We start from the raw sequence: 72,089 nt of genomic DNA, 5'->3' as shown, positions 1-72,089 counted from the left end.
GTTTATTAAGTGTTTTAAGGTCCTAAGACCACAACCAAAATCAAAATACACAAACAAATATATACAATCACAAGATATTGCTCAAATGAGCAAAGTGAAAATGGCATAAACATAAACAAGTTAAATGAAACGTAAATGGCAATGAATGATAAATGGCTAGAAATTAAATTTCATAAAGTAAAGGACTTGAAAGTAAATCAATATTAATAAGAGTTAGTCAAATGTTAGTCAAAGTTAATTGAATGTTAGTAGTGTTTTGCTTTTCAATTGATTAAGTCATTCTTTGGAGAACACTCAACCATCTATTCACAAGCATGGATCCTTGAACCAAGAAATATTCCATAAGGAAAAAAGGCCAAGTTTCCATATAATACCATGAAAGCTGGGAGACTTACAATCTCACTTACTAGAATGTTATGCCTTTAGGGTCAAATTTAGTTATATGTTAAGCAATCATGATTGGAGTTATGTAGAAGTCACAATTATCTATGGTCGGGCAATAAAAATTTAGGTGTTAATGCATGTTAGAGATTTGGTATAATGAACCAAGCTCCTAAAACATACCACACACTAAAAGAAAATATCAAAAGGGATGGACCTATCTCATCCATACCTGTATTGGTTCATCTGACCCAAGGTCATTGATGAACCAATTAGCCTTAGGATATTTGAGATTTCATTGGTCAATGAAAGGAATGGGAAAGAATAGGGATGAAGATGAAGAGAGAGGGGGAAGTGAGAGAAATACAAATTGGTCATGGGAGGACTTTTATCAAATTAAAATCATTCATTCATTTTGAGAGATGAAATGTACATTTCATCAATCCCTTAAATTCAATAATTTTAATCCAACAAAAGTTAAATCAACCTTAACCAAGGCCCAAACAAATAGTCAAACATCACAAGACCATAAAAATGGCTCAACACAATTTTTACACAATTAATCAACTAAAAATCAAATTAAAAATACATTAAAATTCAATTTAATTTGGCCAAAACCTAAAACCTTTTCAAAACACCAAATAAATGGCCAAGAGATTTATCCTAGGTCAAACAAGGTCAAAGGACCTTAGACAAAATGTTTTATGATTTTTGAAAAGTCAAAAGTATTTTTAAACAATTAAAAATATGCACCAAAACATTTAATTCATGAAAAATATAAAAACTAATCCAAAAAAAAATTTAATTCATAAAATAAAATAGAAAAATATTTAAATATTTTTGGTGAAAGTCCAATATTTTTTGGATTAAAAATGAATTTAATATGAATTAAACAAAATAAAGCAATTAAATGAAAAATCAGAAAATACAAAAAACAAGGGCCATTAGATCTTCCTCGTTAATTGATGTGACATATTTGATGGCCACGTGCGCGCTATCCATTGTGGACTTGAGTCAAAGCGCCACACGCGTGGTAATCAAGACCAATGGCCAAGATTAAAATGTTGGACCAAGATCATATGGTTGGAACATTGCCAACACACAACCAGAGCCTTCGCTCCTGTCATCTTCTCCAGTGAGGACCACCAGACTGGTCCAACCTAAACTTTATGAAAATGGAAAACAAGGACACTAATTTGAAGAGAAAATGCTCAGGATCACGAATCTGGCCTCAATCTTCTCTAATTCCAAGTATATAAAAAGATACAGGGATTTGAATTTTGAGGATCATGAACTAAGTTGCTTCGATTTGACCTCAGAGCAACTCAATCTTGCTTCCTACATTGATAGGACTTCATCCAACCAAAAATCGCAAAGAATAGTGAATAATTGAGAGAGAGTCGAAGAGATGAAGTTTCTGAAATCCAACCTTTGAGTAGCTTCAATTCAGCTTGATCTTGATCTGGATTTGCTTGATTCTTCCTCCTCTTTCTTGTAGTGATCAATTGAGATGGAAAGGACAATGAATTCCTGGAGTTTGAACTTCAAAATAGAAGGTGAAATTCAAACTCAGTTTTAATGAAATCCTTAAGAAATTCTATAGAGTGAGGGGTCTGAGTTGTCTTGGCAAAACTTGGGCAAGGTGTTGATGCATTTCTGAGCTTATGGCACTTATGTTTATAGGCTTTTCAAATTCTTTTTGCACAATTCCATTCAAACTCAAAAAATAGTAATGAACTCGTGCATGCTTGCATGGGCGTGTACAAAGCCCAATGACTGATGTCAAAGGGTCCAAAATCAAACACATGTGATGCTGAAAGAGATTGATGAAGCCATGTGTAGCACCTCAAATTTGCACCTACATTTTGTACATACATTTTCATCATTAGTTCATTAACATAATATAGTCCACTGCATAACATTGCATTGTCCATTTGCCCAAGTGCGAGTTCAGCTGACAAGTTAGGTCAAACTGGTCAGGAGATCAGTCAATCAAGCAAACAAGGGCAATTTTCATTAAGCCAAGGCCCTAGGGTTGGTCCAACATGTTCACATGACTTGGGGATCCATTTGAAGTGTTTAGGTCAAAGATTGGATGTTCAGAGGTCATCATTCAATGCACAATCAGTCAGAAACCCTAAAAAGTCAAACTTGGTCAACTGTGACTGAATTTATGGTTTTGATGGATGGATTTGGTTTGAGAGAGCTTATTCATGTCCAAATAGGCCTCATATATCATGGCAAACATCATCATTGAATAATTTGAAGCCAAATCAGAAATTTCCAAAAATAGAAACTGGACCTGTAATTTTAACTGCCAAAAATGGAAACTTCTTGGTCCCAAACTTACATCATGATAAAAGCTTCAAATGAATTTTTTCCCAACATGAAAGTTGAAGGTATTGTTCTCCCATTTCCAAAAAGTCCAAGAACTCTCAATTCCCATGTATGGTTGGCAAGATATGATCATTTCATTTTCAAAAATTCTTGAACTTCAAAAGGCCATATCTCTCAAACCATTTGGCCAAATTTGGTGAGGTTTTTTCCAACAAGTCATATTTGATCCCCTCTTTCCAAAAATGTCATCATCATGCATCAAAACATCACCATTCAAAATGGCCTTTTTGGACTTGCATTAATTAATTTCAAGTGTGGTGCAAAAGTGATTTTGTGAAATAACCAATTCTAACACATTTTGCCAATTGAGATAGTTCAGAAATGTCATTTGGGACATGTTTGCAAGCCCAATTTCGCAGCCAGCACCCTACACCTCACCACTTAAGTGAAAACCACCAATTAGCAAAAACTTGTCATTAGCAAAGTTCTGTTTTCATTTACCACTAACCATGCTTAGCCAATACTAAACAGCAAATATATAGCATATTTTCTGTCAATTCCAACCCTAGCAGCCACATTTGACAAGCAGAAAAACTCTTTCTCTCATTTTCTCATTCTTCCTCATTTTGAACTTTTACTGAAAAAATAAAAGGGAACCTGAGCTGGTTTGGTTGGTTTGATGATATATTAATCCTTTAGAAGCATTTACAAGGAGGATACCTCAACTGTAAGCACAAAACCCAGCTCTGTTTTCTTTGACCCCCTCCCATGGCAGTTTTGAGTCAAGTCTGAATAGAGCAAGCTTGAGCCAAAGTTCTTCAACCATTCATCATTTGGGAACTTAAAGAGCAACTGTTTTGAGTATTTGAAGCCAAACAACATCAGAATCACAGCTGCATTTCACTTTTGGTAAGAACTCGATTCTCTCCTTTCTCAAAACCATGATATGCTTCTTAAAGATCTCCTTGCCATGAGTATTATGAGCTTCGAATCACATGAAATGGTTGCGTATTTGGATAGTTATGCTGTTTTAAAGTCTGATATTGGATTAAGTTCTTGTTCGATTTATGTTGTTTGAGTTGATTTTGTTGAAACTGATGTTGGATTATGAATGTGTGATGTTTGCTGATTCTAATGATATGCTCATTATTCATTTCTGGGAAAATTGTTCTTGAACAAGTTTAATGATGAAATGTATTTTGCTCGATTCATGATGCTTAGTGTGATTTAATAAAAATGATTGCTGGATTCGTGTTGTGTGTTGCTTTCTGAGTTGATTGGTGCATTTGATTTCATTTTCTGGGAAAACAATTTTTTCGATTGATTAAGGAAGATGATGATGTACTGTAGCTGCCAAACCCTAGTTCATCATTTGCCCAGATTTTTCATTCAAACGCGTTTCACTCTGTTTTGCATGGCATGGCACTGTTTCATTGCCTGGACCAATCAGGACATTCCGTTTCATGGCCTTGTACGCTGCGTTTGGTTTAGTGACTCCAACAATTACAAGTTTGCCACTGCCGTGGCATGTGACCATTAAATTAATGTTGTTTTTTTACAATTTTAATTTCATTTGATGCTCAAACTTTGAAAAATCATAAGTCCATCATTTTTAATCCAAAATTCATGGGATTTTTTGCATCATGTTCATCACAATCTCTAGTTTTTTATCATGTATTTTCCAGAATTTTTGCATGAGTATATTTTAAATGATGCTAGGGTTGGTGACATGTATGAATAGTTTGCACCTTTTGCCAAAACCTTTGTGAAATAGTCATGCTTTATCCTTTGACCTTGAAACTTTTTGAGCACAAACTAGACACATTCATGTTTATTTTGATGTAAAGTTTGTGAATTTATCTTATCTGGATTGTGAGTTGTGAATTTTTGAAGTAGGGTGTGACAATTTGTGTCACACCATTGATGTGTAACTTGTTGATTTTCTTTACCATGCTTCTTGACCTCAAAATGGATTAAATTTTTGCATGAACTCACTTGAGTATGTCTAGTTTACATGTGATTTTTTGTGGATTTGTTTGTGGCATTTTCCAATTGATTGAGATTTTTGTCCCCTGTTTGGTCATATGTTGACTTTTTGTGACACTTGCTCCCATTTGTTTTGTGAAATGCTCATACTTTATTAGATGGACATGAAATTTTACACGAGATTACTAGACATCTTAAGATTTGCCATGGTTTTAGTCCCATTCATTTATCATATGCCATCTCTGATTTATGAATTTTTCAAGTTGATGCATGATTGGTTGACTTCTTTGAGCATGTTCAAAATTGCTTTGACTTTCTGATTTTCATTGACTGCCTTCCACTTGTCCAATTGAGATGAAATTTGACATGCTTACCATGCTATGTGTTATAATTGATCATGATTTATTTGGTGATTTTTGAAAATGTTTAAGATTGCTTTTGATTCAAGTCTTGCTGTTGACTTCTATGAGCTTCTAAATGCCAGGTTTTGACCTAATTTGTTCATGAAATGATAATGATGATTGATATGAATGTGAACCCAATTGGTTTTGTTTCTTGATTGTTTGAACATGATTTTGGATACTTGCCCTTTGCTGTTTTAACTTTCCCATTCACTTTTGACCCTAGGCTTGCCCTAGTGGTCCTGTTACTCACATTTGAGTTCATGTTTTCAGGTTGACCAACAAATGGCCAATGAGACCAATTCTTTTTGATTGAACTTGCTTGTTTATCATGACTAACATGTTATTTTTTGTAGGTTGCTTGGCTCACATGCTTGAGCCTTGTGCCTTGCACATTCACTTGCTTATGATTAACTGTTGATGTCTGTTTCCTTTTGCTTTGTTTTGAAGTTGTATACTAATGTCTGCTTGACTATTTCAGGTGCTTTTAGTTGCTCAGTTCCTTGTGAACTTTTGCTTTGCTTTGCTTGTATAAGCAATTTGCATTGAGGTATACTTCTAAATCTTCATGTAGTCTGGAAGACCTGGCCTGTTACTTGGCCAGGCAACTGTCTGAAGTCCTCCTTAAGAGGCAATGTTTGTGACTGTTTACATTTGTCCTTGTATAGAGTCAAAGACCTCCTAAGTGAAGAGGCAATTGGCAGAACCCAAGGGATATGCAACCTATCCCCTGCTATTCTGTGTGTCATCTGTTTTGCTCACACCACTGTGTTGATGCATTGCAGATACAAACCCAAGATCTTGTACAATTGTACAGTTGAGTCAGTTTTAAATGTGTAGAAGGGTTCCCACTTTCTGAACCCACACATTCTTGTCTTAAGCTCTCCCAGGCCAGGGATAAGAGCTGTGAAGTCCTATCTTCACTCACCTTTCATCTGCTTCACCTTAGCCCCTCAATGGCAAGGTTAAGAGCTAACATAACCCAGTTACAGAGGTTTGTTTGTTGAGGTTGATATGACCCCTCGACTAAAACCTAACCTTGATTGAGCCCATTGTTTGCATATAGTGTGTGCTACTTGTGCTTGTGTGTTTGTTTGACTTGCTTCCTGTGCAAGTTAGGGTTAGTTTAGACTTGCTTCCTGTGCAAGTTAGGTTTTGCTTGGCTTGCTTCCTGTGCAAGTTAAGTGTGTGTGTGGCTTGCTTCCTGTGCAAGTCATGATTAGGATAGGCTGGCTCCCTGTGCCAGTTAGCTAGAAACCTTAACTTAGGGATGATTTGCATGATAACATCTAGGCTCGAGTCGTAGTCTCCCTAGTTGTGTCTCCCTCTGTTATCTGGTTAGGCTAGTCTTTCTCCCCTCTGTAGGTGAACTACATCGCCCTGATCCTCGTTCCAGACGAGGTATGTAGGCAGGAGACCGTGCGAGGTCTCTCCGGGCACCTTTTTTTCTTTTTGTGTGTGTTGTATGACGATTGCTAGGCTCGAGTTCCCGACTCCTTAGCAATTTGTTGTCTGTTTGTTCTTGTTGTGTGCTTGGAAGCCGGTATAAGTCCATCGAGTGGCATCTGGGTTTCAGTGTGCGTGTGTTGGTTTGGATGCTGATGTAAGTCCAGTGATTGGCATTCGGGCTCCACGTTTGCCTTTGCCTGTTTTTGTGTGCGTGTCAGCCGAGCTACGAATGCTCTGATTCTCCTTCGTCCAAGGAGATACGTATGCATAGGAAGCGATATCCTAGCGAGCATGTGTCGTTTCCCCAGTCCGAACTACTTTGACTCTGATGTCTATGCCTGATAGACTAAGTAGGCCCAGGATGCGATATCCTGCCGAGTCAGTCTTGTTTGTTTTCTTGTGTCTCTTTCAGCCAGTGTGTGTGTGTGTGTGTGTGAGCAGCGTTTTTAGCAACCATTTTCCTTTCTATTGTGCATGGATCCCGTTGAGTACGACGGATGCGTAGGGGTGCTAATACCTTCCCTTCGCATAACCGACTCCCGATCCCATTCTCTTTGGTCGCGAGACCATGTCTTTTCTAGGTTTACTCTGAGCGTTTCCTTTCCCTCTTTTGGGATAAATAACGCACGGTGGCGGCTCTGTTGTTCTTGTTTTCCCGCCGGTTTTTCGCGTAATGCGACAGCTGGCGACTCTGCTGGGGAATCGAAGTTGACCTCTGCTGGTCCATCTTCCCTGAGCGAGTCTCTCCTAGCGCTCTCTAGGTTAGGGCTTTGGTTGCTTTTTGCTGTTGTTTATTGCATTCATTGTATATATGTGCATTTATTATTTGCATTTATTGTTTGCATCAATGTTTGCATTCATTCATTATCATCTGCTGTGCTGTCTGTGTTTCTCTGTTTGGGGGTGGGAGTCACTTGAGGTAAAAGGTCCAATACCCAGACCATGAGTGAAATCTAGGATGCTTAGGAATAGAGTGATTCGTGGGAAGCGGGTGGTATTGCGCCACTCAGCGGAACATTGATATCACGAACAGTTCAGACCCTGGTGGGATATTGTCGTTGCATACTTCAGGTGTGTATATGATGATATTCTGCGAAAGGTTATTTATGCTGTGTTTCTCTCGACTTTACCCTGGCCTAGACGACACCCGTGAGTGGGGAGGGAATAATCTTTATTACAGGTACAGATAGTGACTCAGGTGGTGACTAATGGTTCCGTTGATCAGAGTCATATTTATCAGTCAGATTTATGGTCATTTATTGCCGAGACGCCGGAGTGCTGTCCGTAGTATTTATCAGTGGGGATCCGTTTATTTCAGGATCCCCCGGGCCGATTCAGAGATCCTATGGTTATCTGCTCAGAGATTGTCTGATGATGATGATGTATCTGTCAGTTCCGTTTATTTCGGAACTCCCTTGAGTTGGATTTATGGTTACATATTCCCTCAGATGGTTGTGATCAGTTCAGAGATCAGGGCTTCAGTGCAAATGTTCAGATGACTCGGAGGATGGCATAGTGCATCGCATTCATACATCTGCATCATTCCCACTTTGCATTCATCTGCATCAAACCTACGTCTAGCCATATGAGGAGTATTATTGATTGAGAATCTGGTTGAGAGACATCTGAATGTCAAAATGTTATTGGTGAAATATTATCTGTCTCGATGAAACCAGAATCAAAGGACAGAATCTTCCTCATATGGACAGACGTTGCATTCATGCATATTAACCTGTTCGCTGTTTTGCAGGTATCTGTTGCTAACGTGCTTGATTGTTTGAGGAATCATTGCTCGTGCTCGCAGAGTTGTACCTTTGCACTCAACCTGACCTCACAGATACTTCACGAGGTGCAACACTCCTCGACTGATGGATCTTCCAAACACAGATATCCTCGAGCTAAAAGACAAGATGACTGAGCTGATCAACATCATGCAAGGCTTTGCAGTTGGTCAGAAGGCTCTAGCGGATAAAGTCGAGAAGCTCGAGCGGGCTTCAGCAGCAAACAGTGGTGTAAACTTGGATGGTGTCTCCAACCAGGGGCTGGGTGGTTCTAGAGATGGTGGAAAGAGAGCAACGGTGGGTATGGCGAATAACATCGTTGAGGGTTTCGGTGCTGCTGGTGGTCAACCGGGACAGAATTTGAAGGATAGTCTGTTTCCTCCATTCTTCGGGGTTGAGGATGACAGAGAGGAAGACAGGGAAGCAGACCAGTTCTCGATGCATAATGAACCTTTTGGTCAGTACAGTGCTCCGCCGCAAAACAAAGAGATTCAGCTGCTGGCTGAAAAGATCAGAGCTCTGGAGGGCTATGCCACTCCTGGGGTGGTAAACATGTCAAACATGGGGCTAGTGGAGGGGATTGTGATCCCGCAAAAGTTTAAAGCGCCCGCGTTTGATCGCTATAATGGGAGTTCCTGCCCCGAGACTCATCTGCAGGCTTTTGTCCGCAAGATCTCAGCTTACACCATGGACCAAAAGCTGTGGATGTACTTCTTCCAGGACAGTCTGTCCGGAGGCTCACTGGAGTGGTACACCAAGCTCAAGTCCTCAGATATCAAGAATTGGCAAGATCTGGGGGACGCATTCTTTAAGCAGTATCAGTTCAATACTGATATGGCCCCGAGTCGTACCCAACTGCAGGGTATGTCTCAAAAGAATAACGAAGGGTTTAAAGAATACGCTCAGAGGTGGAGGGAGTTGGCTGCCAGAGTGCAACCTCCACTAGTTGACAGAGAAATGTCTGATCTCTTTATGGGGACTTTGCAGGGGGCGTATGCTGAGAGGATGGTTGGTTGTCCGGTGACCAACTTTTCAGATATAGTTGTGGCTGGGGAGAGAATTGAGAGCTGGTTGAAGCTCGGGAAGATTCAGGGTGTAGCTTCGTCGTCTGGGTCAAAGAAGCCCTTTGGGAATGGACAGAGGAAGAAGGAAGGTGATACCAGTGCAGTATACACACAAAGAGGACCCAGTAGGGATCGTTACTTCCAGCATACCGCTGTGGTAACCATTCCTGCTGAGCATCAGCCTGCACAGCAACAACAACAACAACAACAACCTCAACAGCAAAGACAACCATTTCAGCAGAGGCCTCAGAGGGCTGGTTATCTGGTGTGGGGGAGAGCAGTTGATAGGCAGTTTGATAGGCCGCTTGTGACTTATTCTTTTCTGTTTAAAAAGTTGATGGACTTGGGGCTGGTACAACTAAGAACTCTGGCACCTTTGAGACCTGATCAAAGGCCAGCCAACTATGATGAAAATGCAAAGTGTGAATTCCATTCGGGTGCTCCTGGGCATAATATAGAGAACTGTAAAGCTTTTAAGCACACAGTTCAGGACCTGGTGGATTCGAAAGCTATCAACTTTGCACCATCTCCCAACGTGAATGCTAATCCCATGCCCGCGCATGGTCAAAGGGGGGTGAATGCTATCTCTGAGGAGGGCAGAGTTGGGTTGTCAAGTGTTAATCAGTTGAAGGCTCCTCTGGCTGAGGTCAAGAGGCAGTTGTTGAAGAATGGGGTTTATCCAGGCTGTGATGAGCAATGTGCTGAGTGCGTTGGTGCCCCTGATGGGTGTGAACTCTTAAGGAAGACTGTCCAGAGTTTGATGGACGATGGGAGTATTTTGATTGAGAAGGTTGATATGGGAAAAGAAGAGGTCTCCACCATAACAATTTATTTTGACCCGGTAGATTTGTCTACCCTGGCGGAGGCGGCTCCAGTTACCATCACGGTACCTGGACCCATTCCGTATGACAAAGAGGATGCCGTACCATGGCATTATGGTGGAGAGGTATACTGCAATGGTGAGAGGGTAGAGGATCAGACTGCGGATGAAACCACCGTTTCGAAGGTGGATAATGCCGGTCCTAGCGGTTTCACTCGCAGTGGCAGACTGTTTGCTCCGGATGCATTAAGGAGAGAAGAAGGAGAAAAAGAGAAAAAAGAAAAGGCCGAGGCTTTAGCCAGGGCAAAAGGGAAAGCAGTGGTGAGTGATAGTACTCCAGTGGTGACACCGGCGCCGCTTGGGTCGGAAGAAAAACTTGATGATGATGCAGAGGAATTCTTGAGAATCATCAAGAAATCTGAGTACAAATTGGTTGACCATCTGCAGCAGACTCCTTCCAAAATATCCATTTTGTCCTTGCTGTTAAGCTCTGAGGGTCACAGGGAGGCTTTGTTGAAGATTTTGAGGAAAGCCTATGTTCCTCAAGAGATTACCATTAACCAGTTGGAGACGGTCGTGTCTAACATGCATGCCAGCCATGGGTTGGGTTTTACAGACATGGACTTGACTGTGGATGGGAGAAATCACAATCGGGCGTTACACATAGCGATGGAATGTAAAGGAGCCGTGCTTTCGCATGTGCTGGTTGATACCGGCTCCTCTTTGAATGTGTTGCCGAAGAAGGCTCTGGAAAAGTTGAATTGTGATGGGCTGATTCTGACTCCGACTGATTTAATAGTGCGGGCATTCGATGGGTCGAAGCGGGCCGTGTTTGGAGAGGTTGAGCTTCCTGTGAAGATAGGCCCAGAGGTGTTCAAGTCGACTTTTTACGTCATGGATATCCAGCCGGCATATAGTTGCCTGTTGGGTCGACCATGGATCCATGCTGTTGGCGCAGTGACCTCGACTTTACACCAAAAGTTGAAATACATCTGGGAGGGACAGGTCGTCACTGTCTGCGGAGAGGAGGATATCTTTGTCAGCCACCTGTCCTCATTCAAATATGTGGAGATGGATGGCGAAATCTGGGAGACGCCAAGTCAAGCTTTCGAAACCGTTAAGGTGGAGAATGCTCTGTTTGCCAAAGAGGAGGAGAAACCGTCCATTGCTTCGTACAAACAGGCCGCCGAGGTGGTAAAGAATGGAGAGGCTCCTGGTTGGGGCAGGATGATGGATATCTCCGCAAAGAAAGATCGCTTCGGAGTGGGTTACCAGCCGGGCCGAGGCTCAGGACAAGGCAGAGGACGTCGTACGTCAGTAACATTCACAAGCGCCGGAATGCTTGATCCGGATCACATCTGCATGATGAGTGAGGAAGCTGATAGCGACTGCGACATTGACCGGTGGATAAAGCCGTGCGCACCAGGGATGGGAATCCAAAACTGGAAGGCTGAAAAGATCATCCGGGTCACTCTGCTGGAAGAGTAATATTTTTCTTGTTTTGATTTTATGTGCATGAAAGCCATACGTGTTGCCCGACACGTAATGGTTCATTGTAAGGGCCACCTCATGTTTAAATTTGCAAGTTCGCATCGTTAATAAAAGGATGTTTTTCAATTAAAAGCGGTGTTCCCTGTTTTTCATTTATTTTTGCAGTTTAAAAATAAAAATAAAATAAAAATGGCAATGTTTTCATTTTTCTTTTTCAATTTGTCACACACCGGTTCTAAAGCAATGCATGAATCAACATTCATGCAGATGTGATTCTTCTCCGGATCTCATTGATAACAATCCTGTTACACCCTCGTATGACTTCGACAATCCAATCTATCATGCTGAAGAAGAAGGCGAAGAAGATTGTGAACTGCCAGGGGAATTAGCCAGGTTGTTGAAACAAGAGGAGAAGGTGATTCAGCCGCATGAAGAGCAGATTGAGGTTGTGAACTTGGGTACCGACGAGGTCAAAAAAGAAGTGAAAATCGGGGCTGCTTTGGAGGAAAGTGTCAAGAGCAGAATGGTAGCACTGTTGAAAGAGTATGTCGACATCTTTGCCTGGTCTTATCAAGATATGCCAGGGTTGGATACCGATATTGTTGTGCACAAGCTACCGTTGAGAGCAGATTGTCCTCCAGTGAAGCAGAAATTGCGCAGAACTCGACCTGACATGGCAATGAAAATCAAAGAAGAAGTGCAGAAGCAGTGGGATGCTGGTTTCCTTGCTGTCACTAATTATCCGCCGTGGGTTGCAAATATCGTGCCAGTTCCGAAGAAGGATAGGAAGGTGAGAATGTGTGTGGACTACCGAGATCTGAACAGAGCTAGTCCGAAAGATGATTTTCCGCTACCTCACATCGATGTGTTGGTAGATAATACAGCTCAATTCTCGGTGTTTTCCTTCATGGATGGCTTTTCTGGCTATAATCAAATTAAAATGTCGCCAGATGATAAGGAGAAAACAGCGTTCATCACACCGTGGGGTACCTTTTGTTACAAGGTGATGCCATTCGGTCTCAAGAACGCCGGTGCTACTTATCAGAGGGCCATGGTGACTTTGTTTCATGATATGATTCATCATGAAATTGAATGCTATGTGGATGACATGATAGCAAAGTCCCAAACAGAAGAGGGGCATTTGGTAGATTTGGCCAAGTTGTTCGACCGGCTGAGACAGTTTAGACTGAGGTTGAATCCGAACAAGTGCACGTTCGGAGTGCGGTCCGGTAAATTGTTGGGGTTTATTGTAAGTGAGAAAGGAATCGAGGTTGATCCTGCAAAAGTAAAAGCAATAAGAGAAATGCCTGAACCAAGAACGGAGAAGGAGGTTCGTGGTTTCTTAGGTAGATTGAACTACATTTCACGGTTCATATCTCATCTAACAGCCACGTGCGAACCGATATTCAAGTTGTTGAAAAAAAGATCAGACGGTCAGGTGGAATGATGATTGCCAAGCGGCATTTGAAAAAATAAAAGAATATTTGCAGGGGCCTCCGATTCTGATGCCTCCTGTGGAGGGAAGACCGTTAATTCTGTACTTGACGGTCCTTGAGGGGTCTATGGGGTGTGTATTGGGGCAGCATGACGAGTCTGGTCGAAAAGAGCATGCCATATACTACCTTAGCAAAAAGTTTACCGACTGTGAAACAAGATATTCACTGCTCGAGAAAACTTGCTGTGCTTTGGTCTGGGCTGCTCGCCGACTAAGGCAGTACATGCTGGTTCATACCACTTTATTGATTTCCAAGATGGATCCAATCAAGTACATTTTCGAAAAGCCAGCATTGACCGGACGGGTTGCGAGATGGCAAATGATTTTGACTGAATATGATATACAGTATACCTCTCAGAAGGCTATCAAGGGGAGTGTATTGTCTGATTACCTCGCTCAGCAACCCATTGATGATTATCAACCGATGAAGTTTGAATTCCCTGATGAGGACATCATGTTTCTCAAATCGAAAGATTGCGAGGAACCAATCCCGGAGGAGGGGCCTGACCCTGAATCCGAATGGATTTTGATGTTTGATGGAGCCGTTAACGTGAATGGAAGCGGTGTTGGTGCTGTTTTGGTTACGCCGAAAGGATCCCACATTCCTTTTGCTGCCCGGCTAACATTTGAGTGCACCAACAACGTGGCTGAATATGAAGCTTGTATATTGGGAATTGAGGAGGCGATTGATTTGAGGATCAAGAACCTTGTCATATATGGAGATTCAGCTCTGGTGATAAATCAGGTTAACGGGAAGTGGTATACGCATCAATCTCATTTAGTGCCGTACCGAGATTATACGAGGAGATTGTTGACGTTTTTCACCAAGGTGAAGATGCATCATGTGCCTAGAGAGGAGAATCCTTTGGCAGATGCTTTGGCTACTCTAGCCGCCTTGATTAAGGTGCAGTGGTGGAATCAGTTCCCCAGTGTTGAGGTTGGACGTTTGGATAGGCCGGCTTATGTGTTTGCTGTTGATACAGCGCCTGATGATGAGAAGCCGTGGTATTACGATATCAAGCGCTATCTGGAGACTCAAGAGTATCCCGAGGGAGCATCTAAAAAGGACCGAAAGACTCTGCGGAGGTTGGCCATGGTGTTCTACCTGAATAAGGATGGGGTTTTGTATAAGAGGAACTTTGATTGGGTCTTGCTAAGATGTGTTGATGATAAAGAAGCAAGCCAATTGATGAAAGAGGTTCATGAAGGATCGTTCGGTACCCATGCCAGTGGGAATGCAATGGTAAGGAAGCTGCTGAGGGCAGGTTATTATTGGATGACAATGGAGGCCCAATGTTTTAATTTCGTGCGGAAGTGTCATAAATGCCAGATTTATGCTGATAAGGTGCACGTGCCTCCAAATCCTTTGAGCTTAATGTCGTCTCCATGGTCGTTTGCTATGTGGGGCATTGATATGATCGGAAAGATTGAGCCTACAGCTTCGAATGGGCATCGGTTCATATTAGTGGCTATTGATTACTTCACCAAGTGGGTTGAAGCAGCCTCTTATACGAACGTGACGAAGCAGGTTGTGGCCAGGTTTCTCAAGAGAGACATCATTTGCAGATATGGGGTTCCCGAGAGAATCATTACTGATAATGGTTCTAATTTGAACAATAAGATGATGGCAGAACTGTGCCGGGAATTCAAGATCGAGCATCATAATTCTTCTCCTTATCGTCCGAAGATGAATGGGGCGGTTGAGGCAGCCAACAAGAATATCAAGAAGATTGTGCAGAAAATGGTGGTAACCTATAAAGACTGGCATGAAATGTTGCCGTTTGCATTGCACGGGTATCGAACGTCGGTGCGTACATCTACTGGGGCAACTCCTTTCTCATTGGTGTATGGGATGGAGGCTGTATTACCTATTGAGGTTCAGATTCCCTCTTTGAGAGTCCTGATGGACGTGAAATTGCAAGAGGCTGAATGGGTAAGACCCGATACGAGGAGTTGAGCCTAATTGAGGAAAAGAGGCTGGCGGCCATCTGTCATGGGCAGTTATACCAGCAAAGGATGAAGCGTGCTTTTGACAAAAAGGTGCGACCTCGGGTATATCACGTAGGTGATATGGTGCTAAAAAGGATCCTTCCTCCTCAAAACGATCGAAGGGGCAAATGGACACCGAATTATGAAGGTCCATTCGTGGTCAAGAAGGTCTTCTCTGGCGGAGCCTTGTTGCTAACGACCATGGATGGCGAGGATTTTCCATCCCCTGTGAATGCGGACGCAGTTAAAAAATACTTCGTGTAAAGAGACCCGCTGGACGAAAAGAATAAAATAGTTCAGGCAAAAATGGGCATCCCGGCGAACCAAAAACAGAAAGAAAGGTTCGGGCAAAAATTAGGGATAAAATGAAAAATTGTACACCCGGCAAGTCGAAAACCTGGAAAGGCGGCTTGGGCAAAAAAGGGTATCCCGGTGGACTGAAAACCCGAAAGGGCGGTCCAGGCAAAAGAGGGATTGAAACGAACAACTGCGTCCAGCATGATCGTTTGCGTTTTGGTTAAGGCATCATGGATAATACCCGGTGGGGATCAATCAGAAACGTCTTATTCAGAAGGCAGAAAGCATGGAGAGTCTGAGGATATATGGGGTGTAACTGAGTTGGAACTCGATGAGATCACGGGTTTCACATTGCCATTAGGATAGATTTTTCCTTTTGTGCGCAATTACCTCTTTTCAGGAATTGCTTCCTTTGTATTGCTCATTTGAGCCACACTTTTTTCAATCAATAAAATGCATATTCAGTCAAATAATTTTGTTTTTGTTTTTCATTACCGCTTTGATTGCAAAAACATCCAATTATTTTTGATAAAGAATCTTGCATTTTGAGACATACAGGTCCCTTCCAATGCATGTTTATAAGATTGAGAGCTTGAAATCTTATTCGGAAGGTTGAGGGACCCAAGTGTTGAAATCTTGACACGCCTGAGGCACGGTTTTATCTGACGATCTCCTTTTGCAGGTGCTGTTTGATATTTTCGCTCACTGGCAGGTTGTGATGTGGAAGCTTTTGACAAGACAAATCCCCGTGGAGTCCGGTCAGGGACGAAGGAATATGAAGGGATGACGAAGAGACGTTGAGACGTGCGACGATCCTTGAATGATAGTCAAGAAGACTCTTCAAAGTTGATAGACTGGAAAGTCTGTGGAAATTCCCCGCAGAGTCCAATCAGGGACAGGCGAGTTGGAGGAACGGTGAAGAGACGGTGAAGGACGTCCGAGGGCCTTTGAAATTAATCAAGAAGACTCTTCAAAGTCGGAAAATTGAAATTTCTGTATAAGTCCCAGGAGTTCGATCTTCGTCGAGTGCGGAGCGATTGGGAATACAAGATGATGGAGCAGAAAAGGTCCAGACGAGTCTGAGAATTCTCAAAAGTGGAAAGCTGATACGAGATTAGGAGGCGGATACTATGGTTCGACAAGTCGACGGGTGTTCTGTACCAACTTTTCTCATTTCCCCAGCGTAGTCTCCAAACAGAGTCGTGAGAACTAACTCCCCAGCGGATCCAAGGTCTGTGGGTCCCCTAGTCGAGTCAGGATGGTTATCCCAGGCAAGTTTAAAACGATGTTTCCTCAGCAGCAGGCCCGAAGGTTGCTATCCCCGAGTGGAGCGGGTTTCAATGAAATATATCTCCAGCAGTGTTCATCCTACCAGTGGATTGGACAAGTTTCCGTAGCAGACTGATATCTGCATCCCCAGCTGAGTTGATTCTACCTGTGGATTGCATGGGTTGTCCCCAGCGGAGTAGCATTCGTTTCCCCTGGCAGGGTCAGGATGGTTATCCCCAGCAGGTTTTAGATCGATGCTTCCCCAGTTGCCAGGCCTGGAGGTTGCTGTTTCCTAGCGGAGTATCTGTGAGCATTTCCCCAGTGAAGTCGTCAGGTATCCGTGAGGGTTCTCCAAGCAGAGTCGGGATTGATATCCCCCGCAAGTCAAAAATCGAGGAATCCCCACTGAGGGTTGGTGGTTCCTATCCCCCAGCAATTCCCCAAGCGGATTGGGTGCAAAGGAGGCTTTCCCCAGCAAGGGTTACCTTTTCCCAACAGCAGCGTCATTCCCCAGCAGGGTGGAATCGGAGTATTGACGAGTTCCTCAGCAGAGTGTCTCGAGCTCCCCAGGAGAGTCCCTTGAGGGGGACATTTTTTTATGCATTCATCATGAAGAATAAGCATAGCATATTGCATAATCAATCGCGTAGCATTTCCATAATTATGGAGCATTACGCAGAAAAGTCAATCATGCATCATATTGCACGCATAAGCTAGGCTGAGGCCGTGGTTACCGTTTGGGAGGTGGTTTTTATCAGAAATGAAGGTGTTGCTCCGCGGAGTTTAGTATCTTGATTTTGAATCAGAGGTGTTCCTCAGTAGTGCGATACTGGAGGAGTTTTCTGTCGTGCGAGACAGCGATTGGAAGATGTTACTCTGAGGAGTCTAGCATCATGACGTCAGATCAGCAATGTTCCCCAGTAGTGCGATATTGGAGGAAATTTTTCTGTCAAGCGGAGAAGGAAATGGAATCAAAGGACGTTACGCGATCAGCGCGATTCCGGGGTTCAAATGGAGGAAAGGAGATGTTGAGGCATTTTCTGGAGACGGGGTTTAACTGGAGAAAAGGAAATGTTGAGACATTGTTTTTTGGAGATCGAGGTTCAACTGGAGAAAAGGAGATGTTGCGGCATTTTCTGGGGTTCAAATGGAGATTGGAGTTGAAGATTATATCTGGGATGAGATCCTCAGGATTATCTTCTGTTCATGTGTCACCTTAGACTTTGGCTGAGGCCAATGGAGGTCGTTATAGGTGTCTTCCAGGGAAGAGACGCACATGTTACCTTCCTTTTGTGAAGGTATACCCTCTGATATGTCGCCCTCAGAGTGGTGTTGGTGTTATTTCCGACGTTGCCAGCGGAATTATCACGAGAAATTGGAGAGCGGGGTTCAAACGGAGAAAAGGAAATGTTGAGGCATTTTCTGGAGAACGGGGTTCAAATGGAGAAAGGGAAATGTTGAGGCATTTTCTGGAGAGCGGGGTTCAAATGGAGAAAGGGAGATGTTGCGGCATTTTCTGGAGAATGGGGTTCACAATGGCGATCGCGAGTTATCGTCAGGCGACTGGGGTTCAAATTGGAGAATGGGGTTCATTATTTTGGCAAAACAAGATGTTGGGGTTCAACTGCAGCGATCGGGGATCATTTGCGCAAAAGAAAAATCTCGGGGTTCAAGAAAAGCATGAAAAGGAGAGATAATAATCCCGAGCGGATGAGTGGTGTTCAAGCCATGGTTATCCCTGCGTTACCATTTATTTTGGTATCCAGGTCTACGTTACTATTTCGGTGATCAGGCCGACTTTTTCCGTTCCAGACGGATTTTTCTTTCAAGATTGTTTCTTTGCCGATCCTGACAGGCATTGTTAAGTATTTTTCCAGCAGAGTGCAAATTTCTACGGTTCTTTGGTATTCAATCCCTGTGTACCCTGAAAGTCTGACAGCCGTTGCTCTCATCCATTCGGGTTCCCAGCTGATTGAATAGGGGCAGCTGTAGCACCTCAAATTTGCACCTACATTTTGTACATACATTTTCATCATTAGTTCATTAACATAATATAGTCCACTGCATAACATTGCATTGTCCATTTGCCCAAGTGCGAGTTCAGCTGACAAGTTAGGTCAAACTAGTCAGGAGATCAGTCAATCAAGCAAACAAGGGCAATTTTCATTAAGCCAAGGCCCTAGGGTTGGTCCAACATGTTCACATGACTTGGGGATCCATTTGAAGTGTTTAGGTCAAAGATTGGATGTTCAGAGGTCATCATTCAATGCACAATCAGTCAGAAACCCTAAAAAGTCAAACTTGGTCAACTGTGACTGATTTTATGGTTTTGATGGATGGATTTGGTTTGAGAGAGCTTATTCATGTCCAAATAGGCCTCATATATCATGGCAAACATCATCATTGAAGAATTTGAAGCCAAATCAGAAATTTCCAAAAATAGAAACTGGACCTGTAATTTTAACTACCAAAAATGGAAACTTCTTGGTCCCAAACTTACATCATGATAAAAGCTTCAAATGAATTTTTGCCCAACATGAAAGTTGAAGGTATTGTTCTCCCATTTCCAAAAAGTCCAAGAACTCTCAATTCCCATGTATGGTTGGCAAGATATGATCATTTCATTTTCAAAAATTCTTGAACTTCAAAAGGCCATATCTCTCAAACCATTTGGCCAAATTTGGTGAGGTTTTTTCCAACAAGTCATATTTGATCCCCTCTTTCCAAAAATGTCATCATCATGCATCAAAACATCACCATTCAAAATGGCCTTTTTGGACTTGCATTAATTAATTTCAAGTGTGGTGCAAAAGTGATTTTGTGAAATAACCAATTCTAACACATTTTGCCAATTGAGATAGTTCAGAAATGTCATTTGGGACATGTTTGCAAGCCCAATTTCGCAGCCAGCACCCTACACCTCACCACTTAAGTGAAAACCACCAATTAGCAAAAACTTGTCATTAGCAAAGTTCTGTTTTCATTTACCACTAACCATGCTTAGCCAATACTAAACAGCAAATATATAGCATATTTTCTGTCAATTCCAACCCTAGCAGCCACATTTGACAAGCAGAAAAACTCTTTCTCTCATTTTCTCATTCTTCCTCATTTTGAACTTTTACTGAAAAAATAAAAGGGAACCTGAGCTGGTTTGGTTGGTTTGATGATATATCAATCCTTTGGAAGCATTTACAAGGAGGATACCTCAACTGTAAGCACAAAACCCAGCTCTGTTTTCTTCGACCCCCTCCCATGGCAGTTTTGAGTCAAGTCTGAATAGAGCAAGCTTGAGCCAAAGTTCTTCAACCATTCATCATTTGGGAACTTAAAGAGCAACTGTTTTGAGTATTTGAAGCCAAACAACATCAGAATCACAGCTGCATTTCACTTTTGGTAAGAACTCGATTCTCTCCTTTCTCAAAACCATGATATGCTTCTTAAAGATCTCCTTGCCATGAGTATTATGAGCTTCGAATCACATGAAATGGTTGCGTATTTGGATAGTTATGCTGTTTTAAAGTCTGATATTGGATTAAGTTCTTGTTCGATTTATGTTGTTTGAGTTGATTTTGTTGAAACTGATGTTGGATTATGAATGTAAGATGTTTGCTGATTCTAATGATATGCTCATTATTCATTTCTGGGAAAATTGTTCTTGAACAAGTTTAATGATGAAATGTATTTTGCTCGATTCATGATGCTTAGTGTGATTTAATAAAAATGATTGCTGGATTCGTGTTGTGTGTTGCTTTCTGAGTTGATTGGTGCATTTGATTTCATTTTCTGGGAAAACAATTTTTTCGATTGATTAAGGAAGATGATGATGTACTGTAGCTGCCAAACCCTAGTTCATCATTTGCCCAGATTTTTCATTCAAACGCGTTTCACTCTGTTTTGCATGGCATGGCACTGTTTCATTGCCTGGACCAATCAGGACATTCCGTTTCATGGCCTTGTACGCTGCGTTTGGTTTAGTGACTCCAACAATTACAAGTTTGCCACTGCCGTGGCATGTGACCATTAAATTAATGTTGTTTTTTTACAATTTAATTTCATTTGATGCTCAAACTTTGAAAAATCATAAGTCCATCATTTTTAATCCAAAATTCATGGGATTTTTTGCATCATGTTCATCACAATCTCTAGTTTTTTATCATGTATTTTCCAGAATTTTTGCATGAGTATATTTTAAATGATGCTAGGGTTGGTGACATGTATGAATATTTTGCACCTTTTGCCAAAACCTTTGTGAAATAGTCATGCTTTATCCTTTGACCTTGAAACTTTTTGAGCACAAACTAGACACATTCATGTTTATTTTGATGTAAAGTTTGTGAATTTATCTTATCTGGATTGTGAGTTGTGAATTTTTGAAGTAGGGTGTGACAATTTGTGTCACACCATTGATGTGTAACTTGTTGATTTTCTTTACCATGCTTCTTGACCTCAAAATGGATTGAATTTTTGCATGAACTCACTTGAGTATGTCTAGTTTACATGTGATTTTTTGTGGATTTGTTTGTGGCATTTTCCAATTGATTGAGATTTTCGTCCCCTGTTTGGTCATATGTTGACTTTTTGTGACACTTGCTCCCATTTGTTTTGTGAAATGCTCATACTTTATTAGATGGACATGAAATTTTACACGAGATTACTAGACATCTTAAGATTTGCCATGGTTTTAGTCCCATTCATTTATCATATGCCATCTCTGATTTATGAATTTTTCAAGTTGATGCATGATTGGTTGACTTCTTTGAGCATGTTCAAAATTGCTTTGACTTTCTGATTTTCATTGACTGCCTTCCACTTGTCCAATTGAGATGAAATTTGACATGCTTACCATGCTATGTGTTATAATTGATCATGATTTATTTGGTGATTTTTGAAGATGTTTAATATTGCTTTTGATTCAAGTCTTGCTGTTGACTTCTATGAGCTTCTAAATGCCAGGTTTTGACCTAATTTGTTCATGAAATGATAATGATGATTGATATGAATGTGAACCCAATTGGTTTTGTTTCTTGATTGTTTGAACATGATTTTGGATACTTGCCCTTTGCTGTTTTAACTTTCCCATTCACTTTTGACCCTAGGCTTGCCCTAGTGGTCCTGTTACTCACATTTGAGTTCATGTTTTCAGGTTGACCAACAAATGGCCAATGAGACCAATTCTTTTTGATTGAACTTGCTTGTTTATCATGACTAACATGTTATTTTTTGTAGGTTGCTTGGCTCACATGCTTGAGCCTTGTGCCTTGCACATTCACTTGCTTATGATTAACTGTTGATGTCTGTTTCCTTTTGCTTTGTTTTGAAGTTGTATACTAATGTCTGCTTGACTATTTCAGGTGCTTTTAGTTGCTCAGTTCCTTGTGAACTTTTGCTTTGCTTTACTTGTATAAGCAATTTGCATTGAGGTATACTTCTAAATCTTCATGTAGTCTGGAAGACCTGGCCTGTTACTTGGCCAGGCAACTGTCTGAAGTCCTCCTTAAGAGGCAATGTTTGTGACTGTTTACATTTGTCCTTGTATAGAGTCAAAGACCTCCTAAGTGAAGAGGCAATTGGCAGAACCCAAGGGATATGCAACCTATCCCCTGCTATTCTGTGTGTCATCTGTTTTGCTCACACCACTGTGTTGATGCATTGCAGATACAAACCCAAGATCTTGTACAATTGTACAGTTGAGTCAGTTTTAAATGTGTAGAAGGGTTCCCACTTTCTGAACCCACACATTCTTGTCTTAAGCTCTCCCAGGCCAGGGATAAGAGCTGTGAAGTCCTATCTTCACTCACCTTTCATCTGCTTCACCTTAGCCCCTCAATGGCAAGGTTAAGAGCTAACATAACCCAGTTACAGAGGTTTGTTTGTTGAGGTTGATATGACCCCTCGACTAAAACCTAACCTTGATTGAGCCCATTGTTTGCATATAGTGTGTGCTACTTGTGCTTGTGTGTTTGTTTGACTTGCTTCCTGTGCAAGTTAGGGTTAGTTTAGACTTGCTTCCTGTGCAAGTTAGGTTTTGCTTGGCTTGCTTCCTGTGCAAGTTAAGTGTGTGTGTGGCTTGCTTCCTGTGCAAGTCATGATTAGGATAGGCTGGCTCCCTGTGCCAGTTAGCTAGAAACCTTAACTTAGGGATGATTTGCATGATAACATCTAGGCTCGAGTCGTAGTCTCCCTAGTTGTGTCTCCCTCTGTTATCTGGTTAGGCTAGTCTTTCTCCCCTCTGTAGGTGAACTACATCGCCCTGATCCTCGTTCCAGACGAGGTATGTAGGCAGGAGACCGTGCGAGGTCTCTCCGGGCACCTTTTTTTCTTTTTGTGTGTGTTGTTTGACGATTGCTAGGCTCGAGTTCCCGACTCCTTAGCAATTTGTTGTCTGTTTGTTCTTGTTGTGTGCTTGGAAGCCGGTATAAGTCCATCGAGTGGCATCTGGGTTTCAGTGTGCGTGTGTTGGTTTGGATGCTGATGTAAGTCCAGTGATTGGCATTCGGGCTCCACGTTTGCCTTTGCCTGTTTTTGTGTGCGTGTCAGCCGAGCTACGAATGCTCTGATTCTCCTTCGTCCAAGGAGATACGTATGCATAGGAAGCGATATCCTAGCGAGCATGTGTCGTTTCCCCAGTCCGAACTACTTTGACTCTGATGTCTATGCCTGATAGACTAAGTAGGCCCAGGATGCGATATCCTGCCGAGTCAGTCTTGTTTGTTTTCTTGTGTCTCTTTCAGCCAGTGTGTGTGTGTGTGTGAGCAGCGTTTTTAGCAACCATTTTCCTTTCTATTGTGCGTGGATCCCGTCTAGTACGACGGATGCGTAGGGGTGCTAATACCTTCCCTTCGCATAACCGGCTCCCGATCCCATTCTCTTTGGTCGCGAGACCATGTCTTTTCCAGGTTTACTCTGAGCGTTTCCTTTCCCTCTTTTGGGATAAATAACGCACGGTGGCGGCTCTGTTGTTCTTGTTTTCCCGCCGGTTTTTCGCGTAATGCGACACCATGTAATGTGGAATGGAAATTGGTCATGAAAATCTTCCAAATGGGGCCATGCATTGCACCCATGCGCAAGTCCATCAATTTATATCCAAATGAGATGATCTTGGATTTTTAGAAAGGGGATATTAAGGGGAACAACTTTCATGTTTAACACTTTTCCATTTGAAGCTTGGATCATGATGAATTTTGAGGTGGAAGTTTGAAAAATCAAACATATTTGAAAATTTTCTAAGTACCAAGTCAAATGTTGACTTCTTCCACCTTGAAAAACTTTTTCTATGGACTTCAAATGGAAAATGTTCCTTTATCAAAGTTTTAGAGCATTCAATACTCCTCAATTTGGTCATAAATTTGACCCCATTCGGATTTGGGATGAAGGAGTTATTTATTTTAGAAGTTGAGGAAAATCACTTGTTCAATGGTAATTGCCCAAAATGACCTATAATGTTTCTTCTTGGAACATGCATTTTCAAGTTGGATTCGAACTTCCTCCAAACATAAAAGTTGAAAACTAAACCTTTAATTTGATCATGGATTTTGAATGGCTTTCATCTCATAAAAATTGAGCAAGTTATGGTCCTTGGAAGTTGACCTCCTAACTAGGGTTCAGAAAAAATGACCTATAATCTTTCACCATAAAAAATGACTTTACAAGCAAAACTAGATCTTGACTTCAACATGAAAGTTGTTTGGAGTGTCATAAGGAGTAACTTTGATCTTGGAATAATTTTCATATGTGTAAGACCCCAATTTTGACACTAAGATACCTCATGTAACTTCATCATAGGCATTAGCATGGGATCATACCTTGGCATCCTCCTTCCCCCTTTTTTCATTGGGTTTGTTTTGGGAGAGATCACAAAATACTTTGTGATTGTATCATACTTGTATTTTATCATTTCACTAACCAAAATACCCAAAATAGTTCTTTGTATTTGCCTAACTCTTTTGTGGGAAAGGCATGATCCCATTGATTCATCAAGTTCACATCTAGGGTTTGAGACCCTTATGAACAAAGAGCACAACCAAGAATTGATCCAATGATGGTTATAAGCATCACATATTAGTCCCAATGTTCTCTACCTGTTATATTGATCAAGTTTTCTTCAAGAGTTTGAGGGTGAGTTGCCTTGGAAACCCTAGTTTGACTGGGTATCTTGAGTAACTTCTCCAACAAGCTATCTCACCGATTGATCAAATTTCTCAAAGGACACTTAAAAATTCATCATATTATGCATATATGATCTACCATGAACCAAGAAAGTCAAGAGAATTGGAAGTTAGCAAGTTGGTTGATGGTGGTTGGCCAGATGAATTCATCTAATCAAAATTGGATCTCCCTAGACCCTATCTCCTATAATTTTCACCATATCAAAATGCTTCCAAGATAAAACTTACTATAAATGAGATTCCAAACAACTTTTATGTTGAGACCTAGAGCTATTTTTGCTTGGAAAATCATTTTCTATGTTGAAACATTATAGGTCATTTTGTCTAAACCCTAATTTGAAAGTCAACTTCCCAAGGCCATAACTTTCTCAATTTTTATGAGATGAAAGGTTTCCAAGTTGCACAATCAAATTCAATGTGTATAATTCAACTTTTATGTTTTGAGTGGGAGCTAATTCAACTTTTTTGAGCATGTGATCTGAGGCTACATTATAGGTCACTTTTGGCCAATACCATTGATCAAGTGATTTTTCCAAACTTCAAAAATGCATAACTCTATCATTTCTAATCCAAATGACATGAAATTGTTGACCATTTTGAAGGTATTTGAAAGAGCTACAGCTTTGATAAAGACACTTTTCTCATTTGAAGCTCATATGAAAAGTTAAGCAAGATGGAACATTGAGACATATGGATAAAAAAATCTCATTTTTGATATGTCAAAAATTTCCAAACTTCCACCTCAAATTTCTTCATGATACAAATTCCAAATGGAAAAGTGTTGAACATGGAAGTTATTCCTCTCAATCTCACCTTTCCAAAGAGCTCAAATTCATTTATTTTGGACAAGGAATGCATAGGCTGCGCATCGCATGAACATGGTGTCATCACTTGGCAAGGATCAAACTTCAAATCTTCATGTACACTCGCCTTGCAACCCAAGTTGAATTCAGACTATCTCACACTCATTTTTGGACTTAGGGCAATGATTTTATGGGCCTATGCGCGCCCATGCACCCATGCATCATCAATACCAAATTTGGAAATTGGATTTCAAGTGTGCAAAAAGTAGTTTCAGCTATAAATAGAGCCTCATATGTTCAGCATTTGACACAAATTGGCACTAGCTTTGATCCCCAATCTCTAACCCTCACATTGTAAAGGATAATCCTGAAAAATTCACTTGAATTTGAGTTTGAATTTCCACTGTTTTGAAATTCAAAACTCAAGGGATTCACAACCTTTTGAGCATTTAATCCTTCTTCTCCGAGCATTTGGAGTGAGATCAAGCATGAGCAAGAGCAAGATCAGTTGAATCCAGACCTCCATTGAAGGTATTTTTCAAAAAATTTGAACTCTTCGATTCTCTCTAATTCTTGCTCAATTCTATTGATTCTTTGGTTTTCTGAAGTCCTACCAATGTAGGCAAGAAGATTGAGTTGCTTAGAGGCCAAATCGAAGCAACTCAGTTCATGTACCTCAAATTTCAACTCCATGTATCTCTGAATATACCTGGAGGTGGAGTGAATTGAGGCTACATTCGAACTCAATGCCATTTTTACTTTGAAATCATGTCCTTATTTTTAATTTTGGTGATGGTTATGACTGAACCAGTCTGGCGAGGTTCGCTGGAGAAGACAACCGGTCATTGGCTGCCGGTGGTGTGCTGGATGATTCTGAGCCATTGGATCCTTTTAAAATGATCTAATCAAAAGCGTTCCTTTTGAATACCAACTGTGTGGCGCACTGACTTAAGTGCACGATGGAACGCGCGTTGGTGGCCACTTGATCTGCCACCTCAATTAATGAGGGAGATCAAGTGGTCCACGTTTTTTCTGATATTTTAATTTTCATTTTAATTGCTTTATTTTCAATAATTCATATTAAATTTAATATTGATCAAAAAAATATGGGACTTTCACCAAAAAATTTAAAATATTTTCCTCTTTCATATTCTGAATTAAAATTATTTTTTGAAACATTATTAATATTTTTCATGAATTAATTGATTTTTCATTTTTTATAATTGTTTAAAAATATTTTTAAATGTCCAAAAATTATGAAATTTTTTCTCCAAGGTCCTTTGACCTCGTTTGACCTATGATAAATCTCATGGCCATCTCATTGGTGTTTTGATGAGATTTTAGGAATTGGACAAACCATATTTAATTTAAATGCACTATTTTAGTATTTTTAATTTGAATAACTGCCAAATAAATTTGTTGATCAATTGTGATGACTTGTTTATGTTTGACTCTTGTTGTTGGGCCTTGGTCAAGGTTGATTTGACTTTGTCAAATTAATATCATTGGATTTAGGGGATTAATATAATGTACATTTCATCTCCCAAAATGAATGGATGATATTAATTTGGTAAAAGTCTTCCTTTGACCAATTTGTGTTTTGATCCATTTCCCTCCCACATTATCTTATTCCCTTTCTTCATTCATTCATTCCATTTGGCCTATGATATCTCAAAATCCTACAGCTAGTTGATTGAAAAATTGACATGAGTATGGATGAGATTAGGTCACCCCTTTTGCATATTCTTTTTGTGTGTGGTATATTTCATGAGCATAGTCTACTATACTATGTCTCTAACATGCATTAACACCAAAAGTTTATTGCCCGACCTCAAATAGTTGTGACTTCTACATAAGTCCAATTACGATTGTTTAACATAGTGCTAAATTTTTGGCATAGTAGGCATAAGCATTCTAGTTAGTGAGATTGTAAGTCTCCCCTCTTTCATGGTATTGTGTGGAAACTTGGCCTTTTTTCCTTCCTTTGAAAGATGTCCTGGTTCAAGGATTCATGCTTGTGATAAGTGGGTTGAGTGTTCTCCAAAGAATGACTTCAATTAAAAAGCAAAAGCAAAGCAATACTAATTTCTAACCTATTAACTACTAACTTTTAATTTCAATCCCTTTACTTTAATGCCATTTAATTTTGGCTTTTAATCATTTGCCATTGTTCATATCATCCTATTTTTTTTATGTTAATGCAATTTTCACTTTGTCCATTTGGACCATATTGTGTGATATATTTTGTTTGTGTATAATTTGTTTGTTTGTGTGGTCTTTGACCATTAATGTACATAATAACAAACAAAAAAACCCTAAAAACTTTTGTGTGGACTGTTGGTTTGATCTTGGACAAATGGACTCAGAATCTAGGAAACATTCCTATGCTAAAGGACTTGGCCAATGCCAACTTATGGACGAACCAAGTTCTTGCAATTTGAAACTTCATTTGATACATCATTCAAGATCCTTTTGAGTTAATCTGCAATATGATCATTGTGAAGTTGTAATTTTGAACCTGTGACTTGTGGAATTCATTTGTTACATGGGCTATTTTGGAGAAGATCATGGAATGGATAAGCTTGGATGTGGTTATCTTTATTTGATGCCTTGCTCTTCAAGATAATATAATTGTGCATTGTGTTCTTTGATTCTAAAAGTCGAAGGGAATTATGGGTTTCTATTGATATTCTTGTCTATTGGATTCCTACCCACTTGGTCAGATCTTTTAAACTCTAAACTTTTAAATTTTGTACATAGGGTAGTCTCTTCATCTTCTCCCTATTTCTTTAATTTCAAAATCTCTTTCTCCATTTTTGAAAATCTTCTTTGTGTGAACTACTTTTGTTATAAACTTTGACCACTTTGCAAAAAGATAGAAACTTTGGCCTTATGCCATTGCATTTTCAAACTTCTTTTCTTAAATCAAACTTGTAAATTAACTTAACTATACTTGACCTAAACTTTCCAAAAGCCAAAAAGAACTAACTCATTCAAACCATTTTAGGCCTTTGCGCCTTTCAAACTTAAATTTTTTTAAAAGTAATGCATCCACTTTGAAATTTGTATTACGAACTACGAGGTTTTGATCCCTCATTTTTATGTTGGTACGTAGGCATAAGACCGAAGGTCTTGTCAAACAAAAAAATATAATCAATGAATTTTTTCTCATCCCCCCATTCTATTTGTTTGTAAATATCACTTTATACCAAGTACATATGCACATAAAACGGGCTCCCTAGGAGTACCTAGGACACCTTGGGTGTTAACACCTTCCCTCTGTGTAACCAATCCCCTTACCTGTAATCTCTGACGTTTTATTAGTTTTGATTTGAAAACTTCTTACTTTTTGGGATTTATTAGTACTTTTTCCCTTTTCCTTTGGAAACAATAAAAGCGCGGTGGCGACTCTTGTTATTTGATCTCTAGCTTGTCAATAGCTTGATGATCATGAATTTACCGCTACAGAAATTAAGTGGCGACTCTGCTAGGGAGTAGTCTCCAGTGAGTTTAGCCTACTTTTTTGTGTAAATATTTGTATATATGTGATGTTTGTATATATGTATGTGTGATATAATCTGCTTGTTGTGCTTGGTGATCTCTGAGTGGTGAGATAAGTTCTAACCCAAACTTGAGTGCAATTAAGATAGGAGGATTAGATAGTCATGTTCGACTTTTGTGGAGTAGTCCTTAACAAGTTAGCTTGAGATCCATCCGCTTAGTGGAGACTCCTTTTGATTTGGAAATGTCACACAAGTATTTGTGGTTAGGCATTACTATTTCTAATTGGGTCCGAGAAGCTGAGGACCATAGAAAATTTAACCCATCTTGGCCTATTTAGGACGTATTGTGGAGATTGTTCAAGTGTAGACTTGGTAACAGTTGTTACGCCATACTACACTCAGACAAGTTTCTCTTGAGAATATTATGGATCGATGCGTCGGTCATCTTAACCAATAATATCCGATAGATGGAATTAAGACTCTAGGAACTTTTTATAACATGATCTACAGGTTTTTATCCTTAGTTAACTCCTTTGGGATGGTTCTTACCCAGACTCCATGCTCGTGACTTACAACAAACCCTTGATTCTTCGTTGATCCAATCAAGTCTTGTCAATATCAATGGAACTTGGGTGTTGATAAGGTGTAAACCATAATCCACCAAAATGGATGATTGATCTTGACAATGATTTGATTCATCCCTTGACCTTTGCTGGCCTTGTGTGTGATCCCTTATTTGTGATTGTTCCATTCATGCATTCATGCGCATCATAACTTTCATCACACGAAAATTTCAAGGAACTGAGGTATTATTTGCAAATATTTTCAGACCATGGATTATGGACGAAGGAACACTAAGAAGTACAGTTTCAGATGTCCCGACTTGAAAGAGTTAAGGAAGCTAGCATCTTTTGTATTAGATCCCTTGGACTTCAAACAACGTCATGGGAAGCTTCTGTCCATCTTGTCCGCTAATGTGGTTGAAGGACTCTTGAGTGTGCTAGTGCAGTTCTATGATCCTCTCTACCATTGTTTCACTATCCCAGATTTTTAACTTGTGCCTACCTTGGAGGAGTATTCTCATCTTTTGGGGATACCTATTTCTAGTAGAGTGCCTTTTAGTGGATTGAGGAGATTCCCCGATCTAGTATTATTGTTGAAGCTCTTCACTTGAAGAACTCTGAGATAGAGGCTCATTGGGTGAAGAAATGAGGGTTATTTGGGTTGCCATTTATTTACCTTATCAAGGAAGCTACTACCTTTGCTCAAGCCGATAGTGTGGATGCTTTTGAAGCTATCTTGGTATTTCTCATTTATGGATTAGCTTTGTTCCCTAACATTGACGGTTTTGTTGATGTTAATGCCATTAGACTGTTCTTGATTGGGAATCATGTGCCTACTTTGTTGGGTGATATGTATTTCTCTTTGCATCTAAGGAATTCTAAGGGTGGTGGAACGATTTTCTGTTGCATTCCTCTTTTGTACAAGTGGTTTATTTCGCACTCGCCTCAGACACCTGCTTTTGTGGGGAACAAATAATGTTTAAGGTGGTCGCAGAGACTTATTTCTCTCACTAACAATGATATAGTTTGGTATGATCCTTCTTTGAGCAGTTTGGAGATTATTGATAGTTATGGTGAATTCTATAATGTGCCTCTCATTGGTATACAGGGAGTAATTAACTACAATCCTGCTTTGGCTCGTCGTCAACTTGGGTTCCCCTTGAGAGACAAACCTAATAACATGTTGTTAGAAGGTCTTTTCTATCAAGAGGGTAAAGATCCCCAACATTTGAGGCAGAAGATTGTGCATGCTTGGCATAATGTGCATAGGAAAGGAAGATCCAAGCTTGGTCCGTGTAATTGTGTAGCTTTGGAAGCTTACACTCTTTGGGTGAAGAAGAGAGCTATGGAGTTGAAGATGCCTTATCCTTGTGGTAGACCTATGTCTATGGTTATGGTTGAGCCATTAACTCTCCCTAACCAAGATGTAGAGGAGTTGGAAGATGCGCTCGCCAAGATGAAGCAAGAGAAGGACATGTGGGAAGAGTGTTTCCATGCTTTGAGCAAGAAGCATGAAGAGTTGCATTGGAGTCTAAGGACGAAGATGCACTTATTGAGCTACTTGAAGACCGAGTGACGAAGAGACAGAGAGAGCCAGAGGTTTCATCTTCTAGCATGCCTCAGCCTTCCGTTGCTTGGAAGAAGATTGTTGACCAACTTGTCCTCGAGAAGACCCAGATGAAGGCTTCTTTTGAGACCGAGATCCGTCGCATTCGAAGGAAGTACGCGCCTACAGCCAGATGTTATGACGATGTTAGGGATCCTTAGGATGACTAGTCTCCTTTTCTCTTGTATTTTTTATTTTGGTCTCTGAAATTGTACACAGTGTAATCCTCCTAATTTATATAAATAAAAATAGATTTTTGGTCATATCAAATTGTTGCAATTGCCATTTAAATTTTACATATTTACTATGATATAGTAAGTTTAATGAAAATAAAAATAATCAAGCATTACATTTCATGCATCATTTGCACAAGCAATTTTTCGCCATATGTTTTATTGGTCTTTCTTCTGCGCTTCAGCCAAGCTGACTCACCGGTACTGAAATTCTGGTATAGTCAGAGTTCAGATGTTCTATACGAAGTCATGACATCTGATCCAACATTGTTACTAATACAGCAAGACAGTTATAAAAATTAAAACCCAATACTCATATGCACACAGTCACAGATGTCATGACATCTGCTACTATACCACCATGGACAGAAGAACATCCAGTTTTGTCCAACTAGTACAAGACACAGTAGAGATCAAACATAACACTTATGTTTATTGATCCTGCCCAGTTATCAGCATGATGTCTCAACATTGATTTAAACATCACCTGTTCCAACATTACAGAAGGTTGAACTGTAACAGACCAATCAGTCTATACATCAGTATTAGCAGTCAATTATGAATGTCATAACATTCTGATTTGCATTCAGACTGCAGGCTATGTGTCAGGTCTGTTATTCCCTTCATAAACAGACTAACACCACATTGAGTTATAACAGACAGAATATAGTGTGCAGAAGGTAAAAACACCAGTAATTGTTAACCCAGTTCGGTACAACATTACCTACTCTGGGGGCATACCAAGCCAGGAAGAAGATCCATTATTAGCAGTATTAATTCAGAGTTAAACTCCCCCGTTTAAAACTCTTCACTTAATCCCTACCCAATGCAATTTATACCTAGGCACTCCTAGATAGAAACCTCCAGTTTCCATTCTTATCACTACAATTACAATGTAATGTTTAAACAACTTGAACATGCTTCACAGCTTCGTTCAAGAACATAACAACTCTTGCCTACAGGCTTTGAGTTACAAATAATCTCATGCTTTCAAGCACTGAGAAACACCTGGTAACCTTCCCATAGGTTGGGAGGTATACCTCACACACACCTCTAATTTTTACATTGTTTGAGGCTTACAAAACCTAGGTTACAATCTGCTGTTTATAACCTAACCACCCAATTGGATTTGGGCCTTCAGAAATCGCAGTAAGCTTCTCCTTTGCTGTTACAAAGCTAGCAGAATTCTTCTGCTACAATCAAGGTCTTCAATCTTTTATTTCCTAAAAGATCTCCATATTTGGAAACTGTATATTCACCAAATATATTCACCAAATCTTCTGATTGAATGCGCCAGCTAGCCATATCTTCAATCAACCAATGATTGCCATTAATTGTGCAATCACAAAACACCAGACATTCATACTGAATGTTCTGTGTACAGGATGTCATGACATCGGGTCTGACATCCTGGAAAAATCCTGCATAATCCATATTTCTTTTTATAGCAGGTACAACCATATCAGATACCATGACATTGTGTATGTCATCTGAAACAATCCTGCATGAACATGTCTTCCATATAAGCTCCAGCAGGTACAACCAATATCAAAAGCCTTGTCATTGTATGTGGCATTCTGAAATCTGAAACAATCTTGCTTGCATATGTTCTTTAACTCCAGCAGGTACATAGGATATCTCATGTTAAGACATCACACATGACATCTTGTGAACACTCTTTGTTTTGCCAAAATTGCTGCCAACACTTAGAATCAACAAACTTCCCCTTTGGCAAATTTTGGCTAAAACATATATCTGTCCTTTTTGTTCACAAGGCAAACTATCAGCAGTTTAAACCACATACCAGTAGTTTAATCAGCAGCAGAAGCAAAACAATTACTAGCTATGGCTACTAGTAATACACACATGCACAAGGGTACTTCTCCTCCCCCTAAATCTGTGCAACAATCAACAGAATTACTAGTTATGGATGCAACTAGTAAGACACACAAATGCACAATGCACCAGGGTACTTCTTCTCCCCCTAAATCTGTGCATGCATCAAATATAACAGCTACTGTAACTCCAGCACTTGTACCAGCCAGAATGTCATACTGACATCTGCTTCAACAACAGCACCTGTGCACCATATCAGACATCCTCTTTGACATCTACAAACAGAACAACATTCTGTTTTAACACCTGTGCACTTCTTTCAATAATAGTTGTCCTTCTGTCCCTGCCACATCCAACTTCCACATCAGCACTTCTCCCCCTTTTTAGTCAAAATTGACCAAAGGTGACCAATTAGACAAAATAAATGTCTATTAGCCTAGCAGAGAACACAAAATATTCAGGAAGTACACACCACATCCATATTTCCTTATGACTGTAAGTTTCAGAAGGAAATAACAATATTGTCCAAGGCAATGTCATGACATCCGGTCAGACATTCTTCTGCTCACTCAGCCTTGACACACACCACAACATCCCACTAACTAACAAGGTTCCATACCTTGTTATCTGAGAACACATAGACCACAAGCTTGATGATTACTTGCAGTGCAAAGACAGAACTCCCCCTGTCATGAACAACCAACTCTCCTCTTGAAACTTGGAGATCACACATGAACATATCCAACACCCAAAGTTGGGCCTTCACATACTTCCTGATTCAAAGAGAACCCAGACAACTTGATGAATGGAAAACATAAGACGCATCTTCATGTCTTCAAGAGAACACTCCCTGTTCAACCCTCTTGGCTGAACACATCCACACCCTGTGACTATCTCTCTTCTAACCAGAACAGAAAACCACTTCACAACATAACACCATCTGATATTCTTCAGATATAACTGAATCATGAGCTTGATCCAGACAAAAATTGGGACATATGCATTCTCATCCCATTACAAGAGATAATCTTCCATAGATAGCTCAGAACTCCTTCCACAAGCTCCAAGAGATGAATAGAAAACACCTGCTTTTGTCTTCAACTTACTCCTTTTCTGCTCAAGGTAATTTGTCTCAGACCTTCCTCAAGAATAATCAGCTGCCATGAGTTGATTCTCTTGATTCTTCGAACTCACTTCTGAGATAGACCAAATGCCACTGGTTGATTACCTCCTTCATGAATCCTCATATGAAAAAGTCAAATGCCATTCTTTGACCTTTCCACGTTTATCAGACTTCTCCCAAAGATATTCTGGCCTTCCAAGTGAGACTTGAACTTCAAGCTACATGTTGAACAAAACTTAGATTTTCTAAGACATGAACATGTAACATCCTCTCTATCCAGCAACTCCAAAGAACTGCAACGAGAATGACCTTTTTGAAGTATCCAATCTACAACCCTATAGAACCTTCTATCTCAAGTTGATGTACCACTTCACCAACTAAGATTCTGATGTTGAACCAAATGTCATAACATTGTGTTTTGACATCTAGCTGTTGAATTCAGCTCCTTCTTCTGCCACTTGAAAGAACTTTCTCCCTTCACAGAACAAGAGTTCAATGTTCTCATAGACTTGATTGTGGAACCAAGTTTGAGTAAACATCCTCCATCCTGCAGGTCTGCAGTTAAGTCATCCAAGCTCACACCTTGATGAATCCCTGCTTCTTCTCCAAAGACATCAGACACTCTGATGCATGAGTCTTCAGAAGGACCAGTTAGAACCTATCCCTTCAGCTATACCAAGGATTCCACTTCCTAAAGCAAAGTTGTTTCCATGATGTCAAGACCGCTGCCACTTGTTCTTGACTCCACAGTGTGCATTAGCTAATGCACTTCCTTACCTAGATCAGAAATGAACTGATCCAAGTAACCACCATCAGGACTATGATGTTTTCTTCTTCTTGTACACACCAATGCTGAACATGTTTCTTGCCAGGAAACCTTTTTAGATATCATATGTTTTTGCTGCCACCAAAGTGATAGATCATAAACCAATGTACTATCCTTCCTGTGATTCTGCACAGGGTCTAGAAGACGAGATGTTCCAACATCTTTTAAAAACATCAGTTATCTTGAGCTCCAAGAATAATCAATTAAGTACTTGTACTTGGCACAAGTAGACATTGGTCTTAAATCCTTTCCCAATTTTCCTTTCGATACTTCCACCATAAGAATACTTTGAGAATACTCTTCTTGTGTCAACATCTTCTGCTTGCAAGCACCTCAACAGATTTGAAAGTCTTCCCAGATTAAATTCACCCTTAGGAATGAGAGAGATGAATTCTTCCTTGCAAATGTGTCACACAACCACCAAAACCCATGTGACACAGGTAAACAGCCAACCAGACCCTAGGCTGACCGAACGAGAGGAGGTTAACCAACACTCCCCCTCAAATTAACAATCATGGAAACTCCACACCAATATCCATGCATTGTACAGACATGTCTCAACATGACATACACCATCCCTACCAGTGGCAACTAACTCTATGAGTTATACCTATACATACTCCAATCACACCAATCAGACTCCAGCTGACCATAAGTACTAGTGAAAGAAAACAACACCAGTCAATAGTAGATATGCATTGCCAGAGCATACTACCTCAACCAACCTCTGAATCTTCATATTCTCACTCCTTGAAAGAACTGCCACTTCTGAGCGTGGTGTTTGAATAACAAGATTCATGGTCCCAATCCTCTTAATAGCAATCAGGTTACCCCATTATTGACTTCTAACATCCAGGGGACTTGTCTTCCAACACAACATAGTACTTCAGGGAACAACTATCCAACCCTGATCAATCTAGCAGGAAATTTCACAATGTCACATCTCAACCAGCTCCACTTCTAGAGATCAGACTTCTAAAAGTGACCTTCTTGAGCACACACACAGTTGACCCTTCCCTTGTCAACTTAGCACACACAGATGTCTCCTCTTCCAGGTCAGAAGTAGGTTCCAAACAAAAGTATCCCATTGTTTGACACCTAAACACATCTGCTCTTTAACCAGTAGCTGCATACTTGTTGAACAACATGTTCTAACATCACATAGAACATTAGTTCCACCTCCTTGAAACAAACCCTCCTTGAAAGTCTTCAAGGTCTTCATATACACTACCCAAGAGAGTAAAAGAATCAGTGATCAGGTGATTCTTACCATCCTGAAGTGAGAACGTCGTGATGAGTGGACTTGAGGAGACTCAAGTATCTTTGACATCTTCAATAGATTATGATGAAATCTTGAATACAGCAGCCTTTCATCCACATGAGGGGAAACTACATCAGAGTTTGAGTTTTTCCAGGTATTACGCAGCGGAAATCATAATACAACTCAACCTATGAACCCACACTTCACCAGATCATCCTCCAAGAACATACCAAGTTTGAATATGATTCAATACTAGCAGTTCCAACCTCCAGAGACAGGTACACGCAGTTCCTGTCATGAATAGTCCATCCACCTACTTCAAGGGACCATTCAGGGAAATCACAGAACCTTCCACGGGTTCCAACATCAGTACTAACATAACTCCTTGCAAGATACCAAAAAGTATCACCCATGGATCTCATCCAGAAACAGAACCGGATGCCTGCTCTAATACCAATTGAAATTCTGGTATAGTCAGAGTTCAGATGTTCTATACGAAGTCATGACATCTGATCCAACATTGTTACTAATACAGCAAGACAATTATAAAAATTAAAACCCAGTACTCATATGCACACAGTCACAGATGTCATGACATCTGCTACTATACCACCATGGACAGAAGAACATCCAGTTTTGTCCATCTAGTACAAAGACACAGTAGAGATCAAACATAACACTTATGTTTATTGATCCTGCCCAGTTATCAGCATGATGTCTCAACATTGATTTGAACATCACCTGTTCCAACATTACAGAAGGTTGAACTGTAACAGAGCAATCAGTCTATACATCAGTATTAGCAGTCAATTATGAATGTCATAACATTCTGATTTGCATTCAGACTGCAGGCTATGTGTCAGGTCTGTTATTCCCTTCATAAACAGACTAACACCACACTGAGTTATAACAGACAGAATATAGTGTGCAGAAGGTAAAAACACCAGTAATTGTTAACCCAGTTCGGTACAACATTACCTACTTTAGGGGCATACCAAGCCAGGAAGAAGATCCATTATTAGCAGTATTAATTCAGAGTTAAACTCCCCCGTTTACAACTCTTCACTTAATCCATACCCAATGCAATCTATACCTAGGCACTCCTAGATAGAAACCTCCAGTTTCCATTCCTATCACTACAATTACAATGTAATGTTTAAACAACTTGAACATGTTTCACGGCTTCGTTCAAGAACATAACAACTCTTGCCTACAGGCTTTGAGTTACAAATAATCTCATGCTTTCAAGCACTGAGAAACACCTGGTAACCTTCCCATAGGTTGGGAGGTTTACCTCACACACACCTCTAATTTTTACATTGTTTGAGGCTTACAAAACCTAGGTTACAATCTGCTGTTTATAACCTAACCACCCAACTGGATTTGGGCCTTCAGAAATCGCAGCAAGCTTCTCCTTTGCTGTTACAAAGCTGGTAGAATTCTTCTGCTACAATCAAGGTCTTCAATCTTTTATTTCCTAAAAGATCTCCATATTTGGAAACTGTATATTCACCAAATATATTCACCAAATCTTCTGATTGAATGCGCCAGCTAGCCATATCTTCAATCAACCAATGATTGCCATTAATTGTGCAATCACAAAACACCAGACATTCATACTGAATGTTCTGTGTACAGGATGTCATGACATCGGGTCTGATATCCTGGAAAAATCCTGCATAATCCATATTTCTTTTTATAGCAGGTACATCCATATCAGATACCATGACATTGTGTATGTCATCTGAAACAATCCTGCATGAACATGTCTTCCATATAAGCTCCAGCAGGTACAACCAATATCAGAAGCCTTGTCATTGTATGTGGCATTCTGAAACAATCCTGCTTGCATATGTTCTTTAACTCCAGCAGGTACATAGGATATCTCATGTTAAGACATCACACATGACATCTTGTGAACACTCTTTGTTTTGCCAAAATTTGTGCCAACACTTAGAATCAACAAGTACAATACCCGAGCCAATCATCTGAGAATCATGGAACATTTGGAGCAAGAGAACAGAAAGCTGAAGGACGAGATCGCCCACCTAACTGCCATGATGGAGTCAATTCTTGCTGCTCATAACCAAGCTACTCCACCGCCTACAACTCCTCCCGCGAGGACTGTTACTTCAGAGGTGACTACCTCTACCATGCCTGCTTCTACCGCTCACTTCGCGCCGAAAATGCCTACCGGATTCCCGTGGGGAATTCCGCCCAACTTTGGGCCCAAAGGCTTTGCGCCTACATTTGCTTCCATGCCGGCATCTAGCCTGGTCATGTTCGTGCCACCTCCCGTTGTGCACGCCTTGCCTCGCATAGAGGATACCATCTATCATTCCGAGCCGTATGAGGGTCCAGATGTGTATGAGAAGATGGACGAGATGAAAGATCAGTTTCTTGAGCTGCGCAAGGAATTAAAGACGCTAAGAGGTAAAGACTTTTTTGGGAAGAGTGCTGCTGAGTTGTGCTTAGTGCCCAACATCAAGATCCCGATGAAGTTCAAAGTACCTGAGTTTGAAAACTATAAAGGGAACTCTTGTCTGCTCAGTCATCTTGTGATGTATGCCCGCAAGATGTCTACTCAGACCGACAATGATCAATTGCTTATTCACTACTACCAAGATAGTCTGACTGGTGCTACACTTCGTTGGTACATGGGGTTAGACAGTGCAAGCATTCGCCCTTTCAACGACTTGGGATAGGCTTTTGTGAAGAAATACAAGTATAATGTGGACATGGCGCCTGATAGAGACCAACTGAGGTCTATGTCTCAGAAGGACAAAGAGACATTTAAAGAATACGCACAAAGATGGAGGGAGTTGGCTGCCCAGATCACTCCTCCTTTGGAGGAGAAAGAGATGACAAAAATCTTCTTGAAAACTCTGAGTTCATTTTATTGTGAATGCATGATTGCTAGTGCCCCCAGTGACTTTACCGAAGTGGTAAACATGGGGATGAGACTTGAGGAAGGAGTCCGTGAGGGACGGTTGTCAAGAGATGAGGCGTCAACAAGCAAGAAATATGGTAGCAACTTTGGTAAGAAGAAAGACAGTGAGACAAATGCAGTAATCAATGGGAGGCAGAGGAGGCCTCAGATCAGAAGGAATCCACCACCCCGTCAACATCATCATCATCAAGTGTCATCAGTAATTCCAATATTTTCTAATCAACAAGGAACACCAATTCAACAACAACAACAACATCAACGTCAACAACAACAACCGCAACAAAGAACGAACACCTACAACAACAACAATACCAACAACAATCATCATCAGCAGAACTTTGAGAGGAGGAAGGTCTCTTTTGACACGATTCCTATGTCATATGCAGAGTTGTATCCTTCGTTAGTTCTCAAGAACTTAATTCAACCGAGGAACCCACCGCAGATCCCAGAACCACTTCCCTGGTGGTATAAACTTGAGCTCCGTTGTGCTTTTCATCAAGGAGCACCCGGACACGACATTGAAAATTGCTATGCATTGAAGTATGAGGTTCAAAAGCTTATGAAGAGTGGTATGGTGTCCTTTGAGGACCGCGCGCCAAATGTGAAAGCGAACCCTTTGCCTGCTCATGGGAATTATTCAGTGAATGAGGTGGACGGTTGTGCTGGGGAGTATAAGATTTATGACATTTGGTTTATCTGAAGATCCTTGGTGCAGATGCACAAGGATATCTTTTTGGTGAGTGACTGTGAACATGACCATGATGGTTATGTTGTTTGTAGTGTGAACCCAAGAGGGTGTGTTGTAGTGAAAAGGGACATCCAACGTCTGATGGATGAAGGCATGATCCAAATTGTTCAATCCCGTCATGTAGATGACGACGTCAATGTCATAGTGCCCATTTTCAAACAACAAGAGCGGTTGGTAATTCAATATGACAGTAGCAACAATAATAATGTCAGTCAAAGATCAGTATCGTTGTTGGTAATACGGTTAGCGGGCCCAGTCCCGCATTCATCTAATAAGGTTGTACCGTACCAGTACAATGCTACAATGATAAAGAATGGTCAAGAGGTCCCGTTACCTACGACTAGTTTAGTAGTGAGCATTGCTGATGTAACGAAGGTAACCCGTAGTGGTCGAGTGTTTGGGTCGGTGTTCCCAAAAAACAAAGAAGAAACGATTGTTGGTAAGAAGGCGGAGGTGCCTAATGTAGATCCGATTGGCGTTTCAAAAGAGAGGCCTGGTGAATCCAACAACTTGAAAGCCAATGATGATGATAAGGTACTCCGATTGATAAATAGGAGCGAGTTTAGTGTGGTGGAGCAGCTGCTCCAAACCCCCTCAAAAATCTCAGTGTTGTCTCTGCTGATGAATTCCGAAGCGCACAGAGAAGCACTACAGAGAGTTCTTGAACAAGCATATGTAGAGCATGATGTTACAATACATCAATTCGATCATATCGTGGCTAACATCACTTCTTGCAATAATCTCAGCTTTTGTGACGAAGAACTCCCTGAGGAAGGCAGAAACCATAATCTAGCCTTGCACATTTCTATGAATTGCAAAGAAGATGCTTTGTCAAACGTGTTGGGTGACATGGGGTCGTTGTTGAATGTGCTTCCAAAGTCAACTTTGTCGTAGCTATCTTACCAAGGAGCGCCCATGAGGTATAGAGGTGTAATCGTCAAAGCTTTTGACGGTTCACGCAAAACAGTAATTGGTGAAGTGGACCTTCCAGTCAAGATAGGTCCGAGTGATTTTCAGATTACTTTTCAAGTAATGGATATCCACCCGGCCTACAGCTGTTTATTGGGAAGGCCATGGATTCATGAGGCGGGAGCTGTTACCTCCACTCTGCATCAGAAATTGAAATTTGTCAAGAATGGTAAGCTTGTGATTGTTGGAGGAGAGAAGGCGTTGTTGGTTAGCCACCTGTCATCTTTCTCCTATGTTTAAGTTGAGGATGAGGTTGGAACTCCGTTCCAAGCCTTATCTATTGCTGCTGAAAAGAGAGTTGGGGCACCCATGTCCTCATTAAAAGATGCTCAGAAAATTGTTAAAGAAGGTATTGTTGATCAGTGGGGGCACATGGTAGAAGTCTCCGACAACAAGGGCAGAACCAGTTTGGGGTTCCAGTGAGGTTCATCAATTGCAAGATCCGAAGATATGCAACTCAGCTTTCGTAGCGGATGGTTCATTCATGGCAATAACAAAACTTAGCTGCTGTGCTAGAGGATGACGAAGAGGATGACTGCACCAACTTTGTAACGCATGGATAGACGTGCAACAATTGGATTGTTGTTGATATTCCTGTTATTTTTCATCGATCTAAGTAATTGCTTTTATATTTTTAAAATCCTCCTCCTATGCCTAAGGGAGAAGTGAACATTGTTTGGGCATTTCAAGTTGATCATTAATAAAATTAATTCTATTCATCCACATCTTTGATGTTTGTTTTTACTTTTTGCTTTATTCTGAAAATGGTAATCACGAAAAACATAAATAAACAATATAATTGTTCATCTGCATAATATTTGGTCACAAATTCACTTCTCTAACATCAAAATATCAAATCATTATGCAGGTTGGTCTCTAACCCCATTGAATACAATGATCCTTCTCCTTCTCCAAATTTTGAATTCCCTGTGTTTGAGGCCGAAGAGGAAAGTGATGTAGAAGTGAGTGATGAATTAACTCGTCTTCTTGAGCAAGATGAAAAGATTATTCAGTCGTTTGAAGAGCAGATTGAGCTAGTCAACTTGGGTTCCGAAGATGAGGTGAAGGAAGTCAAGATTGGGTCTCGATTGTGTCTTGGTGGGAAAATAGCAAGTGTACTATTTTTCTCACTGTAGTAATAAAAGGGAAATTCCCCGTTTGTCGATCTCAAGGACTGCTTGACGATACAGAGTTTATAGATTGTTTCAATTAGACAAAAGCCTTTGGTTTTTGTGTTGTGAGTAATTATATTACCAATTACAAATAAATAAAATAAGTAAAAAGGTTGAACGAGAGACAAATGAGAGAAGATTGCTAGGGTTCGGTGAATGAAACTTCCTGTAACAGATATAATTTATGAAGGCTTAGACAATAATTCTGTCCAATTAATTCCGGTCCTCAAGGGTATCTATTCCTAATTCCTTAGTGAAAAGACCTTTGATTATGTAACCTAATTACTATGGCCATAAATAATTAAGTTCATACTCAAGCATTCGAATATAGAGAATTACCGGTCAGATAGAAAATCCCTAGTCCTAGGTTATTTTTACTATCCAAAATTCTTATACATATCAATGAATAATTGCTGTCCAGCTTAAACTATTCATATTAATCATCATTCGTTGGTCCGACGAATAAAGCATAAAGAACGGTAATAAGAACAAATCAATGGAAAAGAGGAAATAGTCAATGCACTCATCAACATAAAATCTGTCACATTCAGAATCAGGGTCACCCCCTTAGCAATGGGGGGTTTAGCTACTCATAATCGAAATAAAAACAAAGATTAACATTGTTGTCATTACAGAATTTCGTGAGGAATCAATCTTCAATCGTCGGAAAACTCTTGAACATATGAATCCTCTGATAATCGTAGAGTCTCCAGGTCTCAAATGCGTCTCTTTTTCTCTAAAAATTGTCCAACCCCCGGAAAATCGTGTTCTCCCCTCTAAATAGCTATGCAGTTGGGCTTTTCCTGAATTTGGGCTCCATACGCGTATTGCCCATTCTGGTACGCGTATTGCCCAGTCTGGTACGCGTACTGCACGTAAGACAGCCTCTGATACGCGTATTGCCCAGTCTGGTACGCGTATTGCCCAGTCTGGTACGCGTATCACCAGAAGCTTGTCTTTTTGCTAGATTTTCCATCCCTCTAGTCATATACGTATGCTACGCGTACTGGGAAGGTCCATACGCGTATCATGTAAGGCCATACGCGTATGGACAGCAGGTTCTCCAAGAATTTGGTTTTTTCTTCCGTTTTCTTACTCGGGCTTAATTTCGCATCTGACGTTTGATTCCCTGAGCTTCCAGACTACTTTTTGACCTGCTAACATACCCAAAAGTGTAAAATATCCTCAAGAAATTCATAAGTAACAACACACTTCATATTATAGAATTGAGCTTATATCTAACTAAAAATGCTTCAGTTTACGCAGTTTACCTGACTTATTTACGGTTAAATAGTGAAATACCTAGCATAAATGGTGACTGATCACAACCCCAAACTTAGCTTGTTGCTTGTCCTCAAGTAACATTTTATTACCATAAGATCATGTCACTCCAAACTTACTGTAAAACAGTTCTTGCCACAATACTGCTGAAATCTTTCGCACTGGACCTCTTGATGTTTTTTCAGGTTTTCTGATTTTTCCACATAGCCAACGAGCTAGAAACTCTTTCCCTCAGAGATATGACTTTACCTGTCAGCTTATATCACACTCTCACCAAGTCTCTCTGGGTTAAAATGTAATCACTCTCAAATCACAATATGCAATATCAAATCAGAAGTTTGAATAAATTCTCTCATCCTATCAACATGTACAATCACACACACTTCTTGAGGTCTTTTGGATTGTAACGGGGCTTTGGTTTAGATAGGGTATGAAATTTGAACAAAGGTTTTTTTTTTTTTTTTGGTTCAGAGTATATGAAATCATTCTCTCACTACGTTTCTTTCCTATTATTCCTGTAGGGTTTTGTAATCCTCTTTTCCTTTTTTCTATAGTGAATGTAGCATTTTTCAAAAGCTATTCTTATTGTTTTTCGCTTTTCTCTTTCTTTCTTTTCATGTTGTTGTTGTTTTTTCTTTTTTTTTTCTTTTCTTTTTTTCTTTTTTTTTTCTCTTTTTTTTTTACTACATTGACTTACTATTCACTTACTGCAAAGCTACCCCAAACTTAAAGGTTGTTATTCCAACAGTAACCCCAAACTTAGATAGAACGTAGAGATGAAATCAATCCTCACATACTCTGAACAGGGTAGGATAGTTACAAGGTCATGGGTTGAGAAAAAACGGGTATAGCAGAAATAAATGATTAACAGGCTCAACAGGGTGAAACAATGGATAATAATAATGGGATGGCTAGAAAGGCTCTAGGTGATAAACAAAAACATGCCTCAGTGTGTGTAGTCGTACAGCTAATAATAACAAAAGAACATACGCAAACCAAGATTGATAAAGACATACCTGATATCTCTCATATGATGATAAGTGTTTGGCTTTTTCGGATCTCACCAGGACGGGTTAAGCTGACTTGTTTTATCATACCTCTGAGTTCAAAGCTCATGCTCGTGGTTCTGATGTTAATCTTAACCAGTGCGTCCAATCATAAACAACAGTATCTACAGTCAGGGGACTGAAAGAGAGGACGCCCAAGTATTTGGTGTAAGTGATCAAGATAACCAATAGCCAGACATAGTCACATATCTAACGAAATAAACAGGAAACTGGAGGTAAACAAAATCAAATTCATTAGATTAAGACAACCCATAATAGGTGATTACATCAAAGCAAAAGAAAATAAAAACTGAATCAACCTAAAAAAAACAAAAAATACACAGAGAAAACCAAAAGTACAAAAAACATAATCAATCACCCAGTCCACCGTCCTGCATATGAGTGTCAAAATCAATCTCATCTGTCAGATCCAACAGAGTATGCCCCCGTGCAAAGGCAGAGATAGGCGTCAACGTCTCTGTGTGGCCCGAAGTAGTATGTTGTTGCTGAGGTGGTGTCTGGTGCGGTGGCTGCTGCGGTGGCTGCTGCGGAATCTCTCCCCCTATCTGAACGGGCTGGTTCCACCAAGGAAAGGTGAACTGTCCGTAGTGAGGTGCTGGAGGCGGTCCGGAGAATCTATCTCTAAAGCGCTGTGCCTCCTCCCAAAGATCTGTCTGATGAGTAAGAACTCTCCCTGACAGTCCATACTGAAAACAGAAGTCTTGCATAACACAAAACTGTGACATCTGCATCCGGTACTCCCGAGAGTTCTCATCAATCGGAGGAGGCTGAGGGGGCTGTGTCTCTGTAGCAGTCGGCTGAGCCTCCTGGCGCGGAGCACTGGTGTTGCCCTCCCTGTCATGTGGTCGCCTCAGAGGTCGGGGCGGATCATCTGTGACCGTCCTCTCCTTCATCCAGTGGGCGTTCAGCGGTGCAGTCGGGCGCAACTTAAGTGAATCAGGGAAATCCGGAACACCAGCTTTCTTGCACAGCAGGTAAATCACAGTCGCATGGCCTAATGATTTCTTTGGCGACTGAGCAATCTCATCCATATCCGCAGCAATTAGCTGTCCAATGTTCACCTGTTTCTTCTGTAGGATCTGATGAAGAAGCAGGGCACGCTCCGATATCAATTCAGACCCGCTCCGATTAGTGCTTAAATTATGATGAATGAAATATGCCATGGCCTTAGGAATCGGAGCTAGATCAACAACCATAATCTTAGCCGGAGAGATTTTGGAAGTAGGTGCCCAATCATGACCCGGCCTAATCAGTGACGCTTTCATATCATTGTATGGCCAGTAGTTCTTGTCAGACCGTTTCACTTCGGCAAACGGGCAAACAGAATCATAGAATTTGCATTTCAACACACTGTTAATCGTCTTCCCATCATATTTGATAACCTTGCCCCTTACCCATGAAACGAACGCTGCATTCCCTGTTGGGTCTTCTTCATCAGAGGTTACCCGTAGCGCATTAGCGTAGAATTCCCATATCAGATCCAGCGAAACCGGTTGGATTTTTTCATTGAAGTAGATTAACTTCTGCTTTTTAAGAATATTAGTGACCTCTGGAAACGTGTCATTCTGATACATCCAATGTTTCTCTTCGACCATGCTTCGACTCTTGATTTGCTGATATCTATCTTCATGGTATGTGGTGCGGAATGTGTTGACATCTTCTGGTGATTGAGACATGATATGGACCTGTAGCTGAGTGAAAGAGAAAAAAAACAGAGAGAAATCACAGGAATACGCAAAAACACGTAAGGAGAAAAGTGAGAAAATGAAGTCCGTACGGACAAAAAATTATATAAACAGACCCCAAATACTCATACGCGTATGATACGCAGCCAATACGCGTATAGGGCTCCCATACGCGTATCATACGCGTATCTGGCTCCCATACGCGTATCATACGCTGCTGGAACTAGTGAAAAATGTGATTCACGTAACAGATCACGTATCAGAGCCTGATACGCGTATCACAAGGTCCCATACGCGTACCATACGCGTATCACCAGAGGGGTGATATTTTTCCATCCCATACGCGTATCACTAGAGGGGTGATATTTTTCCATCTCATACGCGTATCACCAGAGGGATGATATTTTTCCATCCCATACGCGTATCATAAAGTGCATACGCGTATTGGCCTTTTTTTTTTAAAAAAATCCCTTTTTTTTTCTTATCACTTTCTCGACAAAATTAACATAACACAAACAAAAAATTTGCAAACCTTCCTTGGGTTGCCTCCCAAGCAGCGCTTCGTTTAACGTCGCATGGCTCGACGGGACACCTCATACTCAGATGAGTTTAACTGTGTCAATTGGTCCCCCTTCACCGAGATTATATGGTTTCAACCTCTGACCATTAACTTTGAAGGTGTCGCCATTCTTCTCATTTTTAAGCTCTATTGCTCCATGAGGAAGTACTTTGTTAATGACGAACGGTCCAGACCATCTTGACCTCAATTTCCCTTGGAACAGCTTCAACCTGGAATTAAACAACAGTACGAGTTGTCCCTCCTGAAATTCCCTCTTCTGGATCTTTTGATCATGCCATTTTTTTGTTTGTTCCTTGTAAATTTTGGCATTTTCATAAGCTTGATTCCTGAACTCTTCCAACTCATGAAGTTGAAGACTTCGGGACTCACCAGCTTTGAAAAGATCACAGTTAAGGAATTTGGAGGCCCAGAAGGCTCTGTGCTCGAGTTCGAGTGGTAAATGACAAGCCTTACCATAAACTAGTTGATAAGGGGACATACCTATAAGTGTTTTAAATGCAGTCCTGTATGCCCACAATGCATCATCCAGCTTTACTGACCAATCTTTCCGAGAAGCACTTACCGTCTTTTCTAAGATCTGCTTTATTTGACGGTTGGACACTTCCACTTGCCCACTCGTCTGGGGGTGATATGGTGTGGCTATCTTATGTTTGACATTATACTTTTTCAACAAATTCTCCATGAGTTTATTTATAAAATGCGTACCTTGGTCACTAATTAAAGCCCGTGGTACCCCAAACCTTGAGAAGATGTTATGCCTCAAGAACTTCACCACCACTTTAGCATCATTTGTTGGTAATGCCACAGCCTCTACCCACTTTGACACATAATCGACCGCAACCAATATGTAATTCTTACCAGATGATGGTGGAAACGGTCCCATAAAATCAATACCCCAAACATCAAACAGCTCCACTTCTAGCATGGAGTTTTGCGGCATCTGATTCCGCTTTGTAATGTTACCTATTCGTTGACACCTATCACATTCTCGGACTATAGAATTTGCATCCTTGAATAGCGACGGCCAATACAAACCCGATTGGAGGACTTTTGTTGCAGTTCTATCTCCACTGAAGTGTCCACCATACTCCGAATTATGACAAGCTTTTAGAATGTCGGCTTGCTCTCTTTCTGGAACACATCTTCTGATCAAACCATCCACTCCCTTTTTATAGAGGAATGGATCATCCCATAAGTATAACCTGCAATCATAAAGAAACTTTTTCTTTTGGTGAGAATTAAAGTCATCAGGTATAACCCCACCTACCACATAGTTCGCATAGTCAGCAAACCATGGTATCTCCTGAACAGCAAGTATTTTCTCATCAGCGAATGTGTCCTGAATAGGATGTTCCTCCTCAGTTTCTTTGATTGGGGACATGCGAGATAAGTGGTCCGCGACCGTGTTCTCGCACCCCTTTTTGTCTTTGATCTCCAAATCAAACTCCTGAAGGAGGAGGATCCATCTCAAAAGTCTCGGCTTTGATTCCTGCTTAGCAAACAAATACTTTAAAGCAGCATGATCAGTATACACAATGACTTTTGAACCAAGCAAATATGATCTAAATTTGTCAAAAGCATAAACCACGGCCAACAACTCCTTTTCGGTAGTTGCATAATTCATTTGGGCCGGGTTAAGGACATGACTAGCATAATAAATCACATGCAATAATTTGTCCTTTCTTTGTCCTAGGACAGCCCCCACAGCAAGGTCACTTGCATCACACATTATTTCGAAAGGGAAGGACCAATCGGGGGCGATTACAACAGGTGCACTGATCAACTTACTCTTTAAAGTCTCGAAAGCTACCATGCAGTTTTTATCAAAATTAAACTGCTTGTCCTTGACTAGCAAATCAGTCAATGGTTTGGCAACTTTTGAGAAGTCTCTGATAAACCTGCGATAAAAACCTGCATGACCCAAAAAACTCCTTATCCCTTTTTCATTCACCGGAGGTGGGAGGTTAGCTATCACCTCCACTTTGGCTTTGTCCACTTCAATTCCTTTGTGGGAAATTTTGTGTCCTAGCACAATTCCTTCCTGCACCATGAAATGACATTTCTCCCAATTGAGAATAAGGTTAGTTTCCTGACATCTTTGCAAAACAAGAGACAAGTTAGCTAAACAATTATCAAAAGAAGAACCAAACACAGAGAAATCATCCATAAACACCTCCATATACTTTTCAAGCATGTCGGAGAATATAGACGTCATACACCTCTGAAAAGTAGCTGGGGCATTACATAGCCCAAATGGCATCCGTCTGTAAGCGAAAATACCATAAGGACATGTAAATGCAGTTTTCTCCTGATCTTCCGGGGCTACAGCAATTTGATTGTATCCCGAATATCCATCCAGAAAGCAATAATACTCATGACCTGCAAGTCTTTCTAACATTTGATCAATAAAAGGGAGAGGAAAATGATCCTTTCTTGTTGCAGTGTTCAATCTTCTGTAATCGATGCATACTCGCCACCCTGTCACTGTGCGAGTTGGGATCAGTTCATTCTTTTCATTTAAAATTACTGTGGTTCCTCCTTTCTTTGGTACCACATGCACAGGACTTACCCACGAGCTGTCAGAGATGGGATAAATCATTCCCGAATCTAACAACTTTACAACCTCTTTCCTTACCACTTCTTTCATTGCTGGGTTTAACCTCCTTTGTGGTTGTACTACTGGTTTCTGATTATCCTCCATCATTATCTTATCCATGCATATTGTGGGGCTAATCCCTTTTAATTGATCAATAGCACTTTTATGTTTCTTCAGTACCTGTATCAACTTTTCTTCATCTATGGCATTTAGCTCAGAACTGATAATAGCAGGACAATTTGTCCAGATCCTAGAAATACATATTTGAGGTTTACCGGTAATTGTTTTAATTCAAAATTTATACCTGGTTTACTTACCTTTTCATCTTCTAATTCCGGTGAGGTTCTCAGATCCTCCCACCTGCGTGGTTTGGATTTCATCCAAAGGGGTTGTGTATCCAGCATGGCAAGCACTTCTTTTTCTTTTTCATCATCATTCTCTTCATCTTCTCTGACCGAGAGACTAAGAACTCTTTCCAACGGTAATTCAGGAAACTTTCTTTGCATTGTGCTAGTTACCATTTGATCAATTACTTCCACAGAGTGGTTTGTACACATATCCTCTTTATGTTTCATAGTATCTCGGACATCAATTCTGAGCTCTTCATCATATACCTTTAGGGTCAAGGTACCTCCCTCAATGTCTATCATGCATCTACCTGTTTCTAAGAAAGGTCTGCCCAGAATCAGAGGTATCTCTTCATCTTTTGGCATTTCCAAAATTACAAAATCAACAGGAAAAACAAATTTATCAACTTTGACCAGAACATCCTCAACTACCCCAAAAGGTCTCTTCACTGAGTGGTCAGCAAATTGAAGTGTCATTCTGGTATCTTGAACATTTCCAATTCCTAGCTTCCTGTAAATAGACAAAGGCATAAGGCTAACACTAGCCCCCAAATCAATCAGCGCCCTTTTAAAGGACCTATCTCCAATGGTACAGGGAATGGTCACAGAACCTCTATCTGGCTTCTTCACTGGAATCTTCATACCCTGCAAAATAGCACTACAAGTTTCAGTTAGTATAACAGGGTCAGTGTCAGTGGTGCGCTTCTTGGAGATGATGTCTTTCATGAATTTCGCATAGATAGGCATCTGCTCGAGTGCCTCAGAAAATGGAATATTGATTTCTAATTTCCTGAACAACTCCATGAATTTCTGAAAAATTTTCTCATCTTGCTTCTTCTTTTTGTTTCTTTGTGGGAATGGAAGCTTAATGATGGGTTTTGGTTCAGGTAGCTTTTCTTGTACCACCGGCAGTATCACACTTTCTTCCTCAGGTGGTGTCTTGTTTTCTAAGATTTCCAGGTCCACTTCAAGCAATTTATCTTCTTCTTCATCCTTCTTCTTAAGATCTTCAACAGATTTTCCGCTTCTTGTTGTTACCGCACTCACATTATTGTGCTCCCTCGGATTTGTCACTGTTGCACTAGGTAATGCGCCTGGTGTTTGGGAATTTGTTATCTGTTGTGCTATCTGACCCAATTGAATCTCCAGATTTTTAATGGATGCATTTGTGCTCTTCTGATTATTCCTGGTTTCTTCCTGAAGTTGCATACTCTGAGTTGCCATCTTCTCTATAGCAATCTCCCAATCCGCTTTCTTTGGTACTTGTTGCTGATAATGTTGTTGTTGCGGCTGATATTGTGGTTGGTAAGGTGGTTGTTGTTGTGGAGGTCCTTGCTTCTGAACATTACCTTGCTGATCTTTCCAAGAGAAATTAGGATGATTTTTCCACCTCGGATTATATGTATTTGAGTAGGGATTATTCTGCCTCAGGTAATTTATAGCTTGCACTTGTTCTGCGGTTGCAACACAATGCATGGCAAAGTGTGGTCCACTACAAATCTCACAAATCATGGTCGGAACCGGTTGAACTTGAGCAACAGTCTGGGTACCTAAATTCATAGCTTTCAATCTTCTTTCAACCTCAGCTGCAATCTGGTCTTCCATTTTCACTACCTGATTTGCTAATTTCAAGTCAATTTTTCCCTCCGGCTGATTTACAGTACGGTCATATAATTCCAAATGCTCATTCGCTGCAATAGCTTCGATGATTTTTTTGATACCGGTTGCTGTTGAAAAATTAGACGAGCCACTAGCAGCTGTATCAATGAGTTGCTTAGTTCTCATCTTCAGCCCGTTTACAAAATTCTGCATTTGTTCAGTTTCATCCAGATTATGTGTAGGACATGCAGCTAAACATCTCTTGAATCTTTTGTATGCATCTCCAAGTGTCTCTCCGTCTTTCTGTTTAAAATTCACAATGTCATACCTCTTACGGATATACACAGAAGCAGGAAAATACTCGTTCAAGAATGCTGTTTCCATTTGTTGTCATGTAGTAATGCTTCCTGCGGGTAGGGAATAGAACCATTCCTCAGTGTCCTCAGATAACGTGAATGGGAACATGACCAATCTCTTTGCCTCTTCAGAATGCCCATCAATTTTCAATGATGTAGTCATAGTCAGAAACCTCTGCAGATGCTTGTTTGCATCCTCATTGATCTTTCCTGCAAAAGGTTTGCTTTCTAACTGACGGATAGTTGAGGGGTGTAACTGGAAGTGAGCAACATTAACAGGTTGATTAACAATGGTCAACCGCACTGCTGGGTTATTCTGTCTGCCATAGTCACCTAAAAGTCTTTCCGCTGGGGGTGGGTCTGCAGCCATGTTAATAGTGTCTGGATGTGAATCTGTGTCTGACTCAGATTTTTCGGAGTGAACAGAGGCTGGTGTACTATTTTTCTAACTGTAGTAATAAAAGGGAAATTCCCCGTTTGTCAATCTCAAGGACTGCTTGACGATACAGAGTTTATAGATTGTTTCAATTATACAAAAGCCTTTGGTTTTTGTGTTGTGAGTAATTATATTACCAATTGCAAATAAATAAAATAAGTAAAAAGGTTGAACGAGAGACAAATGAGAGAAGATTGCTAGGGTTCGGTGAATGAAACTTCCTGTAACAGATATAATTTATGAAGGCTTAGACAATAATTCTGTCCAATTAATTCCGGTCCTCAAGGGTATCAATTCCTAATTCCTTAGTGAAAAGACCTTTGATTATGTAACCTAATTACTATGGCCATAAATAATTAAGTTCATACTCAAGCATTCAAATATCAAGAATTACCGGTCAGATAGAAAATCCCTAGTCCTAGGTTATTTTTACTATCCAAAATTCTTATACATATCAATGAATAATTGTTGTCCAGCTTAAACTATTCATATTAATCATCATTCGTTGGTCCGACAAATAAAGCATAAAGAACGGTAATAAGAACAAATCAATGGAAAAGAGGAAATAGTCAATGCACTCATCAACATAAAATCTGTCACATTCAGAATCAGGGTCACCCCCCTAGCAATGGGGGGTTTAGCTACTCATAATCGAAATAAAAACAAAGATTAACATTGTTGTCATTACAGAATTTCGTGAGGAATCAATCTTCAATCGTCGGAAAACTCTTGAACATATGAATCCTCTGATAATCGTAGAGTCTCCAGGTCTCAAATGCGTCTCTTTTTCTCTAAAAATTGTCCAACCCCCGGGAAATCGTGTTCTCCCCTCTAAATAGCTATGCAGTTGGGCTTTTCCTGAATTTGGGCTCCATACGCGTATTGCCCAGTCTGGTACGCGTATTGCCCAGTCTGGTACGCGTACTGCACGTAAGACAGCCTCTGATACGCGTATTGCCCAGTCTGGTACGCGTATTGCCCAGTCTGGTACGCGTATCACCAGAAGCTTGTCTTTTTGCTAGATTTTCCATCCCTCTAGTCATATACGTATGCTACGCGTACTGGGAAGGTCCATACGCGTATCATGTAAGGCCATACGTGTATGGACAGCAGGTTCTCCAAGAATTTGGTTTTTTCTTCCGTTTTCTTGCTCGGGCTTAATTTCGCATCTGACGTTTGATTCCCTGAGCTTCCAGACTACTTTTTGACCTGCTAACATACCCAAAAGTGTAAAATATCCTCAAGAAATTCATAAGTAACAACACACTTCATATTATAGAATTGAGCTTATATCAAACTAAAAATGCTTCAGTTTACGCAGTTTACCTGACTTATTTACGGTTAAATAGTGAAATACCTAGCATAAATGGTGACTGATCATGTCCAGATGTCAAGAAGGGGTTGATTGATCTTCTTTGAGAGTATTCAGATGTGTTTGCTTGGTCCTATCAAGACATGCCTGGTTTGGATTCTAAGATTGTGGAGCATAGATTGTTGTTGAAGCCAGAATGTCCACCAGTCAAGCACAAATTGAGAAGAACGTATCCTAATATGGCTGTGAAGATCAAGGAAGAAGTGCAAAAGCAGATTGATGTCGGTTTCCTTATAACAGCAGAGTATCCGCAATGGGTGGCCAATATTGTGCATGTGCCGAAGAAAGATGGAAAAGTCCGCATGTGTGTTGACTATCGAGATTTGAATAAATCCAGTCTGAAAGATGATTTCCCTCTTCCGCACATCAATATGTTGGTAGACAATACAGCTAAACTCAAAGTCTTTTCGTTTATGGATGGATTTTCCGGATATAATCAGATCAATATGGCACTCGAAGATATGGAGAAGACCACATTCATTATACCCTGGGGACCATTCTGTTATAGAGTGATGCCTTTCGGTCTAAAGAATGCTGGTGCGACTTACCAGAGAGCAATGACTACTCTTTTTCATGATATGATGCATAAAGAGATTGGAATTTATGTCGATGACATGATTTCTAAATCAATTGATGAAAAGGAACATGTTGAGCATTTGTTGAAGCTATTCCAGCGTTTGAGGAAGTATAAACTCCTCTTGAATCCCAATAAGTGTACTTTTTGTGTTCATTCTGGTAAGTTGTTGGGATTAATTGTCAGCGAGAAGGGTATTGAAGTTTATCCTACCAAGGTCAAAGCAATACAAGAGATGCATGCGCCCAAAACTGAGAAACAAGTCAGAGGTTTTCTCGGCCGCTTGAATTATATTTCCATATTCATTTCCCACATGACTGCCACATGTGCGCCCATATTCAAGCTTTTTCGGAAAGATCAGTATTGTGATTGGACCGAAGACTTCCAGAAAGCTTTTGACAGTATTAAAGAATATTTGCTTGAACCTCCGACTTTGTCTCCCCCTACTGAAGGGAGACTGTTGATCATGTATTTGACTGTACTCGAAGATAGTATGGGTTGTGTTCTTGGTCAGCAAGATGAGACTGGAAAGAAAGAATTTTCAATTTACTACCTCAGTAAGAAGTTCATCGACTATATGACTCGGTATTTGATGCTTGAGAAGACTTGTTGCGCATGGGTTTGGGCTGCTATGCGTCTGCGCCAGTATATGTTGAATCATACCACTTGGTTGATATCCAAATGGATCCAATAAAGTATATATTTGAGAAGCATGCTTTAACTGGGAGGATTGCTCGTTGGTAGTTATCAGAGAATGATATCGAATACTGATCTCAGAAAGCAATCAAAGGTAGTATCTTGGCTGACCATTTGGCTCACCAGCCAATTGAAGATTATCATTCAGTGCAGTATGATTTTCCTGATGAAGAGATTTTGTACTTAAAAATGAAAGATTATGATGAACCATTTCTTAAGGAAGGGTCAGAACCTGGTTCCTGTTGGGCCATGGTATTTGATAGAGCTGTTAATCAATATGGAAATGAAATTGGGGCAGTGATTATTACTCCTTAAGGCACGCATCTACCATTTACAGCTAGGTTAACTTTCAAGTGTACAAACAACATGGCAGAATATGAAGCTTGCATTATGGGGCTTGAAGAGGCCATAAATCTCATAATCAAGTATTTGGATGTCTTCGGTGATTCGGCTTTGGTTGTGAATCAAATCAAAGGAGAATGGGAGACAAATCAACCCGGTTTGATACCATATAGAGATTATGCGAGGAGGATTTCAACTTTCTTTACAAAGTTTGAGTTTCATCATATTCCTCGAGATGAAAACCGAATGGCAGATGCTCTTGCAACGTTGGCATCGATGATTGTAGTGAAGTATTGGAATGAAGTTCCCAATTTATCTGTGATGTGTCTTGATAGGCCAGCTCATGTGTTGGCTATTGAAGAAATCAAAGACGAGAAATCGTGGTATTACGACATCAAATGTTTCCTCCAATGTCAGATTTACCCGCCTGGGGCATCTTTGAAAGATAAGAAGACTTTTTGAAGATTAGCCGATAATTTTGACTTGAATGGTGATATACTATACAAGAGAAACTTCGACATGATTTTGCTCACATGCGTGGATAGACACGAAGCAGACTTGTTGATGACTAAAGTGCATGAAGGTTCCTTTGGTACTCATTCCAATGGACATGCAATGGCGAAGAAGCTGTTGTGAGCAGGTTACTATTGGCTGACAATGGAATCTAACTGTTGCACATTTGTGAAGAAGTGCCACAAGTGTCAAATTTATGCTGATAAGAATCATGTTCCTCCGACACTATTGAATGTTATCTCTTCCCCATGGCCCTTCTCCATGTGTGGAATTGATATGATTGGGATGATTGAGCCCAAAGCTTCAAATGGACATCGTTTCATTTAGTGGCAATTGACTACTTCACAAAATGGGTTGAAGTGGCATCGTATGCAAATGTGACCAAGCAAGTTATTGTAAGGTTTATCAAGAAAAAGATTATATGCCGTTATGGTGTGCCAAGTAAGATCATTACTGACAATGGATCAAACTTGAATAACAATATGGTGGAAGCTCTTTGCAAGGACTTCAAGATTGCACATCATAATTCTTCTCCCTACAGACCCAAGATGAATGGGGTTGTTGAAGCTGCGAACAAAAACATCAAGAAGATTATCCAAAAGATGGTTGTCACATATAATGATTGGCATGAGATGCTCCCTTTTGCTTTGCATGGGTATCGTACATCCATCTGCACTTCCACAGGGGGCAACCCCTTTCTCTCTTGTTTATGGTATGGAAGCAGTGATCCCCGTAGAGGTTGAGATTCCTTCATTACATGTGCTCATGGAAGCCAAGTTGGCTGAGGCTGAATGGTGTCAGACCAGGTCTGATCAGTTGAATTTGATTGAAGAGAAGAGGTTAGCTGCCATGTGTCATGGTCAGCTGTATCAACAAAGGATGAAGAAAGCTTTTGATAAAAAGGTCAGACCTCGAGTGTTCAGAGAAGGTGACCTTATGCTCAAGAAGATTTTGACGTTCAAGCCAGATTCCATAGAAAAATGGAATCCTAATTATGAAGGCCCATATGTTGTTAGGAGAGCCTTTTCAGGCGGCGCATTGATTCTTACAACAATGGATGGTGAAGAGCTCACTCATCCTGTGAACGCAAATGCAGTCAAGAAATACTTCGCCTAAAAAATAAAAAGAACAGCTCACTAAGTTGAAAACCCGAAAAGGCGGCTTAGGCAAAAATGAGCATCTCGGTGGATTAAAACCCCGAAAGGGCGATCCAGGAAAAAATTAGAGACATAAAATAGAAAGAATTTCCCGATAAGTCGAGTACCCCACCTTGGGGCAACTTATGCAAAAATTATGGATTATGGCAAGTAACTGCATTCTGCTGATCTTCAGATTTTGAAGACTTGTTTGAGCACAAGGGTTGACATCAGTTCATCCCCAGCAGCGGTCAAGAGCACAGTGGATATCAAGAGTTGGTAGAAGGATTAAGGATAATTTGTATTCAATGTAACCCTTTTTCCATGTAAATTACCATTTTCAACTTTGTAAAAATCCATGGAGTCTTGTCAGTTACAGACTACCATTCCATTAAATAAAGTTGAGCTTTTATCCAAAAAAATTCTACTCTTATTTACTTCAGCTAATAGTTTTAAACTTTATTATGATCATTTTGAAATTAAATTTGTAAATCAAAATCAAGTTTTTTCTTAAATATATAAAAGCAAGAATTTTTCCAGAGCAAGTAAAAGGGATATCAATAACATTTCAATGGATAGCAAGTCCTTAAGTGCGAAACATTAGGGGTTCCCCAAGAAGTTAATCCTTCGGGTATCCCTAGACGTTTGTGTTGATTCACTTCCTTGGAGGAGTGTTTGATCCTCAGTGGAATTCCTTTCCTCATCCCTAGTTTAGTTGGTTGATTCAGATACCGTGCAGCATGTTGTTTTCCCCGACAGAGTTTCTGCCTTCCCCAGCGGAGTTTGTACATCCACAACGAAGTTCGTATTTCCTCAGCAGGGTTGATCTTCAGAGGTGGTCGATCTTCCCCAGTAGATCACATTGGTTTCCCCACCAATCGCCATTCAACTTGCTCCCAGTCAGAGTTAACTCCTGGTTTCTGAGCAGCTTTTATTATGATTATTCTTTGTAGGATTATCTCCCCTTTTTATGGTGTTGACTTAAAATTCCCCACAGATTGGATGTTCTGTCCTCAGCAGATCTCCTCCTTCCCCAACTAGGTTTGAACCTTTGGGATGTTGATCACTTTGTTCTCCAGCAGTTGTCTCCATATTTTGTGGATTGACCGAGGATTGCACCGATGGTTCAAATTCTTTGCGACACCTTTGTATCCTTTGTGATCGTTTTGTCAGCATAATCATCATATATACATATACATATACAATCATATAATTTCATAATTGCGTACCCTGCATCTTCATATTTGATTTGTTTGAGATTCTTATGGTGGTATTTTATCCCCATACCAAATCTGGTGTTTGTCCTCCTTCAATTGTAGAGTGTCAGCCGCTTAAGCAGAAAGACTTTAACCTTTCTCCTTTTCCCCACTAAGTTTGTTTCCTCGTGGATGGTTGTTATTTCAGTTTCCTCCCCAGTTGATTTTCTGGATGGAATTACTCCCCTTGAGTTATGTCCTCATTGGGTTGAGTCTTGATTGACCGTTTTCTTTCTAGCTCTTACCTAGATAGATATTTTGGTCCCCTAAGAGTCTATTACCCAATAACTGGTAATATTCTTCTTAGTTTGTGGTGTTTTACTTTTTATCCACTACCCGGAAAAAGTACCCTTTTTTTCTCCTCAGTAGAGTCCCTAGTGGATTTATTCCCCAGGAAGTATATCCTTGATATGTTCATCCTAACCGGTGACGAATATCTTTCTTTCCCCTGCCTAAGTCTATCCTTGATATGTTCACTTTAACCGGTGATGGGTATTCTCATTCTTTTGGTATTCTACCCAGTAAGAAGGTAGTTGTAATCCCTATTTTGTTCCCCAGAGAGTCAATCCTTGATATGTTCATCTTAACCGATGACGGGTTTTCTTCTCCTTGTGGTTTTCTACCCAGTAACTGGTAGTTGTAAATCCTACTTTTCCCCTGTGTGGAGTCTATCCTTGATATGTTCATCCTAACCGGTGACAGATTTTCTCTTCTATGGTATTCTATCCAGTAACTGATAGATATAATCCCTATTTTTTCTCCTCATCAGAGTTGATCCTTGATATGTTCATCCTAACCGATGACGAGTCTTCTCTTTGATTGGTTTTCTACCCAGTAACCGGTAGTTATGAATCCTGCTTTGTCCCCTATTCAGAGTCTATCCTTGATATGTTCATCCTAATCGGTGACGGATTTTCTCTCCGACGGTTTTCTATCCAGCTTTCGATAGATGTAATTCCTACCCTTTTTTGTTCAGTTGGTATATCCTTGATATGTTCATCCTAACCGATGACGGGTATCCTCCTTAACATTTCCAGGAAAGTCTATCCTTGATATGTTCATCTTAACCGGTGACAGATTTTCTTCCCTGTCGAGTTTATCCTTGATATGTTCATCAAAACCGATGATGGATACTCTCACCCTTGGTCTTCTTCCCAGTAACTGGTAGTTGTAAATCCTATCTTTTCTTCAGTTTCCCCTGCAAGGTTATTCTTACCCAGTAACCGGTAATGAATTTCCTCTCCTGGAATCCTCAGCGAGTCATCCTTGATATGTTCATCCTAACCGATGACGGGTGTTCTCTCTGTCAGATCTTCATTATCTCCTTACCTGGAAACAGGTCATGGATAATAGATTTATGCTTCATTTATGTTGAAGTTTATCTTCCCCAGTTGAGTTGAGTGTGCATTTCCTTAGTGAAATCACTTTTCCCCTACATGATTCAAGTACTTCAGTGTTATTATGATCTACTCGTATTCCCTGCAGATGTTGTTTTTCCCTGTCTTTCTATTTTATATGGATGTCCTCGAGTCCCCCCGTAGTTTTAAGTCGTAGTCTGGCCTACGCATAACCCCTTTTACCCCCCCCCCCTCCAAGAGCCTCTGTCTCCCCAGTGAGTTTTCCTTACGGAATGCATTGTGCTTCTGCGGATTTTCGATCTCTCTGATTTCTTTTTCCTTTGTGGCAATATTTCCCTAGAGAGGATTAACTTTTGCATTCATGTCATATGCATCATGAGGTCTCCTAGGGACCAAAATTTGTTTCTCTATGTTGTTATTTAAGCCCATTCTACTGAGTCGAGTTGAAGATTTTAACCTTCACCTCCTCAGTTAGAATGTCCTTAAATAGGGGCAGCTGTAAGACCCCAATTTTGACCCTAAGATCCCTCATGTAACTTCATCATAGGCATTAGCATGGGATCATACCTTGGCATCCTCCTTCCCCCTTTTTTCATTGAGTTTGTTTTGGGAGAGATCACCAAATACTTTGTGATTGTATCATACTTGTATTTTATCATTTCACTAACCAAAATACCCAAAATATGTCTTTGTATTTGCCTAACTCTTTTGTAGGAAAAACATGATCCCATTGATTCATCAAGTTCACATCTAGGGTTTGAGACCCTCATGAACAAAGAGCACAACCAAGAATTGATCCAAGAATGGTTATGAGCATCATATATTAGTCCCAAATTTCTCTACATGTTATATTGATCAAGTTTTCTTCAAGAGTTTGAGGGTGATTTGCCTTGGAAACCCAGGTTGACTAGGTATCTTGAGTAACTTCTCCAACAAGCTATCTCACCAATTGATCAAATTTCTCAAGGTACACTTCAAAAGTCATCATCTTATGCATATATGATCTACCATGAACCAATAAAGTCAAGAGAATTGGAAGTTAGCAAGTTGGTTGATGGTGGTTGGCCAGATGAATTCATCTAATCAAAACTGGGTCTCCCTAGACCCTATCTCCTACAATTTTAACCATATGAAAATGATTCCAAGAGAAAACTTACTATAAATTACATTCCAAACAACTTTTATGTTTAGACATAGAGCTATTTTTTCTTGGAAAATCATTTTCTATGTTGAAACATTATAGGTCATTTTGTCTAAACCCTAATTTGAAAGTCAACTTCCCAAGGTCATAACTTGCTCAATTTTTATGAGATGAAAGGTTTCCAAGTTGCACAATTAAATTTAATGTGTCTACTTAAACTTTTATGTTTGGAGTGGGAGCTAATTCAACTTTTTTGAGCATGTGATATGAGGCTACATTATAGGTCACTTTTGGCCTATACCATTGATCAAGTGATTTTTCCAAACTTCAAAAATGCATAACTCTATCATTTCAAATCCAAATGACATGAAATCGGTGACCATTTTGAAGTTCTTTGAAAGAGCTACAACTTTGATGAAGACACGTTTCTCATTTGAATCTCATATGAAACGTTAGACAAGGTGGAACTTTGAGACATATGGTTTGACACTTAGAAAAATTTTGATATGTAAAAAATTTCCAAACTTCCACCTAAAATTTCTTCATGATACAAATTCCAAACGAAAAAGTGTTGAACATGAAAGTTATTGCTCTCAATCTCACCTTTCCAAATAGCTCAAATTCATTCATTTTGGACAAGGAATGCATAGGCTGCGCATGGCATGAACATGGTGTCATCACTTGGCAAGGATCAAACTTCAAATCTTCATGTACACTCCCTTGCAACCCAAGTTGAATTCAGACTATCTCACACTCATTTGTGGACTTAGGGCAATGATTTTATTGGCTTATGCGCGCCAATGCACCCATGCATCATCAATACCAAATTTGGAAAATGGATTTCAAGTGTGAAAAAAGAAATGGTTTCAGCTATAAATAGAGCCTCATATGCTCAGCATTTGACACACAGTGGCGTCAGCTTTGATCCCCAATCTCTAACCCTCATATTGCAAAGGTAAATCCTGAAAAATTCATTTGAATTTGAATTTGAATTTCCACTATTTTGAAATTCAAAACTCCAGGGATCCACAACCTTTTGAGCATTTAATCCTTCTTCTGCAAGCATTTGAAGTGAGATCAAGCACGAGCAAGAGCAAGATCAGTTGAATCCAGACCTCCATTGAAGGTATTTTTCAGAAATTTTGAACTCTTCGATTCTCAATAATTCTTGCTCAATTCTATTGATTCTTTGGTTGTCTGAAGTCCTACCATTGTAGGCAAGAAGATTGAATTGCTTAGAGGCCAAATCGAAGCAACTCAGTTCATATACCTCAAATTTCAACTCCATGTATCTCTCAATATACTTGGAGTTAGAGTTAATTGAGGCTATATTCGAACTCATTGCCATTTTTACTTTGAAATCATGTCCCTGTTTTTAATTTTGGTGATGGTTATGACTAAACCAGTCCGACAAGGTTCGCCGGAGAAAACAACCGGTCCTTGGCCGTCGGTGGTGTGCTGGATGGTTCTGAGCCATAGGATCCTTTTAAAATGATCTAATCATGAGTGTTCCTTTTGAATACCAATTGTGTGGCGCGCTGACTTAAGTGCACGATGGAACGCGCGTTGGTGGCCACTTGATCTGCCACCTCAATTAATGAGGGAGATCAAGTGGTCCACGTTTTTTCTAATATTTTAATTTTCATTTTCATTGCTTTATTTTCAATAATTCATATTAAATTTAATATTGATCAAAAAAAATATGGGACTTTCACCAAAAAATTTAATATATTTTCCTCTTTCATATTCTGAATTAAAATTATTTTTTGGATCATTATTAATATTTTTCATGAATTAATTGATTTTGAATTTGTTTTTAATTGTTTAAAAATATTTTTAAATGTCCAAAAATTATGAAATTTTTTCTCCAAGGTTATTTGACCTTGTTTGACCTATGATAAATCTCATGGCCATTTCTTTGGTGTTTTGATGAGATTTTAGGAATTGGACAAACCATATTTAATTTAAATGCAGTATTTTAGTATTTTTAATTTGAATAACTGCCAAATAAATTTGTTGACCAATTGTGATAACTTGTTTATGTTTGACTCTTGTTGTTGGGCCTTGGTCAAGGTTGATTTGACTTTGTCAAATTAATATTATTGGATTTAGGGGATTGATGGAATGTACATTTCATCTCCCAAAATGAATGGATGATATTAATTTGGTAAAAGTCTTCCTTTGACCAATTTTTGTTTTGATTCATTTCCCTCCCACTTCATCTTATTCCCTTTCTTCATTCATTCATTCCATTTGGCCTGTGATATCTCAAAATCCTAAGGCTTGATGATTGAAAAATTCACATGAGTATGGATGAGATTAGGCCACCCCTTTTGCATATTCTTTTTATGTGTGGTATGTTTCATGAGCATAGTCTACTATATTATGTCTCTAACATGCATTAACACCAAAATTTTATTCTTCGGCCTCAAATAGTTGTGACTTCTACATAAGTCCAATTACGATTGCTTAACATAGCGTTAAATTTGTGACATAAAAGGCATAAGCATTCTAGTTAGTGAGATTGTAAGTCTCCCCTCTTTCATGGTATTGTGTGGAAACATGGCCTTTTTTCTTCCTTTGGAAGATGTCCTGGTTCAAGGATTCATGCTTGTGATAAGTGGGTTGAGTGTTCTCCAAAGAATGACTTCAATTAAAAAGCAAAAGCAAAACAATACTAACTTCTAACCTATTAACTACTAACTTTTAATTTCAAGCCCTTTACTTTAATGTCATTTAATTTTTGCTTTTATTCATTTGCCATTGTTCATATCATCCTATTTGTTTATGTTAATGCAATTTTCACTTTGTCCATTTGGACCATATTGTGTGATATATTTTGTTTGTGTATACTTTGTTTGTTTATGTGGTCTTTGATCATTAATGTACATAATAACAACAACAAAAAACCTAAAAACTTTTGTGTGGATTGTTGGTTTGATCTTGGACAAATGGACTTAGAATCTAGGCAACATTCCTATGCTAAAGGACTTGGCCAATGCCAACTTATGGAGGATCCGAGTGCTTGCAATTTGAAACTTCATTTGATACATCATTGAAGATCCTTTTGAGTTCATCTGCAACATGATCATTGTGAAGTTGTTATTTTGAACCTGTGACTTGTGGAAATCATCTGTTACATGGGCTATTTTGGAGAGGATCATGGAATGGATAAGCTTGGATGTGGCTATCTTTATTTGATGCCTTACTCTTCAAGATAATATAATTGTGCATTGTGTTGTTTGATTCTAAAAGTCCAAGGGAATTCTGGGTTTCTATTAACATTCTTGTCTATTGGATTGCTACCCACTTGTTCAGATCGTTTCAACTCTAAACTTTTAAATTTTGTACATAAGGTAGTCTCTTCATCTTCTCCCCATTTCTTTTATTTCAAAATATCTTTCTCCATTTTTCAAAATCTTCTTTGTGTGAACTACTTTTGTTCTAAAATTTGACCACTTTGCAAAAAGATAGAAACTTTGGCCTTATGCCATTGCATTTTCAAACTTCTTTTCTTAAATCAAACTTGTAAATAAACTTAACTATACTTGACCTAAACTTTCAAAAATCCAAAAAGAACTAACTCATTCAAACCATTTTAGGCCTTTGTGCCTTTCAAACTTAAATTTTGTTAAAAGTAATGCATCCACTTTGAAATTTGTATTACGAACTACGAGGCTTTGATCCCTCATTTGTATTACGAACTACCAAGTACATATGCATAAAAAGAGGGCTCCCTAGGAGTACCTAGGACACTTTGGGTGCTAACACCTTCCCTCTGTGTAACCAACCCCCTTACCTGTAATCTCTGACATTTTATTAGTTTTGATTTGAAAACTTCTTACTTTTTGGGTTTTGTTCGTACTTTTTCCCTTTTCCTTTGGAAACAATAAAAGCGCGGTGGCTACTCTTGTTATTTGATCTCTAGCTTGTCAATAACTTGATGATCATGAATTTACCGCTACAATATGACAAAAAATCGTAGGAGATAGGGTCTACCACCATGAACTTTCTTTGGTCAACCACCATGAACCATCTTGCTAGCTTGACATTCTCTTGATTTTTGGGACTAATGGAGGATCATCCATGCATAAGATGATGTAATATGAAGTATCCTTTGAAATATTTGATCAATTGATGAGTAAACTTGTTGAAGAAGTCACATAAGATACCCATATGAATTAGGGTTTCCAAGGCAAACAAGCTTCAAACTCTTGATGAATTATTGATAAAAATGATGTGTGAAGATCATGGGGATCCATACATGATGTCTAGAGTCAATGTGAACCATCTCTTGATTAGTCTCCTTGCACTGAAGGTCTTAAACCCTAGATATGAGCTTGATGGAGCATGGGTGAACACACACACACTACCTACAAAAGCAAGAAACTATACATTGACATATTTTTGGGTATTTTGGTTAGTAAATAACGAAAAATAAAGTATGATACAATCAAATGTGCTTGGTGACCTCTCCCAATGCAAACCGAATGAATGAGGGGTAAGGAGGATGCCAAGGTGTGATCCTAAAACCAATGCATATGATGAGATAGCATGAGGGATCTTAGGGTCAAAATTGGGGTCTTACAGCTGCCCCTATTTAAGGACATTCTAACTAAGGATGTGAAGGTTAAAATCTTCGTATCAACTTAGTAGAATGGACTTAAATAACAACATATAGAAACAAATTTTGGTCCCTAAGAGACCTCATGATGCATATGATACGAACGTTAAAAAATAATCTTTGTGGGAAATATTGCCACAAAGGAAAAGAATTCGGAGAGACTGAAAGTCCACTGGAGTATAATGCATTCCATAAGGAACATTCACTGGGGAGACAAAGACTCTAGGGATAAACAGGTTATGCGTAGGCCAGGCTACGACTTAAAAACTGCTGGAGACACAAGGGGAATTCCATGAAAATAAATCAATCGAAGCACTCGATTGGGAGATAAGGGGAAAACTGCAGGGGAGTGGGTAGATCAGAACAAATCTGAGATAATCGAACCAAACTCAACTGGGGAAGAAAGATCTTCAACACAGGAGTACCAGAAATATATTATCTAATACCGGTTACTAGGTAGGAAGATAATGTATTCTGACAGAGGGACATCCGTTACCGGTTAGGGTAAACATTTCAAGGATGACTCGTTAAGGACAATAGAGGTGTATTCATTATCATTTACTGGGTAAGAACAACCTGCTAGGGAAAATATCAAATAGGATTTACAACTACCGGCTAATGGGCAGAAGACCAAAGAGAGAATATATGTCACTAGTTTAAATGAACATATCAAGAATAGACTTAGAGGAGGAATATCCGTCATCGGTTAGGATGAATATATTAAGGATAGACCGTTGGGGAAAAATAGGAATTATATATATATCAGTTACTAGATAGAATACCAAAAAGAGAATATCAGTCACCAGTTAGGATGAACATATCAAGGATAGACTTAACGGGGGGAAGCAGGATTTACGACTACCTTTTACTGGGTAGAAAACCACAAAGGGAGAAAATCCGTCATCGGTTAGGATGAACATAACTAGGATTAACTATGAGGGGAGAAGTAGGATTTATATCTACCAGTTAATGGATAGAATACCAAAAAGGGAGAAAATCGGTCATCGGTTAGGATGAACATATCAAGTATTAACTCTCTAGGGAATGAAAATAGGGATTACAACTACCTTTTTACTGGGTAGAATACCAACAAAGGGAGAATATCCGCCATCGATTAGGATGAATATATCAAGGATATACTGCCTGGGGAAACGTGAAAATGAATCCGCTGAGGAAAAAAAATAAAGGAAGTATATTACTTTTTCCAGATATTAGGCAAAAGTAAAGTACTCACAAATCGAGATGAGAATTACCACCTGTTGGGTAACAGACTCTCAAGGGACCAAAAGTATCTATCTAGCTAAGAACTAGAAAGAAACTGTTAAACAAGGACTCAATCCAATGAGGACACATCTCAAGGGGAGTGGTTCCATCCAGATAATTAACTAGGAAGGAAACTGAAATAATAATCATCCACGACGAAATAACTCAGTGGGGAATGAGAAAGGTTAATCTCTTTCTGCTTAAGTTGCTGACACTCTACTATTGGAGGATGACAGACGCACCAAATCTGCATAGGGAAATAATAGCACCATAACAGGGGATCAGACATAAGGAATCAAATGCAATAAAAATGCATAATGAAATATCTGATGTTGTGTTATGTAAGTGTATTATTGATGATTATGCTTACAAAACAATCACAAAGGATGCAAATGTCTCAGATTTGAATCATCGCTACAACACTCGGCTAATCTCAACAAAATGGAAACACCAACTAGAGAAAAATGATGGGGATGAACACCAATAATCTGGCTCTGAATATCTCAATCCTGGCTAGGGGAAAGAGAAAAGGCATGCTAAGGATCCGAGTTGTCAACTTTGCGGGTAAGTTTAGGTCAACACCATATCAAGTGGGAGAGAACCTCGTAGGGGACCGAGTCAAACACTGCTCAAAATTAACACTGCCGTTTTTGGGGATGAACTTTGTCGGGGAGAACAAGAGGTAAAACTCTGTACGGAGAATCTAGACAAACTACTGAGGATGTAAGCCTTCAACTCAGTTGGGAAAATTTGCAAAAGGGATCGATCACCAACTCCATCCTACTAGGGAATAAATTATGAATTGTTTGGGAGGTATCACCAAACCAATTGCTTTGGGAAGACCAACAAGGCTTCATATGTCAAGACTTACCTATTTTCAGACTGTTATTGATATTCCTTGCTGAAATTTAGAGTAATTGCTTTTATTATTTAAGAAAAATGATTTTTATTAATTTATTTCAAAATTATCATCATAAAAAATTCAATTTTATTTTAGCTGAAAAATAAATAAGAGTGGAAACAATTGGATAAAAAGCTCAACTTTATTTAATAGAATGGTAGTCTACATTGAATATAATGATCACTACTTCCCTTATCAACTTCAATACCCATTGTGTTGTAAGACCCTAATTTTGACCCTAAGATCCCTCATGTTATCTCATCATATGCATTAGCATTGGGATCACACCTTGGCAACCTCCTTACCCCTTTTTCATTGGGTTTGTATTGGGAGAGATCACCAAGAACATTTTATTGTATTATACTTCGTTTTTAATTATTTCACTAACCAAAATAGCAAAAATATGTCAATGTATAGTTTGTTACTTTTGTAGATAGTGAGTGTGCTCACCAATGCATCATCAAGTTCTTATCTAGGGTTTAAGACCCTCAATGCAAGGAAATCCATCAAGAGATGGTTCACATTAACTTTAGGAATCATATATGGGTCCCTATGATTTTCACATATCATTTTGATCAATAAATCATCAAGAGTTTGAAGCTTGTTTGCCTTGGAAACCCTAATTCATCTGGGTATCTTGTGTGATTTCTTCAACAAGTTTTTTCAACATTTGATCTAATATTAAAAGGTATACTTCATATTACATCATATTATACATATATGATCCTCCATGAGTCCCAAAAATCAAGAGAATTTCAAGCTAGCAAGATGGTTCATGGTTGTTGACCAGAGAGAGTCAACTAGTCAAAATTGGGGTTCCCAAGACTCTATCTCCTACAATATTTGTACTATGAAAATGATTCCAAGATAAAATTTACTCATAATGACATTCCAAACAACTGTCATGTTGAATTCTAGAGCTAGTTTGGCTTGGAAAGTCATTTTGTATGATGAAAGATTATAGGTCATTTTGTTTGAACCCTAGTTAGGAGGTCAACTTCCCAAGACAATAACTTGCTCAATTTTTATGATATGAAAGCAATTACAATTCAATGATCGACTTCACGATTTCCTATTCAACTTTGATGTTCGGAGGAAGTTCAAATTTAACATGCAAATGCATGTGCTAAGAGGAAAGATTATAGGTCATTTTGGGCCATTACCATTGAACAAGTGATTTTCCTCAACTTCTAAAAGGCATAACTCTTTCACGCCAATTTAAAATAAGGTCAAATCTGTACCCAAATTGAATTGGTTTGGAAGAGCTACAACTTTGATGAAGGAAATGTTTCCATTTGAAGTCCATATCAAAAGTTATTCAAGGTGGAAGAAGTGAACATTTGACTTGATACTTAGAAAATTTTCAAATATGTTTGATTTTCCAAACTTCCACCTTAAAATTCGTCATTATCCAAGTTTTAAATGGAAACATGTTCAACATGAAATTTGTTCCCCTTGATCTCACTTTTCCAAAAAGTCCAGGATCATATCATTTGGCCAAAGAATGAAGGACTTGCGCATGGGTTCTTTCCAAGAGACCAATTGGATGATTTTCACCTTCACACTTCAAACACAAATGCATGGCCAAATGACATGATTTCAGCATGACTCTCAAGCATTTTTGGACCTGATAGCATCACTTGATGGGCCTATCACACGCCCATGCAAGCATATATTAAAAATTGCTAAAAATGGCAAAATTTGGAAGTATTTGGAAATGAATATCATGGCCTATAAATACAACCCCTCATGCTCAGAATTGAGGACCTCGTGCCTAAGCTTTGAACCTGCAATTCAAACCCCGCCATTAAAGGATAATCTTGAAGTTTTTAATTTGAAAATCGAGCTTCATATCTCATTCTGTTTTGAGATTGAAACTCCAAGAGTCCAAGCCATTTTCTGATCTTAATCACTTCCTACAAGCTTCTGAAACAAAGCCAAGCACAATTGGAATCAAGATCAAGCAAGGTTGAAGCTCCTTCGAAGGTAATTTTTTAGAATTTTCATCTCTTTGATTATCCCTTAATTCTTCAATATTCTTTGTGATTTTTGGTTGGATGAAGTCCTACCAATGTAGGCAAGAAGATTGAGTTGCTTTGAAGTCAAATTGAAGCAACTCAGTTCATGATCCTCAAAATTCAAATCCCTGTATCTTTTCATATACTTGGAATTGGATAAAATTGAGGCCAAATTTGAGCTCTTGAGCATTTTTTCTTTAAATCCATGTCCTTGTTTTTCATTTTGGTGGTGGTTGGTGGTGGACCAATCTAGTGAGGTTCATCGGAGAAGAAGACCGGAGCCCTAGCTCCGGTGATGTTGTTGGCAATGGCCTGACCCATTAGATCTTCCTCCTATCTTCTAATCTTAGCCATTTGTTTTAATTACCACACGTTGACTGAGGCGTTGGTGGACTGCGCGCTTCTGCCATCAGATCTGCCACCTCAATTAATGAGGGAGATCTGAGGGCCCTTGTGTTTTTGGATTTTCTGATTTTTCATTTAATTGCTTTATTTTGTTTAATTCATATTAATTTCATTTTTAATACAAAAAATATGGGACTTTCACCAAAAATATTTAAATATTTTTCTCTTCCATATTCTGAATTAAAATTACTTTTTGGATTAACTTTGATATTTTTCATGAATTAAATGTTTTTAGGCATATTTTTAATTGTTTAAAAATACTTCTGACTTTTTAAAAATCATCAAATTTTTGTCTAAGGTCCTTTGACCTTGTTTGATCTAGGATAAATCTCTTGGCCATTTATTTGGTGTTTTGAAGAGATTTTAGGTTTTGACCAAATTAAATTGAATTTAAATGCATTTTTAATTTGATTTTTAATTGATTAATTGTGTAAAAATTATGTTGAGCCATTTTTATGGTCTTGTGATGTTTGAATATTTATTTGGGCCTTGGTCAAGGTTGATTTGACTTTTATTGGATTAAAATCATTGGATTTAGGGGATTGATGAAATGTATATTTCATCTCCAAAAATGAATGAATGATTTTAATTTGATAAAATTCCTCCCATGACCAATTTGTATTTCCCTCATCTCCCCTCCTTCTTTATTTTCATTCCCCTTCTTTCCCATCCCTTTCATTGACCAATGAAATCTCAATATCCTAAGGCTAATTGTTTCATTAATAACCTTGTGTTAGATAAACCAATTCAAGTATGGATGAGATAGGTCCATCCTTTTGATTTTTTATTTTAGCGTGTGGTATGTTTTTGGAGTTTGGTTCATTATACCAAAACTCTAACATGCATTAGCACCTAAATTTTTATTACCCGACCTCATATAGTTGTGACTTCTACATAAGTCCAATTACAATTGCTTAACATAAAACTAAATTTGACCCTAAAGGCATAGCATTCTAGTAAGTGAGATTGTAAGTCTCCTATCTTTAATGGTATTGTGTGGAAACTTGGCATTTTTTCCTTCCTATGGAAGATCTCTTGGTTCAAGGATTCATGCTTGTGAATAGATGGTTAAGTGTTCTCCAAAGAATGACTTAATCAATTGAAAAGCAAACTACCACTAACATATAACTAACCTTGACTAACATTTGACTAATTCTTATTAATATTGCTTTACTTTCAAGTCATTTATTTTTATGCAATTTAATTTCAAGTCATTTACCATTCATTGTCATTTACATATCATTTAACTTGTTTATGTTTATGCCATTTTTACTTTGCTCATTTGAGCCATATATTGTGATTATTTGCTTGTGTATATTGATTGTGCTTGTGGTCTTAGTACCTTAAGATACTTAATAAACAACAAAAACCCTAAAAAATATTTGTGTGGACTGTTGGGTTTGATCTGAACTTTTGGACTTAGGATTAGGCAACATTACATATGCAAAAGGACTTGCCCAATGCCAACATTTTTGAGACCAAGTATTGTGATTTGAGTTTTCATCTGATGCAATTATTGGGATCCACTTGAATTGATTTGCTACATTGTCTTGATGTCAATTGTTATTTTGATTCTAATGCATTATTCTGAGTTAAACAAGGAGTACTCCATCTGATACAAAAGAAGATAAAGACGACTGCTAGCTATGGGATTTGCTTGCTTGGATGTGGCCATCTTTATTTGATTCCTTGATCTTCATGATGTCTAATATTGCTGATTGTTTGTTGATAATTGCTTGATTTAAGGTCCAAAGGGAAAGCGGGTTTTCTATATGACATTCTTGTTTGTTGGATTGCATCCCATTGGTCAGATCTTTTCAACTCTTAACTTTTAATGTTATGCTTAGGATTAGTCTCTTCATCTCCTCCCACTTCTTAAATTTCAAAATCTCTCCCCCTTTTCAAAAACCTTCTTTGCTTGTGATTTCAAACTCAGGTCTATTTCAAATAGAAACTTTGGCCTTATGCCATTGCATTTTTGAACTCCTTTTCTTAAAATCAAACTTTTAAATAAATCTAATC

Source organism: Lathyrus oleraceus, chromosome 1 (genome assembly GCF_024323335.1).
Source record: "Lathyrus oleraceus cultivar Zhongwan6 chromosome 1, CAAS_Psat_ZW6_1.0, whole genome shotgun sequence".
Lineage (NCBI taxonomy): Eukaryota > Viridiplantae > Streptophyta > Magnoliopsida > Fabales > Fabaceae > Lathyrus > Lathyrus oleraceus.
Note: the sequence above shows the minus strand (reverse complement) of the source record.